This window comes from Achroia grisella, unplaced genomic scaffold (assembly GCF_030625045.1).
Source record: "Achroia grisella isolate CSIRO2021 unplaced genomic scaffold, CSIRO_AGI_Agris_v1 utg2870, whole genome shotgun sequence".
Classification (NCBI taxonomy): domain Eukaryota; kingdom Metazoa; phylum Arthropoda; class Insecta; order Lepidoptera; family Pyralidae; genus Achroia; species Achroia grisella.
In genome coordinates this window covers 601,305-673,393 of record NW_026712776.1, presented here as the reverse complement: position 1 = coordinate 673,393, position 72,089 = coordinate 601,305, and the positions used below count along the sequence as shown (strand labels likewise).

At 39.4% G+C, this 72,089-nt stretch overlaps 2 protein-coding genes and 1 pseudogene across 3 annotated transcripts; 2 read left to right on the top strand and 1 right to left on the bottom strand.

Annotated features, from left to right (window-relative positions):
- The first annotated feature begins 33,090 nt into the window (after positions 1-33,090).
- Positions 33,091-40,247, top strand: LOC131843202 (poly [ADP-ribose] polymerase tankyrase-1-like; annotated as a pseudogene).
- Positions 40,248-40,730: 483 nt separating this feature from the next.
- Positions 40,731-43,787, bottom strand: LOC131843197 (NKAP family protein CG6066-like). Of its 2 annotated transcripts, none has more exons than XM_059191812.1 (5): positions 43,285-43,787; positions 42,715-42,859; positions 42,160-42,392; positions 41,336-41,585; positions 40,731-40,944 (listed from the first exon to the last, which is right to left on the bottom strand). In XM_059191812.1, the coding sequence occupies exons 1-5, from the start codon at positions 43,505-43,507 to the stop codon at positions 40,773-40,775; spliced, it is 1,023 nt and encodes a 340-aa protein (XP_059047795.1). In that variant the 5' UTR covers positions 43,508-43,787; the 3' UTR covers positions 40,731-40,772. The 2 variants fall into 2 exon arrangements, with proteins under 2 accessions (XP_059047795.1, XP_059047794.1); XM_059191811.1 differs by having other exon boundaries at positions 41,336-41,588; positions 43,285-43,785.
- Positions 43,788-43,879: 92 nt separating this feature from the next.
- Positions 43,880-47,556, top strand: LOC131843198 (transmembrane protein 138-like). Its single transcript, XM_059191813.1, is given in 5 exon segments — positions 43,880-44,119; positions 44,122-44,198; positions 44,824-44,896; positions 45,907-46,078; positions 47,363-47,556. Coding segments are annotated over 5 exon segments (480 nt in total). The 5' UTR covers positions 43,880-44,068; the 3' UTR covers positions 47,470-47,556.
- The last annotated feature ends 24,533 nt before the right edge of the window (positions 47,557-72,089 follow it).

The window sequence follows — 72,089 nt, the reverse complement described above, 5'->3', positions numbered from 1 at the left end:
ACCAAAATAATAATTTTACAATTTTTGTCTATCTATCTGTCTGTTTGTAATCTAATCTCTGAAATGGCTGAACCAATTTTGACGGTACTTTTTTTGGCAGGTATCTGATGTAATAAGGAGCAACTTAGGCTACTTTTATTTTAGAAAAATAAAGTTTAATTCCACGCGGACGAAGTCGCGGGAACAGCTATTTTAAAATGAATGACCGTATCGCTCTGAACCGACCGCCTTGCATCAGGGTCTTATTAATATTATAATATAAAATGTCATATAAAACAGTTCCTTTGCAAAACAGCTTACTATAAAATTGAAGAATTCGTTAACGATAGTAATGTTTTTATAAAAAAAAAACTTAAAATCCATAGACAATATTATCTGATTACACTAATAATGAGTGCGTAACGACTTCTATATTGATTATCGCAAGCCTCTTACTTGTTAATGTACTGTAATTTTTTATATAAAATAAACATCTATTAAAAAGAGCAACACACAAGTTTCTTGCTCAGTCTTCTTGTGATGAATCTGCATTCTGAATGAGTAGTAGAATCAATATATAACTATTCAAAAGTGCTTGTAATGAAAACTCATTACAAGCACTTTTGAATAGTACAAGAAATAAACATTTGAATAAAGATTATTTCTATTTCTAATAATAAGCTGAGTTAAAGACAGTAACAATATTAATAATAATAACTGTTGAGAATTAATTCCCAAATTAAGCAACACTCGTACTATGATTACAATTTTTTTTATTTATGTACAATATGCAACCGACCGGTTGGACCGGTGGACCGACGATCTGGTCAAGATCGCTGGAAGGCATTGGATGCGAGCAGCGCAGGACCGATCTTTGGGGGAGGCCTATGTCCAGCAGTGGACGTCTTCCGGGCTGCGATGATAGCAAAGAAAACACCCTGACCCATATCTATATATATAACTAAATGCATATTATGATATAAATAATAATAATAAATCTCAGGACAATTCACACAGCGCCATCTAGACCCAAGCTAAGCTAGTGAAAGCTTGTGTTATGGGTACTAGATAACTGATACAATTACATATATAAAAATATTATTCGTAACTACACACATATTATACATAGAAAACACCCAGATAGACACAAAAACTCAAGACTAAAAATTTGTGGTGCAAACTAGGAATCGAAGCCGCGGCCATCGGAAATAAAGCGGTGTGATAAACATTATTATTTTTTTTTATTATTACTCTGCTTACGTCTTATATCTTGCTCTACAATTGACGTATTCAATTAATAAAAATCAATAAATTTGTTATGAAAATTAACTCGTTCGATCAAACAAACAAATCCTTCAGCGTACTGGTTATATACGAGTACACAGATGTACAAACAGGTAACATATTTGTTATGTCTGTAGTTATTCAGCGCAAACCCACTTCTGAGAACAATTTCAGCGCGATTACACTCAATTACTGAAGCAAAGCTAGGTTTTGAAGGGTCTGAAACAATCTAATTGTTGTAGACGTCGAGTCGACATTAACAGGAGTGGAGCGACTGCGCCCGACTCCCTGGCCCGCTCGTCACTCGCCTGGCACCCGGCACCGCTTCTTGCCTAGTGCAGCGACCCTGGTCACTCACCTGGCCTGCTCGTCACTAACCTGGCCCACTCGTCACTCTCCTGACTCGATCGCCATCCCTGTCCCGCTAGTCACTCACCTGGACCCGCTTGTCACTGGCCTAACCCAGTCATTGCCTACTGCCTCGCTCGCGATCCCTGTCCCGCTCATGACTTACCTGGTCCGCTCGTCACTCACCTGACCCCGTTCGTCACTCCCCTGGGCCCAAGTCACTATCTCCTGCCTCGCTCACTGACCCCGGCCTGCTCATCACTCGCCTGGCGTCCCCGCCTCCTGCCTCACTCGCGCCCGCTGCCGACCCTGGCCCGCGCCTGACACGCGTCTGACAACGACACAATTACCAAGTTCGTCAGCGAGTTCAGATAAAGCCTTGCTTTGACGTTTGAAATGCTTGTATTACAATGACAATTTATCACAATTAGATTTGCGAGCGCAGTAGTTAGTCGGCGCTTTGAAGCGGCCACTTACACTTACATATTTGGAAGTTGGTATACGTTTAATAATTGAATAACGGGAGCTCAAGTTCCCAAACTCGTATAAAATATTGAGTGGTTCAAGTACGACGAGAGGGAAATCTATTAAATATAAACACACTCATGATCATAAACGGATTATCGTCACTGTAACAACCCATATCGTTTCATACGAAAGGAAATTGTCTTCCTAATTACTGTTTTAAGAATAAAAAATACAAATCTATTGGACGATTGGACTCTGTTCTAAAAATTTATTACAAGAAATTATGTTCACTGCATCGAAATAAAAACCGTGTGGCGCCATCTAACGGTAAAAGGTGAATTAATTTGAGTCCTTGCGAGACAGAAACAATTGTATTCATGAATATGATTATTTGAACTGTCTGAGTGTATGTGTACAGGTTGTCTAGTACCCATAACACAAGCTCTGTTTAGATTGGGATTTTCTGTTTCATCTGTTAAACTCGAGTACAGCCAAGTAACTATTTATTTATATACAAAATTCTTAAGAATGTAATTCTAAACAAACATTTTATTTAAAAAAGCAACACGCAAGTTTCTCGTTCATTCTTCTTCTGATGAGTCTACGTTCCGAATGAGTGGAAATATTAACAAACAAGCAGAAACTCCGTGTTAAGGGTCCAGTCCACATGGCGACCAAGATCCTCCGCAACACGACGCGCAAAACCCTCTGATGGTTCCAAGACCTAGGACCGCTTCCAAATGAGGATACACAAGCGCGTGATCAATCTACACTCACCATCGGAGATCGTGAAGCAAATCACATCCATCAACAACAAGCCGGGTGTAGAAGTGGTGACAATAACCAACGCGTAGGCACAACTGCCAATAAACTATTTTGAGTAATAAACTTCTTTCACGGCAGGTGTAATGGAGTGTGGTTGTAGCTGGTGTGCAGGTGAGTGATGCTGACCCCCGAGATGCAGGATCACATAAATTTGTTACTCCATTATCGCAGGCGGGAGCCATTATATCATTGATTATAAAGGGGCCCTCGCAAATCACTAGCGATGTTTGCAGCCCCGTTATGGGTAGTTTTATCACCGCCACACACTATTCATGGTGATATGCAAAAATGCTCTATAAATCTATGATGGCAATACACGTATTTTATACGCATCCTATTGTATGTACTTAAAATCTATAAACGCGTGTAATATTCTGCTAGGAAGCTGCGAATAGGCTAGAATAAAAAACCTTTATTCCAATAAACTTAAATGTAAGCATTATTCAATAGTTAGTGTATAAAAATAATATGTTTAAATAAAAATCCTTGATCTGTTTTTAGTCAATGTGTTAATAGTTCACGAAATCACATATTATTTGACAGATTAAAAAAAAATCTATTTTTTGTTACTGGCACATAACAAAATAATGTAATGTAAATATTAATTAAACATTTTTTTAATGTACCTGCATACCGCTTATTCAGAAAGTGGTCCTATCACAAGAAGTACGAATAAATTATTTGCTCTTTTAAATAAATGTCCAGATTTACATTTCTTTATTTTTTTTTACGTGAGTAACAAATGAAATCATTATGAATGCATTATAATTTTAAAGCATATATATATACAAAACTAGCTGTTCTCGCGACTTCGTCCGCGTGGAATGTAACTTTATTTTTCTAAAATAAAAGTAGAGATTAAGAACTAAAAATTATTTTGTTCGTCTTATTTATTCGTTCCATTAGGTACTGATAGGTTCAAACTAATACATTTACATCCTGCATCATCCCTTATTTTATCCCCATGGGGGTTGAATTTATCACAATCCTATTTAAACGAACGTCTTCATCATAGTAGCTCAGTTCAATCAGTCGAAAATCTAAGAAGATTTATACAAACTTTCATCCCCTATTTTATCCCCTTAGGAGTGGAATTTATCAAAATCTTTTCTTAGAGGATGCCTACGTCATAGTAGCTTTATGCATGCAAAGTCTCAGCCCAATCGGTTCAAAATTGTCAGAGTTTCATACAAATTTTCATCCCCTATTATATCCCCCTGGGGGTAGAATTAATCAAAATCCTTTCTTAGCGGATGCCTACATCATAACATCAACCTGCATGCCAAATTTCTGCCCGATCCGTCCAGTGGTTTAGGCTGCGCGTTGATAAATCACTATGTCAGTCACCTTTCAGTTATATATATTTAGATATAGTATTACATTAGTTATAATTTAGTAGGTACATATGTCGCGACAATGACCTCGTATAAATATCAAGCTACCAATATAGTTAGTATAAGCACAGATAATATAATATTACATGTAGGTATAAGTATTTGCATCATCGCAGCATCACATGTTACAAGAGCCCAGCCGAGTTATCCCATTTGCATACAGAGTAGCTTCTATTTCATAGAATTAATGGATATAAAGAAAGGGAGATTTCTTGCAAACTCGTCTCAGTTAGACGCGAGGAGTATGTACGAAGTATCCATAAGTTATGAGGGGGCCACCCGACGTGGCTCCACTAGCCACGCGGGCGGCTTCTCGGCAGGGCTGGCAACTGCACCACCGACCACTAGCTTGTTGAGAATATTTAGAAATATAATAAATGTTTTTTTTTTTTTCTGAAATAAAAAAAAATGCTAAGCTAAGCAGAGCTTGTGTTATGGGTACTAGACAACTGATATAAATACATGGATACATTTTTTTTTTGTAAATAAATACATATTATACATAGAAAACACCCAGACTGATACAAACAGATATACTCATGAATATAAATGTTTGTACCGTGCGAGGAATCGAACCCACGACCATCGGACAGTAAAGCGGTGTGCTAAACCACTAGACCACCGAGGCTGTCAATAATTAATTTAAAAACGGCTGATGAAATAGAAATGAAAGTTTCTGAGTATATTATTGAATATGGGCCAATATAAGCTAAATAACTCTGAAAAAAATTTATTATTATTAACATTTTAAATTCGCCGCTTATTATGACATCAGATAATTTATTTATTAATATATGCCTTCATATACATATATATGTTTCATTTATACTTGTCCTTTGATTACCTTTACTTATTGAATTTTTTTATATATTATTAATATAACTTATTATATTATTTACATAACCTAATTGTACAACTAAGAACTTAAAATTAAAAAGCTTAAAAAAATTTATAATATGATGACTAAAATATATTATAAAAATTAATATATATAAATTTATAACATATTTTCAGTACCGACCGAATGTTAGAATAGAATAGAATAGAAAATCATTTATTCACATAAACTTACATTGAGGCAGTTTTGAATAGTGATCACATTTATTTTAATCTGCCGCTCATTTGGAAATCTGTCTCATAACAAAAAGTATGAGCTAGAAACTTGCGTTTTGTTCTCTTAAAGTGAAGATTTAGTATACTTCTATTCATTAGTTTATCGATGAGATCGTCGCGTGCTACGTCGACGTTGTTAAGTCGCTTGCGCTGGTATGGTAACTTCCAAAGACGCGAAGACAAGTACGTGCTTTAAAATAGTGCTCAAGATGCCAAACTTGGCCAGAGGTAGTGACAGACTACGCGCATACAATATTAAGAAGCAGATGGACCAGGATAACCTTACTACACAGACAACACAGAACAGAGTTCTCTAACGCAGCTGTACAGGGAGACCTGACCCAAGATAAAATGGGAACATAGCTTGGACAGAGACAGAAATATAATATACTAGCTTTTGCCCGCGGCTTCGTCCGCGTTAATTTAACCCCTTAGGGGTGGAATTTATCAAAATCCTTTCTTAGGGGATGCTTACGTCATAGTAGCTTTATGCATGCAAAGTATCAGCCCGATTGGTTCAAAATTGACAAAGTTTCATACAAAATTTCATCCCCTATTTTATCCCCTTGGGGGTAGAATTAATCAAAATCCTTTCTTAGCTGATACCTTCGTCATAACATCTACCTGCATGCCAAATTTCAGCCCGATCCGTCCAGTGGTTTGGGCTGTGCGTTGATAGATCACTATGTCAGGCAGTCACCTTTGAGTTATATATATTTAGCTATAGATAAAAATATATATTAATAATTAAAACAATATCTGAATCTCCGTAAATACAAAATCCTGACATCGTTTTATTTCATTTTGATATCCACGTATTTAATATATAACTGTGCTGGCAACTTGCATATAAAATTGAGTACAAAGTTTTAGAGCGAAACACGACATTTTTAACATTCTTTGTTGTAGGCGAAGTTGTGATGTCACAGCCCTGGCTCCGACTGTACGTGCATACAATGCGTTTGTTCACAGTCACGAGGCCTTGTAATTGCTAAATATGAATTCGTTTGAAGTTGCGCATTGACCGACGTACATTCTGCTAATTATTAACTCCATCTGCTGCTCTACTGTTTCAATTAATCAATTAACTCAGAGAAAGCTCAGTAAACGTATTTCTCCACAAAGAACAGTAATCTGTACATATAAATAAAATTGGAGTGCCTGTTTGTAATATTCAAATAACCGTTTTTTACTACATGCATATGAATATAAATAAGGAACATACACCAAAAAATCACTTTTTAAAATTTGTTCTGTCTGCCTGTCTGTCTGTTGGTCTGTTTGTTCCGGCTAATCTCTAAAATGGCATTTTAACGACATTACTAGCTGTGCTCGCGACTTCGTCCGCGTGTCATAGTGACCTTGACCAAGTAATAAAAAAATATTCAATATTCCAACTAAAAATAGTAAAAAAAGAGCTTCTAGCTTCATAAATTACGATTTTTTAAGGGTAAAATTTAACAGACTTTGATTGTCATATTTAATCACTAGCCAAAAAAATAAGTTTCGCAGGCACAGCTAGTTTGGAATAAATTACTAATTCATCAACAATAAATGAAATATCTTTTACTGTTACAGTGCTCCAAGTTAGGAGTGCTAGCTACACACATTAGTTTCGCGCCAAATTGCTCATTCTTCTTGTCTGCAGTCTGCATTCCGAATGAGCGGTAGAATAAAAAAAATGTGACTATTCAAAAGTGCTTATATTAAGTTTATTTGAATAAAGATTATTTCTATTTCTATTTGAATTGAATTTTACAACAAAAAAACTTACGGTGATGGTAAATGATCATCGTTAATTCCATTCATTAATGATATATTACAAGATTCTCTCTCACATGTGTAATAACTATAAACTGGCTCAAAACGACTGCACCTAAAAATGTCCGCCTAGTAAATTCTCTGAAATTCCTTAACACACGCTTTTATATGCTGAATATTTTATACCCTAAGTTGTATAATAATGTCTATAACAGAGTGAAACCACAGACTGAAAACAGTACAGAGTGAAAACTTTTTAGCCAGTACTTATACTGGAATGTTCGAGATAAAGAACTACAATTAAGAATCCTACTTTCGACTTTAAAGCAGTGATTCCCAAAGTGGTCTATATTGACCCCCAGGGGTCTATGACAAACTGTGAGGGGTCTACGACAGCGATCATCTTGTTGTTTTTACTTTTTATTTTTAACACTAAACTTTACTACAGTTAGAAATTTACAAAAAATCAATACCAGGTAAGACCCAAAACCGAAAAATATAGCAAGGGGCCTACGACACTTACCACCGCACCGCTCGCCATCGAAAGGGAATTCATTCCCACACGCTGGAACCTAAGTGGTCTCTGTTGGACAGTATTAGCGGTTTCACAAGAGATTCCTCCCGCGCACACTTAGATTGTGGATGAAATGAAGTTTGGGAACCTCTGGTTTAAAGCCTAGGGGTAAAGACTGGAGTGTTGATATTCTTGTTTGTTTTTATTGCTGACGTTTCTGCTAGACTACCACTTTCCAGATTGAAGCAGTGCTCAAGCTTACCCTTTGTGTACAGAGTGCTGGAACAAAGTACCGTCGGTAGACGACAAATTTTCAGTGTTTGCAGAGTCATATTCTAATAGCGATATCCCTAATCAATTAAATGGCTAAACATCGCCCAAACCCAGATAGCTCTAATGGTAAATTCATTTGTATGTACTAACAACTACAGCGACACAAATGACCCGGTTTACGGATCATTTTTCTGTTCTATATGCAAGACTACTCTTCAAAAGAATTTTGTATCCGCCTTTACCATTCAAAGAAATTAATTGCATTAATTTCGACTTTTTGATAATATTTTTATATAAAATAGAAAATTTAGTCAAATATATATCATATAATATTTGAATAGTCATCACATTTTTTTAATTTCTACCAAGTCGTCAGTCGGAATGCTGTCTCATCACAAGAAGAACGAGCAAGAAACTTGCGTGTTCTCTTTTAAATAATTCTATTCTTACTTTACATTTTTAAGTTTAAGTGTGTGAATACAAACTACCAATTAGCACTAATTCAATTAAATACTCAAATAGAAAAAATATTGTTGAAAAATTATTGAATATATAATCAGCTGGTTAAACAATTAATAAGAGGAAATCAGTCATAGTGATTAGAGCAGACCAGTCCCTATAAGCAGCACCCGTTCACGAGTTTGACGGATGGCCAGCCATCATTGCGCTCGACCATATTTTAGGGACCCCAATGACCCGGCCCACCACGCCGCCACAAGTCTGGACATTTTAGTGAGCATGACAACTCAAAACACCAGACCATGTCATAGCTACTCACAATTGCCATCTGATAGTTATAGTGTTCACATTTTATACATAAGAATGCATGCGCGCTATCAATACAAAAACCGAAGACTACGTGCTTAAAAATAGTGCTCAAGATATTTCTAAAATAATTAAATCAAGAAAGCAATGAGAAAAATAAATTATAACGTTGTATGCTAATAAACTAATTATTTAGTTGATATGTTGTCATCTATGAATTCGTCTATCCTGTAATAGTGTCTAGCCTGTAATAGTTCTAGAATTGTCTACAACATCTTACTACAGCAACTTAAAAAGAGAAGGCAAGTAATATAGAGTCTCTATTAACTTAAAATTCATAGCGCTGACAATGTTATCTGATTGAACAGAGATTAATTGCGTAGCGGTTTCTATATTGATTATCGCATGCCTAATCCTTGTTAATGTAAATATAATTAAATCAATATTTATTTAAAAGAGCAACACACAAGTTTCTTGCTCATTCTTCTTGTGATGAGTCTGCATTCCGAATGAGTGGTAGAATCAAAAAACTTGACTATTCAAAAGCGCTTATATTAAGTTTATTTGAATAAAGATTATTTCAACCGACTTAAAAAAAAGGAAGAGATTCAATTGTACTGTTTTTTTTTAACGCGAACCGATTTGTTAATTTTGTACAGACGTCAGTACAGACTCTATCTAGATGTAGCAAGTAATGCATTTTTGATGCAACGCTCCACAGACGGCGTATGACAATTTGTGCAGTTTACATATGGTAATGCAAGAGGACGGTCGATGGCGGCGCGGCTGCGGCCACCACTCCTTGCTCTTACTGTCAGCCTGGTAGTTTTTAAACTTTCGTGTCTTTCACAGGTCTCTATTATCACTTATGTACTATGAATGGAAGGTTCTCCTATTCATATATATTGCGTGTTCTGGTGTGTTGTCATGAGCTTTTGCAATGCGACGATACGGGACTACATCGTATATCTGACTGGGGAGGGACGTGTAGTAGGTGCGCAGTGCCACGCTATGTAATTCAATCTCTGTATTAACAATATGTATGTGTGTGTGCATAGCAATGAATATTATATTAGACATGTAGGTGACATGTCTAATATAATATTCATTTATATTGTTAACCAGGTCTTAACACAATAATTTTATGGTAAACCGACGACCTCTGTGGTCTAGCGGTGTAGCACACGGCTTTACTTCTGATGATCGCAGGTTCGATTCCTCGCACGGCACAAACATTTGTATTCATGAGTATGATATATTTGTGTCGGTCTGGGTGTTTTCTACGTATAATATGTATGCATTTACAAAAATAAAACGTATCTATGTATTTGTATCAGTTGTCTAGTACCTATAATACAAGATTTAGCTAGCTTAACTTAGGTCTAGATGGCGCTGCGTGAATTGTTCTTTTTATTGATTATACTGTATTAGTGTTTAAATGACGAACATACGCCGATTATAATGGTAGAGTAGCTATATGTATATAGCGTAGCAACTGCGAACTATAAAGACAGTACCTGAAATACATTAAAATTTAAAAATAATAAAAAAAATCTGAATAGTTCGCGGCGACCGGTCGCCAACGATACTGCAATTAATCTATACATATAAATAAAATTGGAGCGTCTGTTTGTAAAATTGAAATAACTGTTTTTTACTACGTGCATATGAATATAAATACGGTACATACACCAAAATAACATTTATTACTATTTTTGTCTATCTGTTTGTCTGTCTGTTTGTTCCGGCTAATCCCTGAAATGTATGGACCGATTTTGGGGAACTTTTTTTTGACAGGTAGCTGATGTAATAAGGAGTAACTTAGCTACTTTTATTTTAGAATTAAGTTAGATGCCACGCGGACAAAGTCGCGGGAACTGCTAGTACCAACAAAATATGAAGAATTTAAATAAAGACGGATTTAGAAGCAGTAATTGCAGCAAATATAGCACAAACGTTGTGAGATGGACCCGCCTGGATGGAGTTTATATTCAGGCTGTCATAACTCACGAAAAATTTTTATTCGTATCATATTAAAATAATTCACTAATAAAAAATATTGTTTTAAATTTATGCCACTAATTTAAAAATGCTATTTATTTAAACCTTAAAATTTGTCGACCTCGTTGATCTAGCGATTTAGCATAGTGGTTTACCTTCGATGGTCGTGGGTTCGATTCCTTGCACGGTACAAACATATGTATTCATGAGTGTATGCATGCAATTACAATAAAAATTATCTATATATATCTGTCAATTGTCTAGTACCCATAACACAAGCTAATCTTAACTTAGGTCTAGATGGCGCTGTGTGACTTGTCCTGAGATATTATGATATTTAATCCTTCATGTTTTTGCTATACCTGTAGCAAAAACATTAAATATTTTTACTACCTCGACATTTTCGTTAATTATAGACAAACTAACAAAAGTCCTTAAATACTACCATTTACACGTAGAAATCTACCGTAGAATGGTATTAAACGGTACATGCACGCTCTTTCAGAATAAATTCAAATTCAAATTAAAAAATCATTTATTCATGTAGGACATTTTAGCCGCTTATGAACGTCAAAATTTTTATATTATAATTTTTTTCCTACCGTCCAGTTCGGTATATAGATCCAATTGAGAAGCGCTGGTAAGAAACTCAATTGACATACTTATTTTTTTTAAAAGCCAGTTTATTTACAATGTAAATTTATATAGGTGTCTATGTCTAACATTAAATGAAAATTCAGTGCATGAACAACTATTGCCATGGACACTCGTCATTCAAGTAATCGTTTAGTGAGTAATAGGCTTTGCTCAGTAAATATGATTTAACAGATGTTTTGAATTTATTTAATGATAATTCCAATATACGCCTTGGTGTCTTTTGTAAATTTTTATACCTATTCCTATAAAAGACCTATTGACTTTTTCTAAACGATAAAGCACGATGCTGTAATAAAAGCGAAGTGATCTCGTCACATGAGTCCTGTAAGCGTTCCCGCCCACTACCCAATACTCGCCACCCACCACTCACTACTCACTGCCCACTACTTACTACTCACTACTCACTACTCACTACTCACTACTCACTACTCACTACTCACTACTCACTACTCACTACTCACTACTCACTACTCACTACTCACTACTCACTACTCACTACTCACTACTCACTACTCACTACTCACTACTCACTACTCACTACTCACTACTCACTACTCACTACTCACTACTCACTACTCACTACTCACTACTCACTACTCACTACTCACTACTCACTACTCACTACTCACTACTCACTACTCCCTACCTACCGAGAAAAGCGACCTACATGCGCTCTCTAAAACTATACCATACGTCGTTGACCTCAATATACCGAGAGTTAATTTAATTACTTACTCCAAACTAACGTTTAGCTCGGCCAGCCACCAACACTATTTCTGGCTGTACTTTAATTGTATGTTTGATATACAGACTTTTTTAATATATTTACGTACTTTAGCTCTCTCTAATACTCTCAGGTTAATTTTAATATATAATAGATATACTTTTATAAATTTGTGCTATTTGCTAGTTTCTACTTATAGAAATGGAATAAAGTAACTTTGTCTTTATCCACTTATATATGAATAGAACCTACTTTTACGACTATGAAGGTAATTGAATCTAACGACAGAACAAAGATAACATCAGATAAATATTTCTACGGAAATATCTTTGAATTTATTTATAGATGATAGCAATATCTAGCAGGAATAAGTTTATTTGCGGACAACGTTAAAATTTCTTTTTCATACTGCTTTCTTGATATATGATAGCGTAGCGGCTTTTGTATTGATTGCCGCATGCATCCTGATGTAAAGTGCGAATACTGTAACTACCATATAGTAATTTTAAGTAGCTATGACGTGGTCGAGTGGAATGAGTAGTCATGCTCACTAAAATGTTCAGACATGTAGCGGCGTGGTGGGCCGGATCATTAGGATCCCTAAATCAGTCGAGCGCAGTGATGACTGGCTCATATGTCATACTCGTGAACGAGTGCTGCTTGTAGGGACTGGTCCGCTCTTATCACTGCGACTGTTTTTGTATTTGAACCTAAATAATTAGTGCTGGTTGGTAATTTGTATTCACACGTTTCGACTTGTAAAATGTGAACTTACAAGGATTATTTAAAAGAGCAACACACAAGTTTCTTGCTTCTTCTTCTTGTGATGAGACAAGTTTCCGAATAAGCGGTAGATTTAAAAAAAATTGTTGACTATTCAAAAGTGCTTAAATTAAGTTTATTTGAATAAATGATTTTCTATTCTATTCTGTTTTATCGTGGGTATATATTCATATAGTTGTATATGTATTTGTATATCATATTATATATCACTTTTTATGCCTTGATTTTTTTGCACCGCCAACAATATTTCTCTGTACTACCTATGGTTGACTGGTAGAAAATACCGCATGGTGTTAAGTCCGCCAAATGTACTGTTACTTTTGTACTGTGTGCATTCAAGTCATATAAATAAATAAATATCTTCGGCTCTATTGTGCCAGCCAATCAGAGCAAATGCTCGTATACTCGCTCACAGTTTAACAACTCTTTATGATTAGAGATTTCTTAATTACCTAATTGCTACAGATCAGCTTGTTATAATTCTCTAAAATACTATTAAGAATGGTAGTTATAAAATTGCATATTTTTGTTGCTATATTTAGCATTTATGTTAACAATGTTAGCAGTCAATTGACTACCTTAATTCCTGTAACAAATTAGGCAAGACAATTGAGTGTCTTAATTTATGTCAATTATGCGACGTTAATTTACTTTCACTCAACATTTGAAAGTAAATTTACTTTACTATTATTATTACTTTATATTTATTAAACACAATTTACATATCGAAGGTTCTGGAAGTTCTCCCACTCACCTTACGCGTTATTCCCTCACTTTTACTTTTTTTTATTTTCCTCCTATTACACTTTTATTCTGTGGACAACTATATAATTAATATATTACATCAGTACTACAATATCCATAAAAAATAATTGCAAATTAATGTCAATATTTTGTTATTTCCGAATTTCGGGATTTCATGAGAATTACCCAAATATGATTTAACAGAACAGCTTTAAAACAATCCTAGCACTAAATATTACATAGTCAATTAAGTGCCTTATTATTTAATCTAAAATTATTACTCACAATGGATTCTAGGAATATTAATTTTACAATTTTAATTTCATTTTACCAAACTTTATTTGCTATTGCGTATAGCAAATATTAGATTTTTTTTTATTTACATAGATTTTATAACGGGACAATTCCCGAATTACGCCAGCGCCGACATATATGATATAAAGAAAAAAGCTGTGAAACCTATAAAAACCTGTTTTTTTTTGGGACTTTGGAAAACCCTCATTTTACCACCAACAGAAACCTATTTTTTTCTTTTTTAACTTGGGAAAACCCTCATGGAGATTGGCCCGCCCCGGGGGTAAACGGATACTGCCGGACTCTTACCGGCAAAAAAACCCTAAGGTATTCCTTTTTTTTAAACTTTTGTCAGTTACCGGAATGCGTAAGCAATCTTCCGCAACCTTGACCTATATATTATATTATATTATCTGTACCTATATAATCCTGCCTTGACTGTCAGTAAAATTCATACAGATAATTAAGTTTTGTGCAGAAAGTCTAAATGTACCTTTGATTCAAGATATTAAATAAAATACATTATTTTCTTTATATTGTTTTTACATCCCATTTAACAATTTCTACACACATAAATGCACTAGAAAGAGCAACACGCAAATTTGTCGCTCGTTATTCTAGTTCCGAATGTGTGGTAAAATAAAAAAAAGTGACAATGCAAAAGTGCTTATATTAAATTTATTTGAGTAGGTATGTTAGACCTACAATGAGAGTCACTGGCAGTTTTTATATACTCTTTTATCCATATATCTGTCACTGCGCTCTGTTATAATAAACTTCTACAGGCATTTCTATTATTTTCATTTTTTTACTGAATAAAGATTATTTCTATTTCTATTTTATGTCTAAGGCCTTTTCTACATTGTTCAGAACATAAGTTAAGCATACATAAGGACTTAGCGACTTTATTTTATACTATGTAATGAAGCCTATCAGATAGACGCATGTCCGGCACTGGTCGCTATTTTAGAGCCGGTATTTTTCTGTAGATGTCATCAATGCATTCAATAGTTCAGTCATTCAATGAATAGACATAGATTGTTTTCTGGATCGAAACATGTAAAATGTTTTTTCTGCTCTTATTTCTTATCACCGATTGGTTCTTCAAGTTATGTGGTGGGTCTGTTGCCACTTCCGCTTTGTGATGTTTTTGCCTTTATCAAACACTTTTATTGATTCATTGAACGCACGCAGCCATCTTTTGAGCTCATCACAGATAATATTACATAGAGATCACTAAACATCTGAAGTAAACGGACAATATTTGTGAGTCAGGATATCAGCTCTAAGAAAATATATATTTTTTCTTTTTAGCATTTTTATATTTGGTATAAGATTCATTCATTCAAAAAATACAAAATTCAAAATATCTTTATTACAGACTCTTGTGATATTTCAAATCTACCGTCAGTATATTGTTATAATGACGACCTCGGTGGTCCAGCGGTCTAGTACACCGCTTTACGACCGATGGTCGCGGGTTCGATTCCTCGCACGCCACAAACATTTGTATTCATGAGTATGATTGTTTGTATCGGTCTGGGTGTTTTCTATATATAATATATATGTATTTACAAAAAACATATCTATGTATTTGTATCAGTTATCTAGTACCCATAACACAAGCTTTAACTAGCTTAACTTGGGTCTAGATGGCGCTGTGTGAATTGTCCTGACATTATTATTATGATTATTATTATAATGTTCTACAAGAGTGCCAATAACTGAAGAAACTTATACAGTAGAAATATTTACACACACATCAGTACACAGTGACGCGGTGACGATGCTCCGCAGTGGTGGATGGGAAATGCATTTACTTTATTATTATTATTTAGTATTGATTTTTTATTATTATTTTTTAAACTTAAGAAAAATTCTCATCTCCCCTCTTAAGGAGAGGAGATGGCAACTTACCCCGGCAGCAGCACAGTCGGCCGGGGTTCAAGGCCCCAGGGAGAGAAACCCGCGTACAATGCGGGCGGGAATCTAAGAGCACCGCTTTCTGCATCTTTCCCGGGAGTGAGTCGCCTCGGAATCCCAAACGTCTGAGATGTTATTCCAGACTGGTTGGGATAAGACCGTTCACCGACATAACGATTGGAATAATTTCGGTGGACATCACCCCCCACATTTCGGTCACCTCGTGAGCCAGGTCGAGATATTTTCTCCTTTTCTCGGTTTCGGCTTTCACGAGGTTCTCGTCATGCGGTATGGTGACATCCACCAAAAATACCCTCGAGAGTGTCCGATCCATCACCACAATATCAGGGTTGTTCGCAAGAACGGTCCTGTCCGTGATGATGGATCGGTCCCAGTAGAGCCTGACGCTGTCGCTTTCGAGGACCGGCTGGGGCTCGTACGTATAGTACGGCAACATATCATTCAATTTATTATTATTTATTTGTTTGTTACTCTGTTGTTCTTTTATTTATTTATTTCTTTTTCTGTATATAATGATTTCATCTCTAATATAATGCATTGGTTTCATTTACGTTTATTTTGTATAACAATTTATGTATATGCAGCTATCAGCATGGTTTTTTTATTGTGTTGTGATGTGTGATGTAATAAATGTTAATCTATTCTAAATACTTTTTATAACACAGGGGATAAACGAGCTTGCGGCTCGCCTGATGGTAAGTGATTACCGCCACCCATAAGCACCCGCAACACCAGGGAAACTGCAAGATCACATCATCACTTAACATCAGGTGAGATTGCGGTCAAACGCGCTCAAATTATGATATAAAAAAAAAGTGCGTTGTCGGCCGTTTAAAAAGGAATAAGCTCCGTACTTGAACGTTTTAGTATTGTATCGATTCGGAAATACCATTGCTGGAAGGTGTATATTATTTGCAACAATAAATTCCAGTAGTGCAAGTAACAGAGTACGTTCCATACATACATATGTATGTATGTGAAGGTGAAGTGTGAGCGTGCAAGTTGCAGGCAAGGCGCGGCGTCGGCCCGTCTGCGATCTGCAATACCATGTCAAGGCCAGCCTCAAATACTGCGGCCGGACTCGCTCGCTATACATACATACATTGTTTTTCTTTTATATACTAACTAACTAGCCGCATAGAAAAGTAACTTTGTCTAAATAAAGAAAAAATAATAAGTAATCTAACCTAAAGAAGCCAAAGAAGAAAGTTTCATCATTCTAGCTTCGGAAATGACGAAAATCCATACAAATTTTCACCCTCTATTTTACCCTCTTAAGGGAAAAAATTTAACAAACTTTGAATGTCATATCATTATCATCATTACATAGTATAAAATAAAGTCGCTGTCGCTGTCTGTCCATATGTAAGCTTAAATATTTAAAACTACGCAGCGGATTGAAGCAATTTTTTTTAATAGATAGAGTGATTCAAGAGGAAGGTTTCTATATATAATACATGTACACCCGTGCGAAGCCGGGGCGAGTAGCTAGTAATATTATAAACGCGAAAGTTTATGAGTATGGATGGATGTTTGTTACTACAGCTAAAAAGTAAAGCTACAGATAAGTCTGCAGCGCTGATACTCTGTTGGCTCCTATAATTAAATACATACTTACATACATATATACGTGAATGTTTAAATATCACACTTCGAGCTCTTAAAAAATTATACAATTACAAAACATACTAACTGTTGTTTTGCCATATAAATTAATTTTGCTGTTAAAAATATTGGTTAATGGGAGAGCGGTGAAAATTTTGGGTTGTATTAATTTTAATGCTGAGTCATAAAAAAATTGTGCACGAAAATTTTTTTTTGTATGTCAGTACGTAGGTTAGGGCCTTGGTGCGAGGCATTCTCCCGCCGCTAGAACTCCTGATGCAACAACCCCTAGGGGAGTTTTTTTTAATTATATTTTTTCTTCATTTTGAATTCGTTTTTTCTGCTTTTATATGTATAAAATAAACAAATAATTATATATATAATTTTTCAATTATATATAAAAAATATAATATAAACCATATTATATTTTTATAGAGTCATTAAAAGACCTACAGGAATAAAAAATATTTGATTCATTAGTAGATTTTTGATTTGGATACCATTTCTGTGAATTAAGGTGTCATTGACCTGTCATTTACTGTCATAATTATGCCACTCTCAAACCGGAACACAGCTCAAAAAGTAAGCTGCTCAGCGGCAAAAATAAGCTGGTACAGATGCAATGAAACCGTGATGTATGTATCTGTGCCAGGTTATATGGCAATGGGATTTAAAGTGGCCTTGAAACGCGGCCAAAACGGTGGTCACGGCGACACGACGGTGACGGTAGGGTTGCCAACATTTTTTTCTGTTCCTTGTATACCCGCAGTCAGTAAGTGTACTATAATCGGAGTGGTTGGTAAATGACTATACAAGTCTGCAGTCCAGTGAGTGTATGACTTTTTATTTAAAAGATGCCTCCGGCGCTCTGATTAGACTTCAAAACCTGGAGTACACTTTATCCAACTCCAGTATTTGTGTCATTTTCAGGCGTTTTGAGGGGTTGTTAATGAGTAACCTCTGGGCTACCTCATTAGACTCAGCCGAGTCTTATATTTTGAGCTTGTGCTAGCAACCTCCTCTCGTACTGTAGGAAAATTCGAGAAATTATTGACCGATTTTAACGGGACATTTTTTGGCAGGTAGCTGATGTAATAAGGAGTAACTTAGGCTACTTTTATTGTAGAAAAAATAAATTAAATTCCACGCGGCCCAAGTCGCGGTTGCAGCTAGTAATGTAATATAAGTTGACAACCCTTGTGGCGCCTGCACCCTGCCCCCCCCCCCCCACCCCGCAGACCCCTCACACCCCGCACATTGTTTTCTTAAACTACGAGCAACATTCTGCAAAGGAAACATTTGATTTCATATCTGCAATGGATGAATGCAAAAATAATTTTGCGGTTTTAAAACAATTTGACGACCTAGCACACCGCCGCCTTACTTCCGATGGTCGCGGGTTCGATTCCTCGCACAGTACAAACATTTGTATTCATGACTATGATTGTTTGCATCTGGGTGTTTTCTATATATTTAATATGTATTTATTTACAAAAAAAATGTATCCATGTATTTATATCAGTTGTCTAGTACCCATAACACAAGCTCTGCTTAGCTTGGTACTAGATGGCGCTGTGTAAATTGTTCTGAGATATTATTATATGTATTGTTTTCCTAAATTTCGAGTAACAGAATGAAAAGAAACATTTTATTTTATACCTGCAATGGATGAATGCAATAATAATTTTAAGCGATTATTTCTGCCGCTTATGCGGTAAGATGAATTAAACAAATAACAGACGTGGCAACGGCTAAACTTGTCTACTTTATCTATTTCCATAGCATTATGTCGTATGGTATTTTGTTATGGGGCAAAACAGCTGATATAAATACAGTATTTATTTTACAAAAGAGGGCCATTCGCTCCATTTATAGTATGGGTTCCAGGGAGTCTTTACGAGAGTGCTTTAAGGAATCAAATATCCTCACCGTTGCTTCTCAATACATTTATGAAAATATCATGTATGCCAGGAAGAATATAGACAATTTCAAAAGAATTAGTGATTACACTAATGAAAGCTTACGTAACAATAACAAACTGATTTTACCTAAATGTCATTTAACTAAAGTAAGTAATTCGTTTTATGGCAATTGCGTAAGGTTTTACAACAAAATACCAGAGTCTGTTATAAATCTGCCTGAAAAAAGATTTAAATGTCATATAGAACACTTCCTTTGTAAAAAAAGCTTACTATAAAATTGAAGAATTCATTAACGATAATAATGTTTTTATAGAAAAATTTATTAAATCGCAAAATTTATTTTTAATCGCTAGTCTCTGAGCATCATGATCGATACACACAAATTTGAACGGAGCTCATAAATAACGTAATTACAGTCACTGATAACAGAATATTTGCCACAACAAATATCCAATTTATACAATCTATGCAATTGATCTTTGATTTTTATTATATACATTATTTTAGTAAACCGAATAGTATGAAACTAACTAAAAATGTACTTATTTATTAGAATAGAATAGAATAGAAAATCATTTATTCAAATAAACTTACAATGAAGCACTTTTGAATAGTCATTACATTTTTTTAATCTACCGCTCATTCGAAACTGTCTCATCACAAGAAGAACGAGCAAGAAACTTGCGTGTTGCTCTTTTAAATAATTTTATTATTACTTTACATTTTTAAGTTTAAGTGTGTGAATACAAACCACTAATTAGCACTAATTATATTACTAGCTTTCGCTCGCGGCTTCGCCCGCGTGGACTATAGGTTATCGCGCGATTAAAGATACGCGCTCAGTAGTGGGATGTTATATAGCTTAAAACTTCCTCTTGAGTCACTCTATCCATTCTGTCCATTTAAGAAAACGCAACAAAATTCGCGTAGCTTTTTAAGATCAAAACATTCATAGGTACAGACTGATAACGGGAAGCGAAATTCTTTTATACTTTATAGCTTGCCAAGGCTTCTCATGGATATATTTCACTAAAATTTCAAAACCTGTAAGGTTTAATACGCACACAGTCGCACACAGAAACCCGACGCGAAAAAGAGTATATGTGTACTCTTTTTCGCGTCGGATTTTAAAAAAGAGAAAATGTTTACAAAGAAACTTTCGATATTTTTAATTTAATGATTTCAAAATTGTGTTATAATGTAAAAAATTTTAAGCGGCTCATATGTTCTACATGAATAAATGATTTTTAAATTTGAATTTGAATTTTAACATATATTTTCAATGCATTTATTGAAATACTGTCATTTTAAAATTAAAACAGACACTTTAGTTTAGTTTCATTTATTGACCAATGTAAAAAACATCTCTAAATATATGGCAAGTCATAATATACAATAATGATATTTATAAAATTTAAATTCGATTACAATTATATTATTAAATAAAATTTATATTATATATTTGATAGATTATCGTAATTCAATCAGTACATGTAGATTTGAGTGATGGAGTTGGCGGCGTGGTGGGCCGGGTCATTGGGCTCCCTAAAATATGGTCGAGCGCAGTGATGGCTGGCTCATCCGTCATACTCGTGAACGAGCGCTGCTTGCAGAGACTGGTACTAGTCTGCTCTTATCACTACGACTGATTTAATCTTATTGTGTTTTTATATTTGAGCCTAAATAAATTAGTGCTGGTTGGTAGTTTGTATTCACACGTTTCAACTCGTTAAATGTAAACTTACTAGGATTATTTAAAAGAGCAACACACAAGTTTCTTGCTCGTTCTTCTTGTGATGAGACAGCTTTCTGAATAAAAATTTTGTTATGGCTATTCTATATCATACCTATATTGGATACCAGCTCGGTCCTTTTGACTCGGTTCAGAGACGTGCTATGAGAATTGTCGATGATCCCAATCTCTCAAACGGTATCGAACCACTTAGCTTGAGGCGAGATTTCGCATCGCTTTGTGTGTTCTACCGAATATACAACGGACTGTGTTCTGAGGAATTGTTTGATATGATGCCTACGGCTACCTTTTACCATCGCACCGCTCGCCATCGACAGGGAATTCATCCCCACACGCTGGAACCTAAGTGGCCTCGGACAGTGCGGTTTCAGAGGAGCTTCCTGCCGCGTACACTTAGATTGTGGAATGAACTACCTGCCGAGGTTTTCTCGAGAGACTACAGCATGGGGTTTTTCAAGAAGGGTATATTAAGGTTTCTTAAGGGTCTGCAATGCGTGACACCCCTGGTGTTTCAGGCGTCCATAGGCTACGGTAACCGTTTACCATCAGATGGGCCGTATGCTTGTTTGCCACCTAAGTGGTATAAAAAAAAATTCAAAAGTTCTTAAATTAAGTTTATTTTAATAAATGATTTTCTATTCTATTCTATTATATGCTACATACTCTGATTATACCTCGATACCAATCCCTTCCGCTCTGCAAACCATCGCTTTTAATTCCTAGTGAATTCATTAGTGGAGTGACCTAATTTCCTCCACATCCTTTCATCCTTCACTATTGACCTGGCAGCCTACATTAGCGAGGGCGAGATAAGCTCTCTATCAACAACCACAAGCCCACAAATGCAGACACGTGTTAACATTAATATGTTTGTCTGTCATGTACAGGATGTACAAGTAGAAACTTATGCAATAAAAATAAGCTAATTTTACCTAAATGCCGTCTACACAAAGTTAGTAATTCATTTTATGGTAATTGCGTAAGATTCTATAATAAACTGCTAGAATTTACGCTAAATCTGACAAAGAGGCAATTCAAATTTTATATTAAACAAATGTTATGTAGAAAAACCTATTATAGGATGGATGAATTTATAGATGATAGCAATATCTAGCAAGAATAAGTTTATTTGTGGACAACGTTATAATTTCTTTTTCATACTGCTTTCTTGATATATGATAGCGTAGCGGCTTTTGTATTGATTGCCGCATGCATCCTCATATAAAGTGCGAATACTGTAACTACCATAATATAGTAATTTTAAGTAGCTGTGACGTGGTCGAGTGGAATGAGTAATCATGCTCACTAAAATGTCCAGACATGTGGCGGCGTGGTGGGCCGGGTCATTGGGCTACCTAAAATATGGTCGAGCAAAGTGATGGCTGGCTCATCCGTCATACTCGTGAACGAGTGCATGTAGGGACTGATCTGCTCTTATCACTACGACTGATTTAATCTTATTGTATATTCATATTTGACCCAAAAAAAATGTGCTGGTTGGTATTCACACGTTTCGACTTGTAAATGTAAACTTACAAGGATTATTTAAAAGAGCAACACACAAATTTCTTGCTCGTTCTTCTTGATGAGACAGTTTTCCGAAAGAGCGAGAAGAGATAAAAAAATTTCTTATGACTATTCAAAAGTGCTATTCTATTCTATTCTATATGTACATTAATAATAAAATTTATATCTTTAAATAGTACAAAACAAAGTCGCTGCCTAATTTAAAAGATGTAAGCGAACATACTCTGTATGTTTGCATACACGCTTACGCTTACATCTTTTAAATTAGGCAACAGATTTTAATGTTAGACATAGACACCTATATAAATACCTATACATAGTAAATAAACTGGCTTTCAAAAAAAAAAGTAATTCAACTGAGTTTCTTGCCAGTTCTTCTCAATTGGATCTATATACCGAACTGGACGGTAGGGAAAAAATTATAATGTAAAAACTTGACGTTCATAGCGGCTAAAATGTCCTACATGAATAAATGATTTTTGAATTTGAATTTGAATTTAATGCAGTTTTCAGCAATAGATAGAGTGATTCAAGAGGAAGATTTATATGTATAATACATGCGTGTTTATTACACGGTACTCTAACGAAGCAGCAGCAGGGACCGTCCGGAGGTCACCGACAGTACCCGATCGGAGCCGACCGCCACTTGTGCACAGTACGACGGCAAAGTTAGAGATAATTTATATTCTTGTAAAGAACCAGCTATTAAAATATTTATAATATAATCATTTGTATTATCTGAGCTGGTGAAGCTCCAACATGCGTGGTATATTAATAATAGTAATAATAATCTCAGAACAATTCACACAGCGCCATCTATACCCAAGTTAAGCTAGCTAAATATTATGTTATGGATACTAGATAACTGATACAAATACATAGATATTTTTTTTCGTAAACACATACATATTATAAATACCCAGGCCGGTACAAAACAATAACACTCAAGAATATCAATATTTGTGCCGTGCGAGGAATCGAACCCGCGACCATCGGACGTAAAGCAGTGAGCTAAACCGCTAGACCATCGAGGTCGTCAAGGTCGTGTTATAATATAGAACAAGTCGAGAAATTAAAGATTTGTGAAAGAATGTGCATATGAATTTATTAATTTATTTATTTATATAGATTAACATTTACATTTGTATGTTAATCTATATGAATGTAGGCGAGGACGAGAAAAATTGAGACCGCCAGCTCGCGCATTCCCGCATTCTTCAATAGTGAGTGCTTGAAGATTGTTGAAAAGCACTGAATAAAATATTTTTCTTTCTTTCTTTCTTTCTTTCTTTCTTTCTTTCTTTCTTTCTTTCTTTCTTTCTTTCTTTCTTTCTTTCTTTCTTTCTTTCTTTCTTTCTTTCTTTCTTTCTTTCTTTCTTTCTTTCTTTCTTTCTTTTTTCTTTCTTTCTTTCTTTCTTTCTTTCTTTCTTTCTTTCTTTCTTTCTTTCTTTCTTTCTTTCTTTCTTTCTTTCTTTCTTTACCGCCTTTTTGTAATTATTAATTGTCATTTCAAAATGGAGAACATCTGACGGTAGAACAAAGACATAATTGTAGAGTTATTGTTAATTTATTAATGATTAGCTGTACTCGCAACTTCGTCCAAGGTAGTAATCAGCAGTCCGCGTGAATTTAACTTTATTTTTCTGACATAAAAGTAGCCTAAGTTACTCCTTATTACATCAGTTACCTGCCAATAAAAGTCCCGTCAAAATCGGTCCAGCCATTTCAGAGATTAACCGGAACAAGTAGGCAGACAGAAATTGTAAAAAGTGTTATTTCGTCGTGTATGTATCGTATTTATATTCATAGGCATTACTACATGCCTATGAATATAAATACGATAATAAAACAGTTATTTCAATATTACAAACAGACACTCCAATTTTATTTATATGTATAGATGTGTCTTTGGAAAATAAACTCTATGGAATAAAATATAAAATTTTAAAAGAAAGTGAAATGACTTGAATCGGGCTATCAGTCGAAATAGTGATAAAAAAATTGTAAAACACAATATTGTGCGCGTAGACTTTCCTGCGCTAAAACGCGCGCCAGCCTGATGTAGGTATGATGATGTAGTATAAAAATAAAAGGAGCTATTACCTACGACGTGTTGTATCCCTTTCATCTCTCGTTTAATATCCCTTTTTAGAACCTTTCAAATTTAACTAGACAACTTAGACATTATTGATCACATTCTCCAGTCCCGGGGGATGGACCCTTAAACATATGGCGGGATAAGTTTTTTGAACGTAAACATCAGGCCTGCGAGTACCCGTTCGGAGCCGTAAGCCCCGGGCTCCGTTCACGTCCTGCATAAAGTTATTACCGTACGTTTCCCGAATATGGTATAGTACGCGTTTAGGATTTGTGACTTGATTTATTTGGCACGCTCTGTGTACAGAATTAAAACTAGGTTTATTTACTTCACAACTACTAGTCAGTACGTTAATATCTCAAGACATTTATAAAAATATCATCTATGCCAGAAAGAATATAGACCATTTCAAAAGAGTTAGTGATTACACTAATAAAAGCTTACGCAAGAATAACAAACTGATTTTAACTAAATGTCGTTTAACTGAAGTTAGTAATTCGTTTTATGGCAATTGCGTAAGGTTTTACAACAAAATACCAGAGTCTGTTATAAATCTGCCAGAAAAAAGATTTAAATGTCATATAAAACACTTCCTTTGCAAAGAAGCTTACTATAAAATTGAAGAATTCGTTAACGACAATAATGTTTTATAGAAAAACTTGAAATCCATAGCGCTGACAATATTATATGATTACACTAATGAGTGCGTAGCGATTTCTATGTTGATTATCGCATGCCTCTTACTTGTTATACTGTAATTATTTATATAAAAAAAACATCTATTCAAAAGAGCAACACACAAGTTTCTTGCTCATTCTTCTTGTGATGAATCTGCATTCCGAATGAGTGGTAGAATCAAAATATGACTATTCAAAAGTGCTTGTAATAAGTTTATTTGAATAAAGAGTATTTCTATTTCTATTTCAAGGAAGATTATTAAGAAGAATATAATAGAATAGAAAATCATTTATTCAAATAAACTTCCATTGAAGCACATTTGAATAAAGTAAATTACTAACATTGTTTTTTTACAGTGTATTTTGTTTTATATACTACATGAAATATAATTATATTATTGTAGGTAGAGCGTAACAAATTCTTTAACAAACTGAATACGCTATATTCAATAATATTAATATTAATCTCAGGACAATTCACACAATAAGAGACTAACGAACACCAATACATTTATATATATAGATTAATATTATAAACGCGTAAGTTTGTCAGTATGGACGGATATGTGTTACTTTTTCACGCAAAAACTACTGAACGGATTTTGATGAAACTTTACAGTATTATAGCTTATACATCAGAATAACATATAAATTTCGTGCACAGCTAGTACATAATATTTGCTTGTTATCCAGTTCTGAAATGCTTCAACTGCACTGGAACAAAATGTTAATTAAAGCAATCGCAGCGCTGTATGCAGCGACAATGAAATCACTTCAACTTTAGTAAAGTTATGCAAGCGGTCAAATCGCTCAATTTGATCAAAATTGCAGAAGTTTGTAACAAATATAATAATCACATCCGTCGGCAGCTGTTCGGTAGGATAGTTCAGGGCAGAGGTTCCCAAACCTTTTTGTGTCGTACCATATTTTTCGGTTTTGGGTAGACCCCCCATTCTTACCTGGTATTGATTTTTTGTAAATTTCTAACTATAGTAAAGATTACTGTTAACATAAAGTAAAAACAACAAGAGGACCGCTATTGTAGACGCCTTGCAGTTTGTCATAGACTCCTGGGGGCGATATAGAACTTTGGGAATCACTGGTTTAGGGTTATATTCCAGCTGACAGCTGGCACACGTGTTACTACAACCTACACAAATGTATTCTACGTGTAACACAGAGATATAATTATGTAAATCTAGCGAGTTATTTGTTTGAACAGAGTAATCTCTGAAACTACCAGCCTGGCTTGGAAGAATAATATATTTTTTTTAAATGAACTGAAATGATATTTTTTAGGCTGATGTTATAAAAATAAAAAACACATTAAAGAAAAAAATAACTAAAAACATTGCAACAATTAAAAAAAATGTACATTTGCCATTTGATAAACTACATCTTGTTCTAGATTATAGACTATTAGCTTTAACCCGCGACTTCGTCCGCGTTAAAGTTATCTTTTTTATATTATAAGTAAATAAAATTACTAAAATAAGATATTTAAAAGAGCAACACGCAAGTTTCTTGTTCGTTCTTCTTGTGATGAGACAGCTTTCCGAATGAGCGGTAGATTAAAAAAATGTAATGACTATTCAAAAGTGCTTCATTGTAAGTTTATTTCAATAAATGATTTTCTATTCTATTCTATTCTACTAAAATAAGAGTAATATATTTTTTTTAAAAGTAAGCAAAAAAAATACTCCGAGAGTACTAATGCCGTCAAATCAGTATGACAATTTCATAGATTAGCAAGAATAAACAGACAGACAGACAGACAGACAATTTTCTTTTAAGTAATTTATTTAGTATAAGTATGTACTTGCCTATACCGTGTATACTTTCGTATTCATTTAGTAAAAAGCTGTAAATTTTAAAACAAACAGACACTTTAATTTTGTTTATTTGTATAGATTATACCATATTACACTACGATTTAGAATAGAATACAATAGAAAAAAAATTGTTGACTATTCAAAAGTGCTTTATTTGAATAAATGATTTTCTATTCTGTTCTGTTCTATTTATATATTTTTTATTATTGTGTACATTATGTAAACAATGTATGTACTATGATTATATTAATAAAGAGCACATCCCGGGCCCAATCACCAGGATGTTTTTCACAGAATCTAAATATTGGTGGCTCACATAAAAACCGACCTAGAGCCTAATTTCGCCATGCCCCGATGGAACCCCCATCCAATTCAAACGGAGATCGAAATTACGACAGCCTGAGTCGAGGTTCGAGCCCCTAGCGGTGCCCTCAGACTAAAGTCGTATCCGAGGGGTAGAATAAAAAATAAGGATATTCGAAAGTGCTTATATTACATTTATTTGTATAAACTAAATTAAATATATCACTGCTAAACTAAATATATCACTTAATTTTTGCATGCCAGTTTCTGGTGAAAAGTTTGATACATAAATTTTAAAATCAGCGTCGTGGCTTTGTGGTTGTTAGTGGTGGATAGGAAATGCATTTTACTTTATTATTATTATTTATTAATGGTTTTTATTATTATTATTATTTATTTGTTTGTTACTATGTTGTTCTTTTATTTATTTTTATTTTTTTTTTGTTTTTATATAATGATTTCATCTCTAATTTAATGAACTTTACTACACGCATATGAATATAAATACGCACGTTTTTTTAATTTTTGTCTGTCTATATTTGTTCCGGTTAATCTCTGAAATGGCTGGACCGATTTTGACGGGACTTTTATTGGAAGGTAACTAATGTAATAAGGAGTAACTTAGGCTACTTTTATTTTAGAAAAATGAAGTTAAATTCCACCCGGACTGCCGATTCCTGCTCGGACGAAGTCGCGGGTACAGCTAGTTATTAATAAATTAACAATAACTCTACAATTATGTCTTTGTTCAACCGTCAGATGTTCTCTACTTTTATTTTAGAAAATAAAGTTAAATTCCACGCGGACGTAGTCGCGGGAACAGCTAGTAGCTATAAAATAAACGTATATTTAGAGTAATTTGTCCGAGGGGACTATGGGGATGAAATAGTCCCCCAACGGGGATTATTTCATATCACTGGTGGGATTAACCCTTTAGTTTTTACAAGTGCGTATAGGGACTTCTAATCCTAGATTATGAAAGGGAACAAAATTAATCATTTTGAGAAATATAACACAGTAAATTAACAGCTGTTACAATGGTTCTACTCTGAAGGTTTATAATTTTGTTTATATTTCCTACTTGACAATTGTACACTAAATGCATAGGTAAGATTGCTACTTGTAACTTATATCATAAAAATAATTTAATTTATTTTAGTTTTTCTGTCTGTCTGTGTGTTCTTGCTAATGTTTGATACTGAAACAGCTGGATCGATTTTGACGGGACTTTCACTCAGCTAGTTAACGTTATGAATATCGTTACATAGTATAAAACAAAGTCGCTGTCGCTGTCTGTCCGTCCCTATGTATGCTTAAATCTTTTTCGCAATGGATTCTGAAGGGGTTTTTTAATAGATAGAATGATTCAAGAGGAAGGTTTATATGTATAATACATGTAGACCCGTGCAAACCGGAGTGGGTAGCTAGTATAGAATATTTTAGGCTACTTTTTTAATTAAAAACAAATCAAAATATCCTTATTCGCCTAGGTCTATTACAGACTCTTGTCAAATCTACCGTCAGTTCGCAATGATTTCAAGATGAGAAGAACTGACAAGAAACTCAGCTCGTATTCCTATCAAAAAATATTGTTGTACATATTTACAATAATACAGATTCATTTTCACCACCAGCATATGCTATTGCAAAAGCAAGAAGTCTAATCAGTGTTCGCAACCTGTGCACGAGGCACAGGTGCTGCTTGTGGGGACTAGTCAGTAGTTAGTATGACAGATGAGCCAGCCACCATTGCACTCAACCATATTACAGAGAGCACATTGTCCCAGCCCACCACGTAAATATTTTGGGTAATTAACGTTTAAATGTAATTATTATAGGTAATTAAAAAAAACTGGTTTAACACGAACGAAGTCGCGGCTAACAGCCAGTTCCATATATGTGTGTAGATGGAGTCGTGAAGACGTACTAAATACGCAGTACGGGACGGCGGGGCGCGGCGTTTACGATCCCGTTACGGCGCCGCGACGCTCGCGTCTCGTTACCGACACGGGGAACATTTGTATTCTGGATACTCTCTGCCTCCCTAATTAGAGTTTACAGCCCCTATTTCCGGCAAAGAATATTTTATTTTACCATCAAAATATTCGTGGCAGAGTTTACTTCATTTCGAAGAAATTACCTACGGCGAACAAAAATAAAACTGTAGCTAATGTAATTAAATTACATATTTATACGGTGGATGGTTGGAAACACGACACTCGCAATTATAATGTAATCAAATTAAAAATAAAAAAAAAACCTTACTAAGAAATAGTCATAATATTTATTCAATAAAACTTAATAGAAGCACTTTTGAATAGTCAAGTTTTTTTATTCTACCGCATATTCTTAACGGTTTTGATGTAACTGTATGCATAAGCAGTGAAATTACTACCTGTAGTACAACTAAATATGTGCGTATAACTATGCAAAAGTAAAATAAAAACGAATTAACTAGTAAAGTGAGGGTGGAAGGGGAGTAGGGTAGTGTACTATCAAAGTTCACGGGTAAATTAATAGCCGGCAAGTGTCGGTGGTAAGCCGTTCCAGCTATAGTATCGGCCCTCTTGCATTCCTTGAGATCTGGACGAATATCTCGCCACGTACGACTCGTACCACCGTACCTACACCGAACTCGACTATTTCGTTTGCAATCGATGCATTACTATCATAATACTAGAAATCAATAACGTGTGTATACCTGCGCGTTATTGTAAATCGTTCATTGCAGTTTTTAGAGTTTCGTGGTAATGGGAGCACGCTGTATAACACGTAGCGGAGTGTACGCTGCGGGTCTGGTACGTGACACGTATCCGGCACTATAACCTAACCTGTAATGTACTTCATACGTAGATATATACCCAATGTACAAGACAACCTAACGAGCTAATGCATTTTGTACATAACTGCGGCAACGAAAATATATTTAACATCCTGAAAACCGTATTATATAATCTTATTTCTCACATAGGGACATTTCTTTTATTGTTAGCTAGCTATAACCGCGACTTCGTCCGCGTGGTAGTTACTTTATTTTTCTGAAGTGAAAGAATTTTTCTAAAATAAAAGTAGCCTAAGTTACTCCTTATTACATCAGCTACCTACCAAAAAAGTCCCGTCAAAATCGGTCCAGCTATTTCAGAGATTAGCCTAAACAAACAGACCGATAGACAGACAAAAATTATAAAAAATGTTATTTTGGTATATGTAACGTATTTATATTCATATGCATGTAGGAAAAACGGTTATGTTAATATTACAAACAGACACTCCAATTTTATTTATATGTATAGATATGAGATACAATCTCTTTTTAGAACAGTAACAGTTAATGTTTTTTCTAATCTTTACGTAACAAACTGATGGTATATATCACTCAATCGTCACCGGGAAATAATTATGATGATTCTAAAGGTTTCCATAAAATAATTGATATTATAGGTTATCATATTTTTTACTCTATACTATTAATAATTAGAATAGAATAGAATAGAATAGAAAATCATTTATTCAAATAAACTTACATTGAAGCACTTTTGACCAGTCATAACATTTTTTTTAATCTACCGCTCATTCGGAATGCTGTCTCATCACAAGAAGAACAAGCAAGAAACTTGTGTGTTGTTCTTTTAAATAATTTATTCTTACTTACAATTTAAGTTTAAGTGTGTGAATACAAATATTCTGTATGGTGTACCACATAATACATAATATATTAGTTACTAGCTATGCCCGCGGTTTGACTTGCGTGAAGTTTATAGCCTATGTGTTATTCTGATGTATCTAGGCTATAATATTGTAATTTATTAAAAAACCATTCAGTGGTTTTTACGTGAAAGAGTAAGAAACTTCTATCGTTCTAACTTTCGCGTTTATAATATTACTAGCTACTCACCCCGCCTTCGCACGGGTGTACATGTATTATATATATAAACCTTCCTCTTGAATCACTCTATCTATTAAAATAAAACCGCTTCAAAATCCGTTGCGTAGTTTTAAAGATTTAAGCATACATAGGGACGGACAGCGACAGCGACTTTGTTTTATACTATATAATGAAGTAAGATGTAAGAACATTATAATATTAGCAATCTCTAATGACAATGATAATTATATTAATACCTCACTAATGTGTTTTTTACTGTCCAATTGCTTTTTGTATTGTAAGATGGACTTGCAAAAGATGATGACTTAGGCTTTGAAGCCGGCTACCGCAAGGGAAACCCCAAGTAGCGCCCGTGACTTGTGACATGGGTGTAGGTTTAAAAGGCCCTTTTAGAATGCATCAACACTCACTTTCACTACTTGCAGTTTCCCCCCAGGCCCAAATAAGACTGGGATAAACCCATTTCTAATACAATTCACTTCAATATCCAAAACATAACCGGCACGCTCTGCGCTCGTTGAGTGAATGCCGCGGCTCACGCAACGAAAGAGGATTATTCATCTACCGACCTCCGTATTTATAGACCAAAGTTAGTGTAGTAGGTTGGTCTATAAATACTAGATGGCGCTATTTACAATATTCGTAATAATCTTTACATTGGGTACTTCATTAGTACTAAAAACAAACTACCTTCTTTTAATATATTTTTAAAATATCGGATTTTTTCTACAATAATGATGTGAATTCTAACATCATCATCTGCTTCTTCCTTATCCCATTTATTTGGGGTCGGCGTAATATGTTTTTCTCTTCCATTCATATCTATTCGCAGTCATCCCGTTATTTACTCCCTTTCTCACCATATCATCTTTTACACAGTCCATCCATCTCTTTTTCGGTCTTCTTCTACCCTTATAACCATCCACATTCATATGTAACACCGTCCTTAGGATATATATAGATAGGATGTGAATTCTAACAGTATCAAGAAAATTTGTTGGTAGATTTTTTTAGGATACTCCTATCAATAGCTGTAATAAATTTCGGTAGTTATTATATGTTTGATTTTATTAATCCAAATGAAGTATTTTGGTATTCTCAAGACTCGAGTAAAGTTTAAATGTCTGTAATTAGACCTCACGACCTCAATCAGGCCACGTAACTGTTATACAGTTTAAATCTTATTCATTCCCATAATCTTTATCATAATAAAAGCAAGAAAACAACTTGAGCGTCTCTGTAGTATAAGTTGGGCGATGTTAACCACTTTTTATATTATTATCTCATAAACTCAACTTGGTGGAATTTGTGTGAAAGAGCGAGAAAACAACTTATAACTGAACTTGGAAGATGGCGCCACTGTATTATAATGGACGTACGTAAAGTACGAAATAAAATCAATCTCAGTTTCACTATGATAACAGGATCGTAATATACAATTTAAGAATTTGTTTTATATACTGTTTTGTAGCTGCATATAAGTAGACTATTTAAATAAACTAGTATATCATAATATAGTGGCGCCATCTTTATCAGACTTTGTTTAAGTTTCCTCATTTTCATGTCAGTCACAGAGGTTCCTCATGTCAATATGTTTGACATTTGTTTAGCAATTTTTCGCTTTAGTATAAATAACACAACTAAAAGTAATGATATCTGTTGACGTTTGCATATTTAAGCATGAAAATAATCATAGAAGACTAAATTAGAGGTGTTTCTCTAATTATAGTGACCTAAGTAAAGTTCTATGTTCGAGCAAATTATAAAAAGTAAGTATTACAAATCTATCACTTCCGTTCAGAACAGGAAAAGGAAGTGTTATGGCGACAGAATGGTAATCTAGCTTCGAACTCCATATCCTTATCCTGTTATTATTAATCAATAATGCAATGGCGCAAAAGTGTGAAAACACTTTTCTAATGTCTATGCTCCAACAAAATCTAACGAAAACTAAAGCGAAAATATATTATTACTTTAAAGTCGTCCATCTTGATAAGTAAAAATGATGAAAAGAACATTTTATTATAACCAACATACATTTATTGCTGCAATTTTTTTATTTATATCACTACCAAAAATGGTTTCAATAAATTGTGTTCACTACAGAATTTCCTTCTCAGATATTAAAATATATAAGGGACATGTGTATTTAAGTAAATTGTCAATATATACCCATATTTTTTTAATAATGTTGTATGATATGAATGAGTTAAGTACATAATAACACTTAATACAGGTAAAGGGTACTAGTATGTAGTAATGTACTTATTACTTGAGAATCATGAATAAATATGAAATGTTGCTTCGGACACAGGTCTGGCAGTATGACCACTGATCTCTGCACAGATGATGTAGTGGTGCGGATCACAGCTCCACAGATCATATCGGTATGTGAATGACAATAGCAATTGAAATAATTACTTATTGACTCTTATAATGTTACACTAAAAGTTTGGAGGTGTTCGGGTTGCTGTATGTATTTAAATTAAATAATAAACCATATCTTAGACTGACATATAACAAATTTTATTAAAATTACCATTAGCCACTATATAATAAGAAAGTTGTTCCACCATCTTGAATTAATATAGTATTGATAGTGTTGGTGGTCAAACAGTATGGTCCACTGCTTTACATCTGATGGACCCATGACGGTTAGAACAAAATAAAGTATTTCTATTAGTTGTCTAAAAACTAAAGTACAAGCTTTGCTTAGTTTGGGATTAGATTAAGCTATGTGAATTATACTGGTTAATTTTTTTATATCTTCAATGTATGCTACTATTGTGGAATACTGAATACACACAAATAAATAAAATTTAAGTATACGTTTGTAATTTAAAGTTAACAGCTACTTACTAAATGCATATGAAAATATTATACTTTGTCTGTCTGTGTGTTCTTGCTAACCCTGAAAGGGTTGGATCAATTGGGGTGGAACTTTCATTTACCGTTAGCTAATGTTATAAGTATGAACTTAGACTACATCTTTTTTTTATTATATTTTAATTATTAAATCAATTTCACACGGATGAAGTTGCAGGTAACAGCTAGTTAGTGCTATAATACTGGGTGCATTTGTGTTATTTTTTCATGCATGATAATAGAATGGTACACCCGTCCTGCACCATCGGATTACACTGGCAGGGCACCAGTGGTGGTTGATAAGATGATCTTGAGGTCAGGTCAGTTAGTTCATTGTGGCAAATTCACCATTTAACAACGAAGTGCATGGAGACGATTTAATATAGCTATCCATAGTGATCCTGTGGTACTTCACACATATAATTTTCAACCTTCTGCAGGTTGTGCTTCAGCATTAAGATGTATTCTATCTATTTTTGTAATTTCAACAATGGCAGTCGGAGGCAGAGGTAATCGACAGCGGTGGAGTCGCGGGGGTGGGTGGGGGTGCGGGGGGCGGCGCGGGGGCGGTGGGGGCGCGAGTGCACGCGTCGTCTGCCGCCGTGGAGCTGGGCCGCCGGCTGCTGCTGGCCGCGCGCGCCGGGAACACCTCGCTCGTGCTGGACCTCATGGCCAAGGGAGCGCCCTTCACCACCGACTGGGTGTGCAGCCATTACACTTATTACTAAATAGCTACATGATATCTTCTTTTACATGTAATTTAGAGCGATAGGTATGTGTGTGCAGTCGTGACTGTTCGATAATAAGTCACGACTGCACACGCAAACTTCCCGCGATTTTCGGTGTGTATTCTGTGACGCGTAAGTGCGCCAGTTACATTGCACAGCCATACTTAGAAACGCTGCAGAGTACCTACAACCTGCACATGCCGAAGAATGAACGTGACAGCAATGTCCCAATCTCAATATAGTAGTTTGATAGATTTAATAGTGATAAAATCATATTAAGTTTTGAAACGTTCTCGGGGCAATTGTGTAATGACAAGTATGCTTTCGCGTGTTTAGGGTAAACGTTTTCTTTTAATACTTTAATTGGATACATAATTAATTGATGCAAAAACGGGAACGGGCAATCTGCGCGCACGCATATCGTGCTCCTCGTCTGCTTTCACACGCACGTTCATTCCGGCACGAAATTCGAACTGACCGGAGCGTGCGCGTCAATACAGGCATCGTACCGAATCCGATGGTCGTTGCATTGACATGTACGCTCGCACAAAATATCCGGTATCGTAACGAGTGCGGTCGCGGTCAGCTGGGCACGTCCAGCGCTGCGCGGCGGCGGGCGGCGCGCACGCGGACACGTGCGCGGTGCTGCTGCGGGCCGGCATGTCGCGGGACGCGCGCACCAAGGTGGACCGCACGCCGCTGCACCTGGCGGCCTACGGCGGCCACGCGGACGTCGCGCGGCTGCTGCTGGAGCACGGCGCCGCGCCCGACTGCCGCGACATGCTGCGCATGACGCCGCTGCACTGGGCCGCCGCGCGCGGACCCCGCCACGTGGCCGCCGCGCTGCTGCGCCACGGCGCCGACGTCGCCGCCGTCTGCAAGTTCGGCCGCACGCCGCGCTCGCCTGCGCGCGCCCGCCACCCGCACCTGCGCGCGCCCGCCCCACCCGCACCTGCTCGCGCTGCTCGACGCGCACCCGCACCTGCTCGCGCTGCTCGACGCGCACCCGCGCCGCCCGCGCCGCCAGGTACACACGCACTCGCCGGCGCCGGCCCGCGCCGCCAGGTACCGCCTCACTCCGCCGGCGGCCGCCGCCGCGCCGCCACCAGTGCGCTGCTCGACGCGCAGGGACCGCCCGCGCCGCCCGCGCCGCCAGGTACACACTCACTCGCCGGCGGGGCCCCCAGGGACCGCCTCACTCACCAGTGGCGCCCCCAGGGACCGCCTCACTCACCAGTGGCGCCCCCAGGGACCGCCTCACTCACCAGTGGCGCCCCCAGGTACCGCCTCACTCACCAGCGGTACCTCCAAGTACCGCCCTAATTCAACAGGTGTTACACACCGCGCCGACAGACTATACCGAGCGCACGCTCAAACTCAGATATCAACTTCTAATTAAATAACAAAATTAATCAATTTGACTTCGCTTCAACATTTTTTATTCATCTTATGACATGTGGTTTTTATACTCGGCTTCGGATTTATAAATCGTTACGTTTCAGATGATATGCTGCACGACACAAATGAAGCACGACAGATGGAATTTCCCGCGGCACAAAGTAATGTCAGCCAGTAATACCCATTATATCTATTCTATACTTGATTAATGATGTTAATCCAAAATTTACTGCCTTTCAGGAATACAGGAGGTTAAAGTGACCGTACCGAGAGCAGAAAAGCGACCGATCAAGACTGAGGACAACTTGGAGGTATAGTCAACTCGCTCAGCAATGTCGCATTGTTATTACGCGAGGGATAATAAGTAATAAGTCAGCGTTACTTGCAGACGGCCGGGACGGACGGACGCGCACGGGGAGACGGCGGCCGAAGCGTTGCTGCGGCGGCACGGCATCACGCTGCTGCCCGCCGACGACGGCAGCACGGTACTCAGCGCGCTGCAGAGCGGCTGCACCGTAGTCCTCTCCGGTACGTGCCCCCTCTGCACCGTCGTCCTTTCCGGTACGTGCCCCCTCTGCACCGTCGTCCTTTCCGGTACGTGCCCCCTCTGCACCGTCGTCCTTTCCGGTACGTGCCCCCTCTGCACCGTCGTCCTTTCCGGTACGTGCCCCCTCTGCACCCTCGTCCTTTCCGGTACGTGCCCCCTCTGCACCCTCGTCCTTTCCGGTACGTGCCCCCCTTGGTACGTGCCCCCTCTGCACCCTCGTCCTTTCCGGTACGTGCCCCCTCTGCACCCTCGTCCTTTCCGGTACGTGCCCCCTCTGCACCGTCGTCCTTTCCGGTACGTGCCCCCTCTGCACCCTCGTCCTTTCCGGTACGTGCCCCCTCTGCACCCTCGTCCTTTCCGGTACGTGCCCCCTCTGCACCCTCGTCCTTTCCGGTACGTGCCCCCTCTGCACCCTCGTCCTTTCCGGTACGTGCCCCCTCTGCACCCTCGTCCTTTCCGGTACGTGCCCCCTCTGCACCCTCGTCCTTTCCGGTACGTGCCCCCTCCGCACCGTAGTCCTTTCCGGTACGTGCCCCCTCTGCACCCTCGTCCTTTCCGGTACGTGCCCCCTCTGCACCGTCGTCGGTACGTCCATACCGTAACTAATAACTTCCTAGTTATCAACATCACTATTTTCCTTCTAACTAAAGTTTTAAGTACTAAAAGTATAGGTGAGTTAAAACCAAATATAAATAGGTAAGTACTCCAACCAAATACAGGTAATATTTCATTATAATATTTTTTTCATCCTCTCAAATATTAAATAATTATTTTCTGATCACAGATGCAGGAAAGTTAATGTTAAAAGAAAGCGGAACGAAAGAAGCGTCTCAGCCGGCCGCGCCCACGATCGTGAGTAAAGCCGCGTGTCAGCAGAAGGGCGTGGTGCTGACGGCGACGCCCGTGAGGACGCCGCCCAAGCCCGGCGTCAAGATATTCACCATCAACAACAAACTGCTCGCACTACCCAAGGACACCAACAAGTTACCCATCAAGAAGGTGCTCAACACGCAAGACATGCAGGTAACTAGAAATTGGATATTCTGAATGATAATTCCAAAGATATATTTTATTACTAGCTAAAATACTAAATAACCAGTGTAATATATACATACGAGTAGAAACTGTTTCAATTTTCAATATAACTTACGGATATTGTAAACAAAGATTTTATCTTAAAAGTTGTCATATGTAGATCCGCTTAATAGAAATAGTAACACAATTATCCGAATCTTGAGCTATTTAACAGCATATATCACCACTTTTTGTAACACTATTTATTTGTAAACACTTTCTAAATTGTATTTGAAAAATATTACACAAAAATGTGAGCAAAATGAACGACGTTATAAAAAAACTCTATAGTCAATGGTTAAACGAATGTAAGAAAAAAAATAGTTAATTTATTTAATACTGTTCTAAAAACAAGTGACATTTTATTTTAATTATACGAAAACGCGCCAAATTTTTACACCGACAAATGACATCGAACATTTTTTTCAGGCCCTTGGTTTTGTGGCTCTGGATACACTCATTATTTTTGTAGCGACAATGTTGCTGGGCGTATTATTGTAAATAGTGAATAATACAAATTTTAATTATATACAATTTTAATTGGATACAGAATACTTATTTTTAAACTTTCGCCTTTATACTAAATACATTATTATATTTTAAGGGGTTTTGATTTTCGTCAGGCATACTAGTATTTTGTAATCATGTATAATTAATATAGTCGAACAAATCGTAATATTTAATACAATTATTATTTTTTTAATCGTCTGTTATCGGCATCGTCAAGTTAGTGATCACTATGTTTATCTTTTCTCTAAGTTCTATTGGAACAAAGTATCGTTGGTTATATGCTCAGTGATCATAGATCACCATCAAACTAATTTTTAGGGTAATTATAATGTAATTAAGTATAGATTTAAGATCTATTTTTTTTAATAGTTGTTCGATGGCTACAGCTTTTCTCGTAGTATGGTAGTATGTAACGTAAAATAAAGTGTGAAATCATAGATAACAACCATAGCTCACAACTTTTATTGTTTCAAAGCGAAACGTACCAAAAATATTATTATTAAGAAAAAAATGTATATAATACATCTTTGAATGAGGATACTGTAAGCTCTAGTCGTCGATTTGCATACTTAAATAATGTTTGAAATATTTCTTTTCTTTGGTGTTACGTGACCGGCAGGTGGTAAGTTTGGACGCCACGCCGCTGAAGTCGATGCCGACGCCCGTGCGGATAGTGGTCAACAAGGGCGGCGGCAGACTGCCGGCCCCCTCCCCCGCCTCCGCCCCCGCCCCCGCGGTGGTCCCCGACGAGCGCGAGATGCTGCGCGGACAGCTGCGGGCGGCTCGCCGCGCCGCCGCCGGGCTGGCCGCCGAGCTGGCCGCGGCCGCCGAGCTGGCCGCCCCCGCCCCCGCCCCCGCCGGGCTGGCCGCGGCGCCGGGCGCGGCTCGCTGCGAGCCCGCCGCCCCGCACTGACCCCGCCCCCGCCCCCTCCCCCGCCGCCGGGCTGGCCGCCGAGCTGGCCGCGTGCCGGGCGCGGCTCGCACGCTACGAGCCCGCCGCCCCGCCCCCGCCCCCTCCCCCTCCCCCTCCCCCGCCGCCGAGCTGGCCGCGTGCCGGGCGCGGCTCGCACGCTACGAGCCCGCCGCCCCGCCCCCGCCCCCTCCCCCTCCCCCTCCCCCGCCGCCGAGCTGGCCGCGCGCCGGGCGCGGCTCGCTCGCTACGAGCCCGCCGCCCCGCCCTGGCCCGGCCGCCCCCTCCCCCTCCCCCTCCCCCGCCGCCGAGCTGGCCGCGTGCCGGGCGCGGCTCGCACGCTACGAGCCCGCCGCCCCGCCCCCGCCCCCTCCCCCTCCCCCTCCCCCGCCGCCGAGCTGGCCGCGTGCCGGGCGCGGCTCGCACGCTACGAGCCCGCCGCCCCGCGCGAGTGTCCGCGGTGTCTGGAGCTCAGTCGTGTGAGCTGGCGTCGTGCCGGGCGCGCGGCTCGCACGCTACGAGCCCGCCGCCCCGCATTGACCCCGCCCCCGCCCCCTCCCCCTCCCCCTCCCACTCGTGGACGTGCGGACTCACTCAACCCGCACCTTATTCGACAATACCTGCCTTTACACGACACGGTGACACTGACGACCTCGAACGGTTTAGCACACCAGCTTCCGAGGGTCACTCATACGGTACAAATATTTGTATTCATGAGTATGATTGTTTTAGGACAAATAACACAGCCCCACTGGGCGTTTTTTATGTATATATGTTCACCAAAAAAAATTTTCCATCCATGTATTTACACCACAAGCTTTGTTAAGCTCGGGACTAGAGGGCGCTGTGTGTATCGTCCAGGGTTAAAAGCTTATTGTGATTTAGTGCTGGAACGCCAGCGCGAAATCATGAGTGATAGCATTTTACTAATTTTCGTGTACGTGTAAAAGAATCAAATCGTTTTATACTTTTGTACAAATTATATCTTCGTTCGAATCGATTTTTGAATCAAAAATGGATTTATTTTATATTTAGCTCTAAAATAGTTCAGTAAATATGAATCACATCACCGACCCGTTCTTAGAACATCTCATGCGTGTGATGGGTTCACGTTTACTGACAAATAAGTGAAGGTTAAAGTTTATAGTTCTCGATCTTTGTTAATGGCTGACCAGACATGTCATGTAAAAAATATTATTGTTGTAAAATAAAAGATATTTCTCGAGTGTGGTGTTATTTATTACAATACGAATATCACGAGTAGAGTCATGTGTCCCGGCGTTGCGCGCGCGCCTGCAGCACGTCCCTGAACTGCGAGAGGATGGCGTTCTCCCTCTTGGCGCGCTCCTCCTTGCTGAAGGCGGCGAGAGCTCGTTTCTCGTCCGCTGAATATATCTGGTTCTCCTTGCGGATACGCACGGCCTCCATGCGGCGATGTCTATAAACATACAATTTAATTTTTATTTATTTGGATCTTAATAAAATAGTTAAATAGATACATTTCGTATAGTTACACTTTGTTTGATTTGAAAGGAATACGTTTCTTGTAAGTTCTTTTCATCTCGAACTTACGGTAGATTTGACATATCATAAGAGTCTGTAATAGACCTACATGAATAAAGATATTAAAAAAGAAAAAAATAAATTGATGGTTAACTACGTAAAATAAAGTATACTATAATAGGTGGATACTAGCTAGCAATTCAGGAGAATGCAGACAATTCAACATGATATAATATAGTCAATACGACGTTTACTATCTCACTCTTTTTAAAGTAATATTATATTAGTCGGCCTGTGAGCGTGTGCGTGTGGACGTGGGTACGTGCCTGCTGCCGCTCATGACGTATCCGACGGCCTCGTAGGAGGCGATCTCGTCGGAGGTGAGTCCGATCTCCCCGCGGCGCGGGATGCGCTTGCCCTCCGCGACGTAGGCGGCCATGGCGGCGCCCTCGCCGGGCAGCAGGGCGCGCCCGAAGTCCCGCGCCGCCAGCGCCGGCCCGGCCCGCGGCACGGGGCCCGGCTCCTCCTCCGCCGCGCCCGCACTCCACGACCGGCCACCCGGAACGCTTTCCACTTCTTCTGGAAATAGAGCACCTCAATTACATCTCTTCATCTGGTCTCTACTTTACAGTCATCGATATTAAGCCCAATATTACTTTTGCAGTACCCTTATACCCTCACCATTGTAACGTTATATATGATAATTTGATGATGTGCTGAGATGTCGCTACATAATTTATTGTTTATTGTGATATCTAAGTAATAAGTATACGGGTGAGATTATTGTACTATTTATTGTACATTAGTAAACTTATTGGAAAGTGTGCTACATTAGTAATGCGTCGTAACATGTCGAATGTTGATAGAAATATTATAAGTGTAGGCACACTCTGATCCAATAGAACTTACATAAAAGATTACACAAACAGTAAAATCACTAACCCACCAAAATCAATATGAATCTAAAATATCAGACAAGGTGGCTTTACTGCCCTTGTGTTGTACCTTGTGACTGTAAACCCTTTTGCCTTGATTAATATCTTAAAATTTTATTATATTCAAAAATTCAAATTTCATTTATTCAAATAAATAGAGATTACTAATATTATTACACTTTCTCATCAACAAACATAAGGCAATATTAACTTACTTCCCTTTTCCACCCAAACCTCCTCTTCAGAGCTGGAATCGGAATCACTACTTGAATTCTTAGATTTCTTTTTTGCTTTTTTCCGAGCCTTTTTAACTTTCTTTAATTTCTTTTTCAGTTTCTTTAATTTCTGTTTTGTATCTTTTTCTTTTGTTTTATCTTTTGACTTCTTGCTTTTCTTTTTCTCTTTGCCACCATTTGTGATATCTGTCTGAGATGTCTCATCTTCTGAACTGAAAAGCAGAAAAATATAATTTGTATCTTTTTGCCATTAGACAATTAAATCAACTATCTAATTAAAAAGAAAAGTATAATTAAAGTAAGTAATAAAACTAATGAAAAGTCAGTCTGTCATGAAACTGAATATTATCCCAAAGATTTCATGAATTTGAATTCAGGCAACTTTCCATGAAATTGGTTCAACCTCTTGAGTCTGCCATATTCTCATCTTTCTAATTGACAAAATTGAATTCAAACACTTGCAATACCAAATCCAGGACACCTCGAATGCCCTACACAAGTTTAGCAAACAGCAATTAATAAGAATGTACTCACTCAGGTCTCGTGGGTGACTTGCCCCATACTGAGGAGACACCAATTTGACCAATTCGCTCCCGCTCCTCTCTCCTCGCGTCTAGAAATTCTTCCTCTTGTGGTTTATATCTACCTCTTGGTCCCACGCCACCACTACTGCCTAAACCTGTGATGCACATAAAGAACCTTTAGTAATAGCCCTAGACGATGTACACAGTGCTATCTACTCCCAAACTAATAAGCCTTGTAATATGGATATACTAATAATTTATTAGAAACTAGCTACTCAAACCAGCTTCTTAACGCTAATAACTTCACAAAAAATAATAATGGGATAAATATGCCATGTTTCCCATCAACAATACACTAATATAAGAGGCGAAATTATTGTTAGTAGGGGAGACTAGTGACCTCCATGTGATCCTCATAGTTCCTTTGCAATGAGGTATTTGACCTGACTCATCTTGTTATCTATTCATCTGGTCATCATTCACTGGTGCCCCGCCAGCGTATTCCATTAGCGTAATTGGGCAGTATTTTTTTCTTATCAACCTAATAAATAAATTAATATTTATAATAAGACAAACATACCACCACCCAGACCGCCCCCCGAGTACTCTTTGTGGGAATTGTGGCCATAATTTCTGTCACGAGTCTTGCTCTGATCCCGGTATCTGTCCCGGCCACGCTCGTGCTCCTTGTAACGATCTCGGCTGTGGTCGCGTCGCTCGCGGTCTCGACTTCTGTGCCTTTCGCGGCTCCGAGACCTGTGGCGGTCACTACTGTGACGGTTACGATCATGATCTCCTGCCATTGTTGTACTATAAAGCCATTTTTATGAATAACACGCTATGTACGTTGATTCTATTTACATTTTATTCTGGTTACTGAAAAGTAATTTGTATATTAAATTGTAAACAACACTAAACTTGACACACTAGAGATACTTAGATATTTAGTTTTATAATTGTTATATAAAATGACTGTTTCGGAAATAATAACACAATCATTTACTACTACAATAAATTAATTGAAGTAAACAAAATAATTTTATGATTTGATGTTGCATGTAATATTGTAATATTAAGTGACAGAAGGACGTCATGTCAACTATTGACAATGACAGTAAAGCACCTTATTTATTACCTAGAAGCACAGATCAGACGGATTCATTCAAAGAGTAAAGTAAATATACCAAAAGGAAAACAGACTGCTTGATCTGTATTTCTTTATTTGTCAATAAAATATAATTTCATTTGAAAATTTATGAAATTTAATCAATATAAAAACGAAAAATAACAAACCATTATAATAATGAATGTTGACTTTAATCAAAACTATAAAGTAAAATAATCACATAATTTATTTTGTTACAATGAAGTTGTCAACGCCTAGATATTCGTTTTGTTTGTTTTTCCAACTTCTTTTTTTATGTTTTTGGACTTATTATTTAATTGTATCAGTTTATTTCCACGTAGTCGTGATGGGCTTCTCGTTTTGTTCATGTAAGTAAACACCAAGCAATCAGAAACGTACGCTTCTATTCCCAATTCAAAATTCCATCGGAAAAAAGCAAGCGGTACTTTAAATTGTAATGGTAGACTGATATTTTTTTTTATACTACTATATAGTGGCAAACGAGCATACAGCCCATGTGATGGTAAATGGTTACCGTAGCCTATGGACGCCTGAAACAGCAAGGGTGTAGCGTGCGTGTCGCTGACCCTTAAGAAACCTTAATGTACCCTTCTTGAAAACCCCATGCTGTAGTCTCTAGAGAAATCCTCGGTAGGTAGTTCATTCCACAATCTAAGTGTACGCGGGAGGAAGCTCCTCTGAAACCGCGCTATCCGAGACCACTTGGGTTCCAGCGTGTGGGGATGAAATCCCTGTCGATGGTGTGTGGTGCACGGTAAAATGTAGCCGTAGGCATCATGTGCCCAGATAACAAGGACAATTTACAGTGCCTTTGACTACCCCAACTGAGATAATAATTGTAAGAGCATGATTATAATATAATAGTAATAGCCAAAAATTTCTTCCCAACAACCTTTGCCTATAGGAGAAACCACTGGTCTGTTACAGATGTTGAACTTGGTTTATTGTAGAATCAATATGTTATTATTTCAGATTCCAGGACCTGTTTCTTATACTGTCTATCACTGCAATGCTGATGACCTTCTTCTCAACATATTTATTTCAAGTGAGATTATACAAGTTTTAATAGGTTTTTGTATAATTTACATGTAAGATAGTTCATTTAATGGGAGATAACTGTTATTTATGGACATGCAAATACGTATGGTTCTGTGTTTGTATATGTTTATTTATGTTATATGTTTATGTATGTTTTACATGCACAATGGCCGAAATAAGAAGCTAATTGCGGAAAATAGAGTCCAACTTACATACAAACATGTTCATGTTATGTTCTTTGTGGTTTACATTTCTCATGTTCCTTTAGCCTATATGCAGGCCCATATTTAATATAATCATTCTAATACTCCATCTTTTTTTTATGAAAAAACTAGGTACTAGCCCCTGCTTCGCCCGGGCGTATTATACATATAAACCTTCCTCTAGAATCACTCTATCTATTAAAAAAACATCTCCAAATTCTGTTGGATAGTTTTAAAGATTTAAGCACACATAGGGACGGACAGACAGCAACATAGATTTTGTTTTATACTATGTAGTGATGCATTTCAATTGTAGTAGATGTATGATGTAGTATCTTATTGCTGAGATACCATCAAGACTCTTGACGATATGAAGTATGACAACCAACTTCATATTTGTTTTTCTCGCAGATTTGTTAGGAAATATGTAATACAATGTTAATTAATTAACATATAACAGCTTGATGTGTTTCACACAGTTGACATGTGTATTACACATTGTGATAGTTAAGTGAGTAGTGTGCTTAGTGTTTTTTTATGGATGATAATGGAATGGTACACCTGCCTGCGCTAACGGTTTATGCTGGCGGGGCACCAGTGAAGGGTGATAAGATGAGCATAAGGTCAGGTCAATTAGCCCATTGTGACAAATTCACTAAGAATTTATCACAATGGTTTCCAGGGGGAACCGCATGGAGGTCAACCTGACATGGTACATTGTTAGCAATGGGATTATCAATCTACATTACTAACAACGTGTGAGCCACGTGTGACGGGTGTGGTGTGGTGTGGTGTGGTGTGGTGTGGTGTGCAGGCTGGTCTGGTGGGCGTGCTGGTGCGCAGGTTCGGTGCGTGGGGCGCGGCGGCGGCGTCGTACGCGGCGGCCAGCGTGGCGCTGCACGCGGCCTGGTTGCTGCACAAGTGGCCGCGCGCAGACGCTGTCTCCCCGCCGCTACTCATACTGCTCTTCACTGTGCACAGATGCCGTATGTACACCATCTTATTTCCTATAGACGACAGTAGAATGGTGCACTCGCGTACGCTAACGGTTTACGCTGGCGGGGCACCAGTGGAGGATGATAAGATGAACATGAGGTCAGGTCCGTTACCCCAACATGATGGTTTCAGGAGAAACGCATGGAGGTCAATCTACCATGGTATATTGCTAGCAATAGGGTCAACAGTCCGCACTAAATTCTCGCCTCAGATTAGTCAATGCAATTTGCTGTTTAATATAAAAAAAATCCTAATTACAATATTAGATACCTATATTTATCGTAACTACCCTACGTAAGTACGTACCCTTCTAGTAAGTTATAAAAATACCTCTTAAAATAATAAACACCTATAAATGCCTAAAGCATGTTAGTGGTATGATTATAGGGGCTTTATTGTCGTTTTATTGTATATATAATAAGTATTTTATTGTAATAAAAGTAATTTACAGACAAATAAAGTAATGAAGAACAGTATAAAAAAATGAGTGATCAGAACTACAATAGTTTAGAAGAATGTCTGCAGAAGCCGTTTTTGTAGATAGTTTTTCCCGCGCAAACGCAACACGCCACAGATTCACAATTTTGCACGGCGCGTAGCCGCAGTAGGATGACGAGTGCGTCATGGCAGTATGTGCGATATTAATACTATGAGTATAACAAGCCTATTATTAGTACCCTTCTTGGATAAAGCACGCAAGCATCTCTCAGTAAAAAACTAAAAATCTATTATCATTTTAAATTAGTCAACTTACTTATGATGATGGGCTATGCTCGAAGTTACTCTGCGTGATCGAATCAGAAATGAGGAGATCCGCAGAAGAACCAGAGTGACCGATATAGCCCGAAGAATTGCGACTTTGAAGTGGCAATGGGCAGGGCACATAGCTCGTAGGACAGATGGCCGTTGGGACAGTAAAGTCCTCGAGTGGCGACCACGGACCGGAAGACGCAGCGTGGGAAGCCTCCAGCAAGGTGGACCGACGATCTGGTCAAGATCGTTGGAAGGCATTGGATGCGAGCAGCGCAGGATCGATCGTCGTGGAGATCTTTGGGGGAGGCCTATGTCCAGCAGTGGACGTCTTCCGGGCTGCGATGATGATGATGATGATGATTTATGATGATAATTAATTCTAAATATTACCAGGGCATTGTGTTTTTATAATGCCTTTATTTCCTATCATGTCTATAGACTATAGACGGGCCTTCAATATATTCACCATACCATAAACATGGCTCCTTAATTTGCAAATCAGATTGTGAAAATATTTGCAGTGTCACCCTGGTATTACTTCTTCTACAAGCGGGCGGCGCTGCGCGTGAGCGACCCGCGGTTCTACGAGGACATGGACTGGATCAACCACCAGCTGCAGACACATTGAACGACCCTCTGGACACGGCTTCCTTCGCGACACAACTGATATTACCCTCATTTGATTATCTATAAATAAGTATGTTTCTAGTCAATGAAGATCTCTATTAAAATAAAACATTCCAATATAGTTGTGTTATTCATTATTCATATGTAAATATCCCTCTCAGGACTTTTATAGCTTTAATCTTCCACTTTTTTTTTTCGGACTACTCTAATGATATTGGCCGCAGCTGACCTTTCAGCTTCACCGGTCGTTAGGGGGCGAGTGCAGGTGGCACTCCAAACCAAAGGAAGGACTTATGGAGCGGCTGAAGACCAACTCCTGCCTGACGGATACGACTTTAGTCTAAGGTACTAGGGGTTCGAACCTCGGCTCAGGCCGTCGTAATATCGATCCCCGTTTGAATTTGACGGGGGATCGATCGGAGGGGTCTTCAACATAATATTTTTATTTTAAACATTATTCTTATTATATCTATTATCGCCTTGTCTTATGTACTATCTCTATTTTAGCTAAATATGTATTTATGTATATTAATTAAAATCGTGTACAACACGGCAATATAGGTCTTGTGCTGAAAAACAGCGTTGCAGCGCTCCAGCCGCTGCAGCATTATGCTGAGCACGGACCTATTCAGTAGAGGCTTCGACTAACATACACACACGCACACACGTAATTTGTGTACTGTTTTTTTTTTGTAATTGTCGCACTGTTTGTTATATTTTTTTTGTTTGTTTAATGTAGTTTTTTCTTCTACTGAATAAATATTATTTAATTTCATTCATTATCTTTTTTTGTCTATTTATTATTTTTTCTTATTATGTGGCCCCCCTCGAGTAAAAGAGTCCTCCATCTTCCGCGATCCTCTCTATCCATGGCAGTTCGCATCCAGTCTATTCCAGCTAAGATTTTTATGTCATCTGTCCATTTTTTTTCTGCCGTCCTATTTTTCTTTTGCCTGTCGGGCCCGGCCATTTTGTCGTTACATTAGTCCATCTGTCTTTGCATCGCGCCATTTCAGGGCTTACTAAATTTATTTCGATCATGCCCCTGATCATGACCATGCCATGATGGAGGACTTTATCGATTATATAAGAACCAAGAGTAACCTGACATTGAGAGTGACGCAGCTGGAGTCGAGTCACAACGCGAGTTTTCTATTCTATTCTATTCTTAATCGGCTCTTATCAAATAAGAATTGAAACTAATTGAAAGACAATAAATCAATACTGCAGGCTGACTGAACGCACATAAAACAGAAATAGTATGCAGGGTTCCCTTCCTAATAAAACATCCTCGTACAAAGAAGTAAAAATTCTCGAATATTGGCACAATTTGGCTTTCAAGGTTCGTACCAATTGCAGTTTCACAAAATCCCGTACGGTTGGAATCCCTGACAGTATCTGTATTATGTATCTCTGGAGAAACATAACACAGATTAAATAAATATATTTAATAATGTTTTAACCAGAGATTATATATTTTACAGCGCAATGTGTTTAACGAATGCAATAAAATAATACCATTTCCTTTTATCCACTAGTGTTTAATATTAAGTAATTTACAAAATAAAAAACGCCATGTTATGGTATCGTAACTTTTGTAATTAATTTTCAAATTTCAAATTTGGAATCATTGTGTAATAAAAAAACTTTTGTAATTAATTTTCAAAATTCGAATTTCAAATCATTGTGTAATAATAAAAAACATTTGTAATAAATTTTCAAAATTCGAACTTCGAATCATTGTGTAATAAAAAAAACTTTTGTAATAAATTTTCAAAATTCGAATTTCAAATCATTGTGTAATAAAAAAAACTTGTAATAAATTTTCAAAATTCGAATTTCGAATAATTGTGTAATAAAGTAAAATAAACTTAGATGGCCTAGAAGGTTTTATATTCATAATAATTCACTATGGTTTATTAGATTACTTAATTATATATGATTATAAGCATTTGCACGCTTTTAAATGAAACATTACAAGAGATTTTCATTATATTTTTAAAAACTGTACTTTTTACAAATAATTAATATTATTTCCATATTTATCGGAATATTCTTAATCGTCGTATTGACGCTTAGTATAATATAATAAGGAAAATTTATTACTAGCAGTATTTAAAAACATTTATTTAATAACAGAATTTCAATATACTTTATTAATTTACATTAATTACTACTTTATCATTACATAGTATAAAACAAAGTCGCTGTCTATCCGTCTCTATGTATGCTTAAATCTTTAAAAGTACACAACGGATTTTGAAGCTGTTTTTTCAATAGACGAGTGAGTCTAAAGGATGGTTTATATATATAAAACATGTACACCCGTGCGAAGCCGGGGCGAGTAGCTATGATTTAATAAATAGGTACGAAACTAATTCCGATGACCTCTGATTGCCGTTTTATGTTACGCAGCATCGTTCTAGAACGGTTTTTCCCAATTAGTGGTACGCGTACCTCCAGGGGTACGTGAAGTTGCATCAAGCTTGTAGTAAAAAAAAACAATTTCCGAAATATTATTTTATAACGATCATCGTGCACTGGGAAGGCCTCCAGTAAGGTGGACCGACGATCTGGTCAAGATCGCGGGAAGGCATTGGATGCGAGCAGCGCAGGACCGATCGTCGTGGAGATCTTTGGGGGAGGCCTATGTCCAGCAGTGGACGTCTTCCGGGCTGCGATGATGATGATGATGATGATCGTGCACTGAGCATTGTGACCGACCGTGCAGTTGCCACATCTCGTCATTCGGCTGCCCCCGTTACCGACATCCATTCCCGCTTCCCGCCAGTTCGGTTTTTGTCGTAATATCAGTGTGATTGCTACAATAAGGGGTACGCTAGGTTTGAGGTCTTTTTGAAGTACGCAGCAAAAACTAATTGGGAACCACTGTTCTAGAAGATGCGGAGTATCAGTGGGCTTATACAAAGCATATTAGCGTGGTCTGGTGAAGTCTCCCCGTACTAGAGATACATGAGGTGAGAGGAATTTTATCTTCTGTAGATTGTCGCCCTCGGGGCGGCTGGCGTACTATCAGAAAGCGGCGCGGCACAGCGGGCAGTTGGACTTGCCGCTCGACGAGAACCACTTGCGCTGCACCACAAACATACAGTGTACAATCAAATGAGAGGTTTATTTTTTAGTTCTACAACTGTATCACTAGATGGCGTAAGTATTTAAGGGGGCGAATCTGTACATGTCCCCTTAGGGTTTAGGTCTAGGACCTATTTCGTCGAGAACCTGGAAGCTTCAAATGGTAGAGGCGAGAGACAGAATAGATGTTTTTTTTATGTTGAACTTATATACCAAGTTACACGTGTCGCACACGCGCTGCCGCAGATAGCAACGGCTTGTATAATAGGTCGTGCAGCTGCGTTGCGTATGTGCCACGTGCCAGCGATAAGAGTACTAGGAAGTTGCAAGGACTAAAATTGGCACGTGTAATAAGTATGTTGTTACAAGTAAGTTAAATAGTATAAACATGTGTAAGAATGGAGTTAAATATTTTTGGTCCGTAAGTATATGACATTTTATTAAAATAAATGAGAGAGAGAGAGATAGAGCGGGGCACGTACCATGCAGGGCGCGTGGAACCTGTTCTTGCACTGCGCGCACTGCATCCTGGGCAGGTGTCCGGTGCGCGGGTGCAGGCGGCAGTAGCACACGTAGCACTGCGAGTAGCTCGCCACGTGTGTGAGAGAGACAGAGACAGAGACAGAGAGAGAGAGAGAGAGAGATAGAGCGGGGCACGTACCATGCAGGGCGCGTGGAACCTGTTCTTGCACTGCGCGCACTGCATCCTGGGCAGGTGACCGGTGCGCGGGTGCAGGCGGCAGTAGCACACGTAGCACTGCGAGTAGCTCGCCACGTGTGTGAGAGAGACAGAGACAGAGACAGAGAGAGAGAGAGAGAGAGAGCGGGGCACGTACCATGCAGGGCGCGTGGAACCTGTTCTTGCACTGCGCGCACTGCATCCTGGGCAGGTGTCCGGTGCGCGGGTGCAGGCGGCAGTAGCACACGTAGCACTGCGAGTAGCTCGCCACGTGTGTGAGAGAGACAGAGACAGAGACAGAGAGAGAGAGAGATAGAGCGGGGCACGTACCATGCAGGGCGCGTGGAACCTGTTCTTGCACTGCGCGCACTGCATCCTGGGCAGGTGACCGGTGCGCGGGTGCAGGCGGCAGTAGCACACGTAGCACTGCGAGTAGCTCGCCACGTGTGTGAGAGAGACAGAGACAGAGACAGAGAGAGAGAGAGAGATAGAGCGGGGCACGTACCATGCAGGGCGCGTGGAACCTGTTCTTGCACTGCGCGCACTGCATCCTGGGCAGGTGACCGGTGCGCGGGTGCAGGCGGCAGTAGCACACGTAGCACTGCGAGTAGCTCGCCACGTGTGTGAGAGAGACAGAGACAGAGACAGAGAGAGAGAGAGAGATAGAGCGGGTAGGGCACGTACCATGCAGGGCGCGTGGAACCTGTTCTTGCACTGCGCGCACTGCATCCTGGGCAGGTGACCGGTGCGCGGGTGCAGGCGGCAGTAGCACACGTAGCACTGCGAGTAGCTCGCCACGTGTGTGAGAGAGACAGAGACAGAGACAGAGAGAGAGAGAGATAGAGCGGGGCACGTACCATGCAGGGCGCGTGGAACCTGTTCTTGCACTGCGCGCACTGCATCCTGGGCAGGTGACCGGTGCGCGGGTGCAGGCGGCAGTAGCACACGTAGCACTGCGAGTAGCTCGCCACGTGTGTGAGAGAGACAGAGACAGAGACAGAGAGAGAGAGAGAGAGATAGAGCGGGGCACGTACCATGCAGGGCGCGTGGAACCTGTTCTTGCACTGCGCGCACTGCATCCTGGGCAGGTGTCCGGTGCGCGGGTGCAGGCGGCAGTAGCACACGTAGCACTGCGAGTAGCTCGCCACGTGTGTGAGAGAGACAGAGACAGAGACAGAGAGAGAGAGAGATAGAGCGGGGCACGTACCATGCAGGGCGCGTGGAACCTGTTCTTGCACTGCGCGCACTGCATCCTGGGCAGGTGACCGGTGCGCGGGTGCAGGCGGCAGTAGCACACGTAGCACTGCGAGTAGCTCGCCACGTGTGTGAGAGAGACAGAGACAGAGACAGAGAGAGAGAGAGAGATAGAGCGGGGCACGTACCATGCAGGGCGCGTGGAACCTGTTCTTGCACTGCGCGCACTGCATCCTGGGCAGGTGACCGGTGCGCGGGTGCAGGCGGCAGTAGCACACGTAGCACTGCGAGTAGCTCGCCACGTGTGTGAGAGAGACAGAGACAGAGACAGAGAGAGAGAGATAGAGCGGGGCACGTACCATGCAGGGCGCGTGGAACCTGTTCTTGCACTGCGCGCACTGCATCCTGGGCAGGTAGCACTGCGAGTAGCTCGCCACGCGCGCAGAGAGAGAGATAGAGCGGGGCACGTCCGCCCACATTTGCATCGCCGTCACCACCGATCCGTTCTGCGGAGCCAAGCAAAATGGTGTTTGTGAAACATATGACTGTAGAGAGAGAGTTCATTATAGTAATAAGATACGATGGGACTGGCATTATCATATTATGATAAAAGCGCGCCTAAATAAATGTAAGATTAAAAAAAAAAAAAAAGGTTTATCATCATACAAAAGGCCAAATTGATGGTCTGAAGTTTCCGAACTCTTCCGAACACACTAGTGAACGTAGTGTACATCTTATGACAGTTACTCATCAAATTTAATTACTTGAGTCAGTTTATGCTTTTATATTTTTGAAAGGTAATACGTTTATGTAAATCAAAGACTTAGACTCTGTGTACGACGACTCTGTACCATCATTTACCACAGTGAAATTTTGGGTAGCTGAATTCAAACGTGGTCGTAACTTGGGAGATGATGAACTTTCGGGACGTCCAAAAACTGCAAATAACGATGATAACATTGCTAAAGTTCACCATACAGTATCAGACGATCAAGTGAGAGATATATAGCAGAGGTAATGAAAATGTCCAATGAATTAGACATTAAAAAGCTGTTGGCGTGTTCGATGCTGGGTTTGGTAATGTTAGACCAAAAACGTGGTCGAAAGTATACAACGTTCTGTTGGCGCAATAAATCAGAGTAGGAATTAAATATTGTATATCAAATTTGGATACACTCTTATACACTCGAAACAAAAATACACTTAAGTGGGCTGCAAAGATGGAATAGTTTCCAAAAAAAAGCAAAATCTGTTTATTCTGCTGGGGAAGTGACGACGACTGCTTGTAGAGATAATTATGGAGTTATCTTAATTGATTATTTTTAAAAAGGAAAAATTATTACAGAAGTATGCTATATATCATTATTGGATAAGGTGAAGGAAGAAACTGCTGAGAAATGGTTATATTGTAGAAAAAAATAATCCAATTTTGCTAGGACAACGCGCTGCTTTACATTTTAGCGGTTATCTTGGCAAAAAATTTTGATTTAAGGTTTTACTTAGTAGTTTCAAGTGAGTTTTTTTCTTATCTAAATTGCGTTGAGGAGGATAGAAATATTTGTCTAATGAGAAGATAGTTACTTTGCAGATGAGAGAGAGAGATGGGATGGACACATTAGAGAGATCTTTTATTTTATAGAACCACAAGCTCTTTCCCAATCTTTGGGGAATAGTAGACCAAAACCTTCCAACCTTAAGCAAAGTAACTATTTTAAGATAATAAATTGTAAATATTTACGCACCCCAATATGCAAAAATTGAACAGAAAACATAAATAAATAGTAATAATAATAATATGAAAAAAAAATGAAAACAAATGATTTAATGTCTGTACATATAAGATTTTATGTCTATAGTCACTTGTGTGCGACTATTAAAATTAAAAAAAAAAAAATCCAATGGTAAAATGGAAAAGGTCGGAAGAGGCCTATTTAAATGGATATAAAAAAGAGAAATGGATAATTGGTGTAATTCGCTAATAATGAGTTAACAAAAATATATAAATAAAGTGAATAAAAATTATCAGAATAATATAAGTTACATAAATAGTAATATATAGTAATATAAGAAATATGTATATCATTATTTTGGAAAATAAAAGGCTTTTTTATTTATTTTTATTTTATTATGGGTTTATCTGCTTGTATTTTATGTTCTATCATGATCGTTATATAATTAAATACTAATATTTAACAAAGAAAAAAGTACCAAACGGTTCCTTTAAGTATAAAACTGATATATCTAAGAAGCTGTGCATTCGTAGTCACCTGGTACCCGAGGTAGAGGAGCAGCCAGTGCGTGCCGGTGACGGGCGAGGCTGGCCCGGGCGGCGGCGCGGCGAGCTTGGGCAGCGAGAGCGGGTGGTCCGCCGCCAGCCACACGCGCAGCTCCAGGCGGCGGTCCTCCACCGTCAGGGCCGCGCTGGCCTCGCGCGACGACCGGTGCGCCGACAGACACAGCCCGGGCACGCGCGGCGCGGCCTGCACCACGCGCGACAGCTGCGCCGACACTAGTGCGGGCGACACCGCGCGACGAGCGCACCCGGCCAATAGACGAGCCGCACGGGGCGGAGCCGCGGCCCGCCAGGCCCGCGCGGCGGCGGCGCCGGGCCCGCCCACCGCGTGGCACACCGCGCGGCACGACAGCGCGCCCAGGCTACAGCCCTCCGCCTCTGTGCCGCGCCACGGACTACGATTAGTGATTTGTAGTTGTCTCTCTGAAGTACTTGACTACCGATTCGACATCCGAATTAATATCGACTAAACTTTATTTGAACGAGTATAATGGTTTTTGCCAAACGAGCTGAATATACAGAGGTAAAGCGAAGAATTATGAATGAACAGACTCTAATTAATAATACGTGGTTGTCTCCACGAAGTACTTGACTATTGATTCGCCCTTCGAATTAATTGGCAATCTTTTTAACTAAACTTTATTTGAATTTATTTGAACGAGTATAATGGTTTTTAACAAACGAACTGAATATACAGAAATAGTTAGTTCTGTGACTGTCCTATTTGGTATATATATATATATATTGGTTGCATTTTATTTATGTTTATAATTTTGCTTATTCTCTGCAATATGATTGACAGAAAATGCCGCATGGTGTTAAGTCCGCCAAATGTACTATACTATATATTATATTGTGTGCATTAAAGTTAAATAAATAAAAAAAAATGAATGAACAGACTCTAATTAATAATACGTGGTTGTCTCCACGAAGTACTTGACTACCGATTCGCCCTCCAAATTAATTGGCGATCTTTTTGACTAAACTTATACGAATATAATGGTTTTTGACAAACGAGCTGAATATACAGAGATAAAGCAAAGAAATAAGAAGAAGACGTAAAATGAATGAAATATCTAATAAAATCTTCACACCTTGAGAACAATACCCCCAAATGTAAGGCAGCACACCCAACCCAGACACCCACCTACCACAACAACATATATATTATAATAATATAATATTGTCCCATATAATAGACACAACCATAAAAATAAATTACTGTTCATTAGTCTCGCTAAAACTCGAGAACTATCCGATTTAACAATTTTAATCATATAATATTCGTAAACGTCCAAGAAAGGTTTAAACAATAATAAAATATGAAAAAATTACATTTAAAATAGTAAAAACAACAATTTTATTTTCCCATACAAACCGCTGCTATCAAACAGAACAAGTCCGTTCAAATTTATTACTTTAAAACTAAAAAAAACCCATGACATATTATTTAATTCTGAGACAAAACGGAGTTTCTGGGGTCAAATAGTATGTACATAAAAATATTGATCTTATATATTAAATAACAATAAGAAAATGTAAGATGATGTTAAAGTACTTTATAATCCATAAAATAATATTGTTTGCATGCAGCGCCAATAGATGGCGCTGTAACAAAATTGAAACACGCTAACGTTTCGTTTCACAGAAAGTCAATATGTATTTTGTTTTATAATATTTTAAGACGAGGGAAAATGTTAGGACACTTGATACGGCACGATAATTACATGAAAATTATTATTGAGGGTAAAGAGGGGGAGGGGAAGACCAAGGAATAGCTACATCAAACAAATTGAGGACAAAATGGGAGTCGTGTCATATCAAGAATTAAAGAGCATGATGGAAGATCGCGGAAAGTGGCAAGAGCTCCACCGACAAGAGCGTAGCTCTTAAATTATGAATGAATGAATGAATATATTTTGTACCTGTATTTGAAACCGACCACTAAACCTTATATACACGAGTGTAGTGTTTTGGTTTAGGACCTTGTGGTTTTAACAGGTGGAGTGACACACACAGTTTAGACACGGCAGTGCTTTGTACACAATATTGTATTTGTCTTACTAGACATTATTAAGTGCAATTATTATTTTGATGTATCTAGGTAACTGTGTCCCATAGATTACCACTTTACCACCACAAATTCAATGACAACAACAATTGTTGTCGTTAAAACGTTTATGAGTTTCTCTAAAAACACAGCGTCGATATAAAGAAAGCAGTGTGATGCAGATATACCGACATTGACACATTTAAAATATAAATAGTTAAATTAATGATCAAAATGAAAATACCGAAAGAATTCAATCATTTTGGATGCTTTTAAAATGTTGACTGACCGTCTACGGTGTAGTGTCGCGTGACGTTGAACATGTCGTAGTAGGGCTGCGGCAGTGGGGGCGCAGACTCGGGCGCGTCCTGCACCATGCTCACCACCGCCGCCGGCAACAGGCGCAGCGCCACCGGCAGCATCAGCTCCGTGTACTTCTGCTCCCTAAGCAGGTCCAAATAAATCTTTAAAATAAACCGCTACAAAATCCGATTTTGGAGATGTTTTTTTTAATAGATAGAATTATTTTAGAAGAAGGTATATATATATACACCAAACCAGGTATATACACCAAAATATTATTTTTTACAATTTTTGTCTGTTCGTTTGTTCCGACTGGTCCCTGAAATGGCAGAACTGACTTTGACAGGACTTTTATTGGCAGGTAGGTAGCTGATGTAATAAGGAGTACTTTAGGCTACTTTTATTTTAGAAAAATACAGTTAAATTTCACGCGTTCAAAGTCGCGGGGACAACTAGTAACAAAACATTCAAAATAAAGCATTGTACGTACTGGAAGAACTGTATGTAGTGGTACATGAGGTCGCCGCCTGCGGGCGCGGCCGCCGCCGCCGCCAGCAGCACGTGCAGCGCGTCCTGCACTAGCAGCGCGCCACGTGCGCGCGCACGTGTCGACTCCGCGCACGTGGCCGCCGCGCACGTGGCCGCCGCGTGCGCCGCCGCCAGCCGGTACGTGCGGTCCATGCGGTGCACCACCAGCCGCGGCGGGGGCTTCTCCTCCTCGCTGTCTTCGGACCCCTCGCTCCACTCCGCCAGCGCCGTCACTGTGATCGCAGTTACCGAGTTTCACTGTACAGTTGGCGCTCACTCGATTGTATCCGAATAACTAATTACGGAGTCATAAGAGAAAAAACGACCGAGAAACTTCCTCCCGATCAGCCGTTCGATTAAAATGGAAATGGAAATTAGGATAGTCAGTGTCGAAATTCATATCACTAGTTGAGGTCAGTCCTCAGACTAAAGTCGTATCCGCCAGACAGAAGTTTGCTTTTGCCGCGCCATAAGTTCTTTCGCTGATTTGGAGTGCCATCTTAATAATTTGGTGAAGCTGTAAACATTAGTTGGGTCCGATAGCATTAGAATAATAAAAAAAAAAAGACGAAAAATACTACAGATGTGCTTTGCATATATGTATATAGAATATATACGATCCGACGACGACGAATATACAATATTACAAAACATAATGTTGTGATGAAGGAATTCTCAAAAAGTGAAAGTGGAACATCAGAACAACTGTCACAGCAACATGCAGACTGCAACACTATGTCGGGCAATTACACATCACCTTCATGAACATCCATTGTCAGTACAAACAAATATACTACCCAATGTTGTTAGTAGTCACCACACATTATCCAATTAAATCTATCGATGAATAACTGTTTGATGAACATATCCAAAACAATTGTATGCCGAATGCCCCATTTAATTATATAGTTGATAGAATGTTAAAAAATCAAAATAGTTATACTGAATACACAACTATATTCACCAAATAGTTTAGATCAAAAATGATTTGATGAACTTATTTGAATCTGTCTCAAATATGAGAATTAAAAAATTTGTAATATGTACATTTCCATACTCAAAATCATTATCAAAGAATAGAAATAATTATATCTTTAAACTTAACACTCATATATATAACATGAGCTGTTATAATGACAACATTCATTGTTTTGATACAAATAAATTTGTAAAAAAATTTACATTGACTAAAAATACTTTGTATTTGTCACATTTTGATAAAAGACATATAGCTACTTTGTTAGATAATATACACAATCCTGTTGTAAGTAGTATAACGGTATTTATTCTGACTGCGTAGTTTTTAGTAGTTTTACTAATGTTTCTGTGCGCGGCTTTAAACTTAAGTTACAGACAAAGCGAAAGCGTCACAACTAAATTTAGTACATCAAATATTCAAGGCTTTCTTGGCAAAGTGCGCGAATTATTTATAAGTAAATTTAATATTGACATTGTATGCCTCACAGAACATTGGTTGAAACAGTCCAACATGGTATTTCAGCATGAAATATTGAGTACATTTACTCGGCAAATTTCAATTAGAGCCAATTATTTTATTAAAAAATAACATTAAAGGGAAAGAACGTAAAGATATTGTAGCCCTTTCAAATGAATGCATTATAGAATTATCATGTGTAGAACTAGAGAAACACATAATTATATGTGTGTATAGGCCTCCTAACTCAGACTATGAAAAATTTGAGTCTACCATGGAAGATGTACTGAAGTTAGCATTCAAAAGTAACAAATTTATTTTGGTATGTGGGGATTTCAATATAGATCTTCTTGTTGCCCTATAAGTAATAAAATTAGAAACCTTATTAAAATTTTTGATCTGGATCATAATTTCTTTGAACCTACTAGGAGTACATCAACTAAGGCAACATGTATTGATAATATATATTGTAATTTTAGTATTTTAAATAAATCGATTATAAATAGATTGCCGTCAGACCATTGTGGACAAATAGTAACATTCGCATGTAATGAAAAAAACGAGATTATGTATAAGTTCTACAGACCAACAACAGCATTTAAATTACAGAATTTTAAAAACAGATTAAATGGAAGTTTACCGTTTTTGATATTTGATAATATTGATCCAAATATATCATATAATCGTTTTTTCAATATAATAAAAAATCATTTTGATAAAAATTTTACAGTAAAGAAACTTAAAGTCAATAATTCTAAGTACGCTGAATGGTCAACATTAGGTATCAATATAAGTAGGGAAAATATGTATCAATTATATGATATTAGATCATATTTGCGTGATCCTATATTCTATGAATATGTCAAAAATTATTCAAAGTTATTCAAAAAAGTGGTCACGAATAAAATTAAGTTTTCTAAAAATAAAATAAAAACTACCTGTATAATAAATCGAAACAGGTAACATTAAGTCGCGCCAGTCAGAATATGAGTTAAAAGCAGAAAATGGCGTTATTATTGATAATAATGAACTAGTTGCTCAAACTTTTGATAATTTCTTTTCAACAAAAAAGCTACGGAAAATTTAAACTCGTCACCTAGTTTAGCTGAAACATTATTAAAAAATACCATAAATCCTTGCGTTCATGACTTTACTTTTCATCATATCAGTTGCTCCTGTGTGATAAAAACGTTCAACGCTCTCAATCTAAAAGGAACTGAGGATATCTGGGGTATGTCAGTTAAGTCATGAAAACTGTAATAAGTGAAGTTGCTTCACATTTAACTGAAATATTTAATATGAGCATTGATCAAGGTATTTTTCCAGATCTAATGAAAGTGAGTAAAATAATACCCTCCTTTAAATCTGGTGACAAAGACAATATATCAAATTTTAGACCTATCTCAATTAAATTTTAAAAGATACTACTTACACAAATGTTAGCTCATTTTAATACACATTTTATTTCATAAACAGAATTTGATTTATGAGGGACGGTTTACTACTGATGCATAACTTAATACAAAGTATTTTCGGTGCCTGGGCGAAGATTCACGGATGCCATTGGTGTCTTCTGTGATCTCTCTAAAGCGTTTGATTGCGTTGATAATATTATTACGCAAACTAGAGCGTATGGAATTAGAGAAAAATCCTCAACGCATTGGATCATATTTGCGCGATAAATTCAAGTGGTAGACATTAAAGGAAGCAAGTCCAAGGGGTCATTTATAAAAATGGGTGTACCCCAGGGTTCTATACTTGGCCCATTTCTTTTTCTTGTTTATATAAATGACTTACCATACCAGTTTCAAAACATACTTGACATAGTTTTGTTTGCTGATGACACATCACTTATTTTCAAAGTGAAAAGAAATACAAAGGATTTTAATAATATAAATATTGCTCTTGAGGATGTTCTAAACTGGTTTACATCAAATAATCTAGCGCTTAATTCAATGAAAACAAAATGTGTTAAATTCTCTTTACCAAATGTAAAACAAGTAACGACAACTGTTAGTATGAATCATCATGTTTTGGACTTTGTTGATAAGACTTCGTTTCTTGGTATTGTAATAGATAATAAATTGCAGTGGCGTCCACATATATTCACACTAGCCAAAAGACTAAGCGGCTGCTTTCGCTATCAGAAAAATTAGACAATTGACTGATACTGCAACAGCGAAACTAGTGTATTTTAGTTACTTCCATAGTATAATGTCGTATGGTATTATATTGTGGGGAAGAGCGGCTGATGTAGAATCAATTTTTATATTACAAAAAAGAGCAATTCGTTCAATATATAATTTACTGTTCCCTCTCAATATATATATGAAAATATTATGTATGTACGCAAAAACTTAAATTTATTTCCAAAAAATAGTCACTTACACGCTTTTAATACAAGGAATAAAAATAAATTAAATATGCCTAGTTATCGTCTCAAAAAAGTAAGTACATCTTTCATGGGACATTGTATACGTTTTTATAATAAATTGCCAGATAGTGTTTTAAATTTAAGTGAAGCCAAATTTAAGATACATGTAAAAAAAACACTTTGCTCTAAAGCTTATTATAAAATAAACGACTACTTAAATGACTACAATGTGTGGACTTAATTACAATTTTAACTTTTGTTATGAGGCATATAATTTTTCCCATTGACATGGATAATGTAATAACAATAAAGAAACTTATTATAAATTTTGTAATGACATATTGTAAATTAAATAATGTAAATTTAATTTATATTGTAATGGGTGAAAACTGTGATCGGTACAGCCTATGCTGTAAATAATATAATTGACGTAGTGGAGTAACCTGAAACAGTCATGCTCGCTATAAAGTTCAAACTTGTGGCGGCGTGGTGGGCCGGGTCGATGTGCTCCCTCAAATATGGTTGAGTACAATGATGGCTGGCTCATACGTCATACTCGTGAACGGGTGCTGCTTGTGGGGACTGGTCTGTTCAGGTTGTGAACACTGATTAAATTTTTTGTTCTTTGCGATAGCATATGCTGGTGGTCACTCTATTCTCCCAAATTTGAATTTTAATAACTGTATTATCATAAACATGTTCCACTATTATTTGAAAAAAATTACGAGCTGAGTTTCTTGTCAGTTCTTCTCATCTCGATATCATTCCGAACTGACGGTAGATTTGACATATCATAAGAGTCTGTAATAGACCTACATGAATAAAGATATTTTGAATTTGAATTTGAATTTGACATTGCTCATTTCCTTGGCCCTCATTTACGTAATTGATGTAGTACATATGACGTATTTGTAAATTATCCATTAAAATAGAAATTATGATTCCAATAACTTTAGAGTTTTATTCATGAATCTATATACACTACATCGTGAAACAGTGGACAAGTAACAGACCAGAGAGACTGGGCTTTGTTAATTTATACCACTACTATTATAAATCCTGATGCTGCGTTCTATGTACGTAACATCCTGAAACAGTAAACAATGAACAGAGGAGTAGCGGTGTGAGTGTATACTGTGGTCGTGGGTGGTGGTGGTGCGTACCGTCGTGCGCGGCGGCGGCGCGCGTGCGTGCGAGCAGCGCCGCGTGCGCGAGGTAGTGGTAGCCGCGGTGTGCGGCCGCGCTCCACGCGCCGCACGACGCCGCCACCACCGCCACCAGCTCCTCCACGTCCCCCGCACCGCCCCCCACCCCCCCACCCTCTGCCTCCCCACCGCCCGCACCGCCCGCCTCCTCCCCCGACAGCCCCCGCTCCGTTGCGGTGGCCGCAGACAGTATGCGCCCGTCCACACGTCATCGGCTCTGCGTGACTCTCTGTAACCATCAGCATACAAGTTTTGTATGATTTGAAAACTTGTCAGTTCTTCTCATCACAAAGTCATTCCGAACGGACGGTAGATTTGATATATCATAAAAGTCTGTAATAGACCTACATATGTATAAAGATATTTTGAATTTTGATAACGGCCTCGGCAATCTAATAGATTAGTACCATCCTACTGGTCACGAATTATTATAATATATAATTATTGGTACTAATCAAACCGGCTTTTAAAAAAGATATTCAGTAAATTTTCTTACCAGTTCTTCCTAATTTAGTCTATATACTAAACTGGTTAGGAGAAAAAAAATTAATACAAAAATCTTGATATCCATCTTGATTTTTAATTTGATTTTTGGTCTTCTTTAATAGATAGTGATTCAAGAGGAAGGTTTATATGTATAATACATGTACAGCCGGGCGAAGCCGGGGCGAGTATCTAGTAATATATATGAGCAAACGTGGAGATAACGATCCAGCAGATTCGGCTGGCGGCGAAAAATATACTTTAAAATTTTTGCAAGCGACACCTGCACACCACACGCTCTACGCTCCGTCGACGACGCATTCGGAATTATCCGGAAAAAAACTAATTCCCCTCAATCTGATCTTGAGTGCTAAGTCATGCAACACATACAGAATTAAATATTTATCATTCTGGTCTAGAGTACTAAGTCATGCAACACAGTCAGAATTATCTGGAAGTCCAACTGAAAGTGGACTTTTTAAGTGACGTTAAATTTAGTTTATATATATTGTAAACATCTCATATCAGCTTGTCCCCTTTTGAAAGTGTAGACAAATCTTCGTAAGACGTTCCCTAGCTACATGTTATGTTAAATTACATCCCTAGCTTCAATAGTCTGGACTAAGAGCTTCGTAATCCAGTTGTACAAAGGTCGTTACTACTGATCGACACCGAGGCCAAGGACACCGAGGCCCAATCTTCAATCTCTTAGAGAGGTGCGGTTGAGCAGACGCGACCCACCTTGGCAGAGTTCTTCTTGGAGAGGTCGAGCGAGGCGTAGAGCGAGCAGAGCGTGATGGTGGTGAAGTCCCAGTGGTGGGCCGGCATGTCCCAGCCGCGCTCCGCCAAGCATGCCAGGTACTCCGCGATGGCCGCGTTGTGGCGCCCACGGCGCATCCGATATGTCCCTGTCGTACGACATACATGTTATTGTCATACATTTACGGTACTGTTGTAAATGTGACCTGTTCCCGATGATTCCATGTTTATATAAAAACTGCTACTCGCCCCGGCTTCCCTCAGGTGTACATGTATTATACATATAAACCTTCCTCTTGAATCACTCTATATTAAAAGAAACCGCTTAAAAATCCGTTGCGTAGTTTTGAAGATTTAAACATACTTAGGGACGGACAGACAGCGACGATGACTTTGTTTTATACTATGTAATGATCCACTTCCAAAAATATACTTTTCAATTTTTAAGATTTCTAAAAGAATAATTCTAAAAACAATTATAATGAGCTTCAATCTTAAATATTTATGCTCATCCTCTTCTTGTGATGAGATGTGATATTAACTCTATGGTTGTCTTAGAGGAAGAACTTTAAAAAAAAATTACTTGAATAGTCGCTGGTGCAGATTTTGCAACTGGTAAATGTGCTTATATATTTTTAAAGTGTTTTATTTCAAAGAAGAAATTAAATGATTAATTTAGTCGTTATCGCTGGGATAAGAATCGGAAAGAAAAGAACGTGAGCAGTAGTGTGTTGACGTGCGGGGTGTGTAGTGCGTGGCACCTGTCGTAGAGCATGATGTGGTTGCGGTCGTAGTAGAGGTCTATGACGGGCCCGGGGTCTGTGGGTCCCGGCTGTCCGAGGTCTGCGGGCGCGAGCCTCTCCGCCGCCCGCACGCTGCGCATCATCACCACGTGGGCGGTGGACAGCGCCGCCCCCTCCGTCCCCTCCTCCTCGGCCCCCGCCCCCCGGCTGTTCGCCTGCGACCACACACGCACACGTCACGACATATTTCAAAAACGAGTGGCACTTTACAGAGAACTATGCGCCCATATCATTCAGAATAAAAACTGCAGGCACAATTACGGGCAATCGCACAATAAACAAGTATATATGCGTTGTATGTGTCAAATACATGGTCGTAATATTACTTTTTATTAATATTTTTGAATTTTCACACTATGAAACATTTTTTTTTTTGTATATTGAGTCCTCTAGGCAGTTACTCTAACTAATAAGGGCTAGGGGAGGGGCATTAACAAGTACTGAACCAATAAATTTTAAACTTCTTAAAAAAGAACGTATTTTATTTGTGACAATTCTGAACACAACTCCTTTACACAAAATCCCATTTTCCCCCATTTAAGTTCAGTCACCATAAAAAAAATGGATTTATAGATATTAATAATGATGACATCTCATAAAAGCTGAAGTTTCAAGCTTTCAAATAACATATAATTTTTATTACAATGTTATACACTTTCGCTTAAAACAATGTTTGAAGGAGGTAGCGCTTGAGTCGATTTGGTTGCTTGCGAGTGTAGTTAGCCGGCCCTGGTTACCATCCTGGAAATCGGTTCCGAAGATGCTAGAAGCGTCAGTCATACGTAGCATACGTTTACATTCAGCCGCTTCCCCTGCCACTCGCGCTGCCGGAAATATTGCCGGGCGACAACTGAGCGAGAAGGCTGAATGTAAAAACACGCTGCCACTCGCGCTGCCAGTCCTTTGACTCGCGCACGAAAAACCGACAAACGAGGGAGCGCCGGACAACGCGAGTAGCAGCGCCAATAGCATGGGAAGTATCGTGTTTACTCTCGCGCTGCTCACTTCCCTGCCCACTCGGGCTGAGTGTAAATGGGGCTTAAGACTGAGGAGAGCATCATTTTTAAACACGTACCTGCAAGCTATGGCAAAATCCATTTCCAGTAACCACCTCCGTCAGATTATCAATGTTCATCGTCGCATTTTCTCCATCAGACTCTTCAATTTCGGAAGACTTTGCTAATTCTTTAGTCTTGACGTCGTAGAAGCGTCTCGCGTACGACCAATAGTAGCCTTCCTTAGCCGCTAGTACGGTCAACTCCACTAATATTTTATTCCGTAAAGATATCGGCGTTTCCTGAATGATTTCTCCCAATATAGCATCCAATTTTGATTTAGTTTCTTGGATTAACTCGTAATAAGGCCACTGAAAAATAATTAGAATTATTAGACAACTTTCGAACAATGTTAAAGAATTAATTAGTTAAAAAGTATTGACAAACTGCTTGTAATATAGGGTGCAAGCAAAATAAATTTGATTTTTTTGGACCCACTCAACTCCTAGATTTAGAAGTATAACCTTTAAAATTTAGTTAAAACGAGAAATTTAAACTATTCTAATGTGACAGAGCAGAGAGGTTAAAAATAATAATAATAATAATCTCAGGACAATTTACACAGCGCCATCTAGACCAAAGTAACTGATACAAATAGCTAAAGCTTGAAATGTTATAAATAGAATAGATAACTGATACAAATACATAGATACATTTTTTTTAATCGTAAATACATACATATTTTTTAAGTTTAAATATCCAATAACAATCATTAAATACTTCATATTCAGGAATACAAATGTTAGTGTCGTTCAGTCAGAGTGAGGAATCGAACCCGCGACCATCGGAAGTAAAGCTGTGTGCTAAACCACTAGACCATCGAGGTCGTCAAATATAATTGAATTAGATTAAGACAATGTACGGATGGTCTGATATTACTATAGTATACTCACAAACGCGTAGCCTTCATACAACGACTCAATAATTACATAATCCCTTAGAACTTTCATGAACTCAGTACGTAGATAATCGTCGTTCAACAACGTACTACACGTGTCCTCTGGCGTGTCATCATCGTCATCATCATCACCAATTGAAGCTGTATGTAGCAACATGGTGCGCAGATAGATGGACCGGAACAGTATTTTCGTGGCATTATATATAAAATCTTCTACTGTCAATTCTTCGACGTCTGCTTGCGAGGACTCTGCTACTATCTGCTTGATGTGCTCGTTGTCGTCGTCGAAGGGGCAGTTGAGTTTGCCGACGATGCAGTCGTATCGCAATGCGAACAGCTCGAGTGCAGTGGTAGGGCGGTCGGTGGTCTGGGGAGGGGGAGGGAAATCGAAGATTAAGCCCGTCAGTTCTGACGGACCGCCGTCGCACACCAGGTACGGGCACAGCGAGGTCGTGTGCTCGATTTTCGGTATGTCCAATTTGTCCGTACTGAAATATAGAAATAAATATAAACGTTTTGAATAGGTATTTCTGAGGACTTTGTCTCATATTTGGAATGTAGATTTAATAAAGAAGAACGAGTAGGTTACTTGGCAGGTGATCGTTTCAAATTAACATTATACAAAATTGGAGTCGTGTCGTATCAATCAGCGATGTTGGGGAGCTCCGTAACCGAAACTATCGGATATCCGATATAAAAAAATATTCGTAACCATAACCAAATCCGAAATAAAAGTTTCTGACAATATCGGATAGGGGCGGATCCTAATTGAGACATGTTATGTAACTATTTCATTAGCTATTTACATTTTACTTTTGAAATTCTTTAACAAATTAATATCCGTAACCGAAATTATCCGAAACTAACGGTGAATCCGAAATAATTTCATATCTGTATCCGGTATAATAATCATTACTATATCCGAAACCTATCCGATATTTCATATCCATAACATCCCTAGTATCAACATTTAAGAAGAATGATAAAAGTGGCAAGAATATCGACAAGAGCGTGGCTCTTAAATTATGGATGAATGAAGCATTATTTCATCATTTTAAGTTTATATTATGAGTCAACATAACTAACTATTGAAATAAACATGGTAATATTCGCCGTAACTGTTAATCATGCAAAGCACAGAACGTCTGGCGTGTATACGTTCAGATAGCGGTCGTACAGTGCAGTGTTGGCGGAGTAGTCGCACATGTGGAGGAGGTAAGGAGGTGAGGAGGTCAGGGAGTGAGGAGCACGTACCTGCTGAACACGTGTCGGTGCAGCAGGGCACACGCGCGGCGGGCGGTGGGCGTGCGTGTTCGCAGCGCTGTTAGTCCGCGCCGCCACGCGTCCGCTCCTCCTCGCTCCTCTTCCTTCCGCTCCTCCTCCTCCTGCTCCTCGTGCACCCCCTCCAATTCCAGCCGGAATAAGTTCAGCATCAAGTCCTCGTACTGCGGGTAGTCAGCGTCCGGTAGAACGCGTAGTATATGCGTGGCCAAGTTCGTCGCCCGTACTGCGCGCTCCTTGTCGCTCGACGCGAGGGCCTCGTTTAACATCGATATTATCTCGCCCACCGTCTGCCTGCTCACTATCGTCTCTGGAAGTAATTAATTACGGTTGATAGTAAATAAAATAAAAAAATTATCACATTTACGATGTGGTGCAGAGAAATCTTCGTTCGATGAAATCGTTCAAAGACGAATACAGTCAGGTTAGTTTTCATTACGTCGAAAGAGAATTGCTTTCGCGCGCGTGGGCGGCCAGGCCGCGGACGGCGGCGCGGGGGAGGCGGGGGACACGACGGCGGCGCCGCAGCCGGCTGCCAGCAGGCTGGCTGCGCGCGCGTCGCTGGCGGCCAGCCGCGTTCGGCGGCGGGGGAGGCGGGGGAGGCGGGGGACACGTACCTGGTGTGGAGGCCCCGCCGCAGCCGGCTGCCAGCTGGCTGGCTGGGCGCGCGTCGCTGGCGGCCAGGCCGCGGACGGCGCGCGGGGACACGTCGCCCCGCCGCAGCCGGCTGCCAGGGCCGCGCGCGCGTCGCGGCGGCGGGCGGACGGCGGCGGGGGAGGCGGGGGGGCGGGGGACACGTACCTGGTGTGGAGGCCCCGCCGCAGCCGGCTGCCAGCAGCGCGCGCGTCGCTGGCGCGGCCGGGGCCGCGGACGGCGGCGGGGAGGCGGGGAGGCGGGGGACACGTGCGCGCGCGTCGCTGGCGGCCAGCGGACGGCGGCGGGGGACGGCGGCGGGGTGGAGGCCCCGCCGGGGCTGCCAGCAGCGGCGCGCGCGCGTCGCTGGCGGCCACCGCGGACGGCGGCGGGGGAGGCGGGGGAGGCGGGGGACACGTACCTGGTGTGGAGGCCCCGCCGCAGCCGGCTGCCAGCAGGCTGGCTGCGCGCGCGTCGCTGGCGGCCAGGCCGCGGACGGCGGCGGGGGAGGCGGGGGAGGCGGGGGACACGTACCTGGGGTGGAGGCCCCGCCGCAGCCGGCTGCCAGCAGGCTGGCTGCGCGCGCGTCGCTGGCGGCCAGGCCGCGGACGGCGGCGGGGGAGGCGGGGGAGGCGGGGGACACGTACCTGGTGTGGAGGCCCCGCCGCAGCCGGCTGCCAGCGCGCGCGTCGCTGCGCGCGCGGACGGCGGGCGGCCACGTACCGCGGAGGCGCCGCGGGCTGCCAGCCTGGCTGCGCGCGCGTCGCTGGCGGCGGCGCGGACGGCGGCGGCCCAGCGCCGCGCCGCCCGCGCTCCCCCCTTGGCCGCCAGCGCCGCCTCCAAGCACCACTCCGTCACCACAGACGCCATCTGCGACAACTCACTTCATAAATTACTACCCCCTCCGATAGTCCAATTCGGGAATCGAAATTACGAATTTATAAATAGTACAACAAGCTGCACGACCATATGTGGCTGTTTAGCTCGAATGGGACGCTCGAACCGGGAAATTCTACATCTCAGCAGGTTACCGACGTTAAACGTTATCGCGTTTCGCGTTGAGGTTTCGGACGCCCTTTTGACGGGAAGGAATTAGGAATGTATAAGGGGGAGGGGTCCATCCATCCTAATTCCTTCCCCTACCCACCCCTTTCTTTACCATAGCAGCCGAATACAATATATTTTTTTAACCCAAGAGTTGCTGATGAACCCCTGAATCCACATTAAGCCTGCCATGCGTAATCTGGGGCGGGTAATACTGCGCTCAATTTGGCCAAAAGGAAACATAACAAAAATCCTTTGGCTTTTACCTTGCTCAGTTTTTGCAACATCATGGGCATTCATTTAATTCTGAACGCCGTCCACCATCTAGAGACGGCGAGGCCGCCATTCTTACGAAGACGCAAATATCCTGTCCCGACGAAATTTCGTATCTGCCCTGCCCTGGATATAAATTGGAATACCATTTTATTCCTCAGGCCAGTGTCTTATGTCGGAGAGGATATTTATTGTCACCGCCTACCGGTACATTTGAAGGTACTGTGTAGATTGCGATGACCATCCACGCATCTATGCACAGCTTATCAAAATAATAATTGCATTTAATAATGTCTAGTAAGACCCATAGTGGTAACACCGAAATTTTTATTTAGTATATAAGATCATTATTCTTTGATCATGTCCAATGGCTTACAGATTTTTTTCTCATGTCCAACAGATTTTTTTCTCCAACAGATTCGTCGGAGATCGTGATTCTTGGTGATTTTAATGCCCATCATGCTGAATGGTTCGGTTCACGCGGGAAGATGGAAGATCTGTTTATGTAATCGCTTTGGCGTATGGTTACGCGTAACTGGTTTCCTCGCCTACACGAATTCCTGATGTTGTTGACCATAAGTATACCTTCACTGTTAGACCTTCTGCTGACTTTTCATCCAGGTGGCTATTTGACCTCTGTAGAAGCACCACTTGGATTCTCCTATCATTGTCTGATATTGTCAGAGCGAAATGCCTCTCACGCGTCCTTCTTTGCCGCGATCTACTGGTCGACGTCGTGTTTGACATTTTATGTCGGCAGATTGGAAAGAGATGCGAAGTTTTGTTGCTTCAAGTTTTGTTAACCATGGGAGGCGAGCATGTTTCGCACTGGTACGATCCCTATGTAATAGCTGAATCTGTCACCGATGTAGTACTTCAGGGAATGGAGATGTTTACTCCGAATTCTCTGGTACCTGTCGGTGGTAGATATCAGTCCTGGTATGGCGGATCCTGTAGATCGGACCAGAGTCAAAAGAGTTATAGCCAAAGCAAAGTCAGAGCACATAAGCAGAATTGGTAAGAGACTGAACAGTCTCCAACCATCAACCATCAGGATCCCGGGTTTTCTGGTCTCTCAGTTTCAAGACACCTTCTTGATATAAAGCCAAATCTGGAGATCCTTGACGTTGATATATCCAGTGACGTTCAGTTTGCGATCATTTGGAGGACAAGGCTAAAATAGCCCCTAATGCCTATTAGGGGCTATTTTAGCCTTGTCAAACAAATGCGGTGCATATAGAATACTGTTCTCATCATTGGGCGGGAGCACCACAAGCTACTTCCATTTGACCATATTTTTCAATATTACGAACAGACACTCCAATTTTATTTATATGTATATAAAGATAAACTATAAATATAAGAAAAAAGAAACGGTTGGTACTCACCGAGTCGAACGATTTCATCGTAGCGTCTTGTTCGGTTTCCGTCATATACTTTAAAATAATGAAAACTATGTCCACGATAGCTTCACATCGCATAGCGTCGTTCATGAGCCAGCGTCTCAAAACGTTATCATAGAACTCATACACAGAATTCGCCCCCAGCTGCTTCGCTATCCCGACGAACGTCCGCTCCCTGTCGAATTCTAGCAACAGAGCGGTGAGCGGCTTCAGAACGGGCTCCGCGATGTTCTTGTTATCGACGAACTCGAAGTACCCGACGCAGACCTTCTCGATGAGCTCGTGGAGGTTGTGATCGTATCTCTCGACGACGTCGGGGTCGCACTCCGGCGTCGGACTCGAGCGCTCCTCAGATTCCGGCGAGGCGTCCTCGTCCTGGAACTTGACGCCGCGCTTCCGCCCCGGCTCGGGCCGGACGGCGGCTCTCAGAGTTCGGAGCAGCAGCAGGTGGGCGTCGACGAGGCGGAGGGCCTGGTGCAGGTCGGCGGGCAGCGCGCGCACGTGGTCGGCGAGGGTGGCGGCGAGGCCGTGCCAGAACCCCCTGACGAGGAGGTCCAGGCGCGGCGCGGGCGGCGCACGCAGCCAGCCGCGCAGCAGGCGGCCCCAGGCGGCGGCGCTGGCGGCGAGCGGCGCGGCCGCGCGGGGCGCCAGCGCCGCCGCCACCCAGCCGCGCAGCGCGCCCGACACCACCTCCGCCGAGTACTCCGCCTCCAGCGACGACACGTACCCCCTGCACTCCGACGCACTCCTTATCCAGTACTCTCGCTCGCTCTTACAATTCGCTATGCTCTTCTTCTCCAACCTGTAACGAACCGACGATCTAAAAATTATATAC

Excerpts from the sequence above, each read along its gene's own strand:
- LOC131843197 (XM_059191811.1), bottom strand. The coding sequence starts at position 43,507 with ATGGCAGGAGATCATGATCGTAACCGTCACAGTAGTGACCGCCACAGG. Across the intron at positions 41,589-42,159 it reads GGTTTGGGTGGAAAAGGGAA|AAGAAGTGGAAAGCGTTCCG; the intron begins GTAAGTTAATAT and ends CTCTATTTCCAG. Across the intron at positions 40,945-41,335 it reads TACGTCATGAGCGGCAGCAG|ACATCGCCGCATGGAGGCCG; the intron begins GCACGTACCCAC and ends GTATGTTTATAG.